We start from the raw sequence: 72,089 nt of genomic DNA on the forward strand, positions 1-72,089 counted from the left end.
TGATGTTGTCATTGATGGAAACCAACTGGTAACAGGTTTCTACATATTCACCGACAACATAGACATCATTCACCGGAAGGCACCGATATCGGCAAGCACATTCACCGACATCCAGATTACAACGACAATGAAGTATACTGGCACTCAGGCTGACTTCAAACAAATTTTTATTTACATGAATTGTATTGTAATTTAATTAATTATTGTAAGCCGACATGATGTATTGTAAAAGACTCATATATGTATGAGATCTTATGGACCATTTAGAAAGAAAGATATTTAGAATATGTAAGAAGGTGATTTAGTGAATGTGTGAAGTGGTTATGTAAAATATAGTGAAAGGTTTTTGGTTAAGTTATCTGACAGAGGTTAAACTGGTACTGAACCAAGCATTGGAGATGCTATTTTGAGCAGTACATTATCTTGGATTTAATTATCCATATTGTATTCAGTGAGACTCTTTCATTGAGCAGTGGGCTCTAGGATATTGGCCTTCCTCCATGTGCAAGCCCCTATTGTAAGTAATGTTTATTCATATTAGCCAGTGAGTAAATATTGTGGGTCACAAATCATACCAAGGTTTTTCCCTTACTGGGTTTCCTCACCAAAACATCTTGTGTTATGGTGTGCATTCATGCTGTCTCTTCTATTTCTCTTTACTACACTTTTACTTGTTTACTGGTACATTAATTTGGATTGAAAAGTTATAAATAAGTTTAAATATTCCATTAATTGGTTAGATACTAATTCACCCCCCCTCTCAATGTCTTTGGACTATCATTGCATCTAACAGTGTGAGCTTCTTCTTCTTGATAGGTCATTGGATTGACTTCTTGGGATGCTTATACAACTTGGGTTTATGAAACATGAGATAGACATAGTTTTGATGCAATTGGGACTTTGTGTGGAAGAATACTAGGATGTGACCTAGGTATGACTTATGACTGGAATTGTGACTAGGACTTTGACTTGGATGATTGTTTGTTTTTAGACAAGTGTTTTGCAACGTTTTTGAGGATAATGATGTGTATAGTCTACTCTTGGAAAGCAAGTGTCAAGTAAAGAAAACACAATAATCAAATGAATTTAAACTCAAAAACACTCATGCTCATATACAACATTCCTATGGCTAGCAAGGACAATAGTCATTGGATCCCAATTGGTTTCCTAGCTATGCTTACCCAGAGTGGATAGTTAGATGCTTGACCCCACTGGCTCCCTTCCATGACACTCACTTCTTCGGGGCAGCCAAGCATAAATTCCCATGAAAACTCCTCATAGTGAACTTTGTGTCTCCACTAAGTGCCGTAAAAATATGGGCTGCTTTGGAGGTTTGACCTCCTGCACCAATGACTAGAAGGTTTTTGGCCACTATGCACAAGGTATTTAGTATGGCTTCCGGTTAGGAGCTACCCTTCACAGTTGCACAAGAGTAATTGAGGCCTATAGCCTAACGAAGCACCAAGAACTTAGTAGTAACGCAAGCATGATTGAGATCTCTAGGATCCTACTAAGCACCGAATGTGAGAGTGAACTCTCATATAGCCCCAACCATTGAGTCTTTCGATCTCAATGGACTATTTATTATAGTGAGTTGGGAACTCCAAGTCCAGGTGTACTCACTTGGGTCATTCTCCTCTCATTGGCTCTAAGAGAAACTCGGGAGGGCGGCCTTGCTAAGGGTAAACATGCAATAAACATAAAAAGCTTGGAGGGTCTGAAATTTTGATCGTCTAGATAGATGAGAGAATACTCTCCTACCTTTATGCTTTTCACAAAGATGAAAAAACAATGGTTTATTTACCCTCTAATTAAGTCTAAGTGCCTAAAAAATGAAAACAAAATGTTTAGTTGAATCTCCAAGGCAACTTGCAAAAAATCAGATCAGTAGCTTTTTTTGTTGTCTTGGACAATCTAATAAAGATGCAAAACTCACAAAAATGTGATTAGTAGACACAGGTCTATAGAAATAGTGCACACACTAATCTACAGACAACCATGCTGAAGCGCTTGTGCAAGTGCTGAAACACCCGCGTATGCACTGTTCTGAAGACAACTATGCTGAAGTGACTGCACAAGTGCTAAAATGCATGCGTACGTGCTAAAATGGGCTAAAATATGAAAAGGGAAATACAAATAAAAAATAAAAAAAATAAAAAAATACAGAAACCAAAAAAAATGTCGATTTATACCCGAGGGGTCGTGCTATTCTAATTCGGTCACACTGAAGTGCTTGTGCTTGCTCTAAAACCTGAAGAACTCCAAAATAGGTTAGCGGTTATAAATTTCAAATTTTCAAATTAAAAAATGAGCGGGATTTTTTTAGAAATGGTCATGCTAATATAATGATGGTTGCACTAAAGTAGGTTAGCACACACAACAAAGATTTAAAATTTAAAATTTGAAATTAAGTAGGAAACTCGGTAGAGCACCCGTGCTATTCGCAGGGTGCTCACATTGAAATGAGACTATCGAAAAATAAAGACTAGCTATAGCAAAATTAACTAAAATGTTTTGTTTTTTCTAGATTTTTTGACTTTTTAGTATTTTTTATGTTTTAATGGTAAAATAGAAAGAAGAATAAGAAAGAGGGAATTTTGTTAAACTAAATGAAAAAATCCTAAGAGCAAACACATTGTTCCCGAGCGCTCGCGCTGATGTGCAGACCTGTAGAGAAGCAGTAAAAGAAATTCGAATTTCGAGTGCTTGCATACACATTGTAAACCCTGTCAATCATGCTGAACCCAAATCGGTTGCGTTGATTTGTAGATGCTCACACTGTTCTAGTACCTACGATAAAAAACTCACAAAAAAATTGACAAACATTAAATTTGAAGAATGTGAGTCCCACTGGTCATTCCAAAACAAACCAAGGAAAATATCCTGATGCAAGGTGTGTAGGAGAAAAAGTTACACTAAGCAAACATGCCCTAATCTCACTTTCAACCACACACTTGTGGAATACGAAAGAGCCTAGAGGTATCACACAATTGGCTACTTCTTTTTGTGGAAGAGAGAGCCACGGGCTACCTATTAGGATTTCTATTCCTTTGTTGCAATTGAAAGATGAAATGATGCAAGTTCAATCCCTAACCCCAAAGTGCAAGTATGAACTAATAACAAGATTGTAGAATTGAACTTAAAAAATGGAAATCTGTAAACACAAGGACAAGACAAGAATGCAAATGCGTACCCGCAGTTAAAATATGACTGAAAATGTTCGGGACGGGGGCGCGGGCGCCACTGTCCTGATTCTGCCCCTGAAACTGCTCCGAAAACTGTTGTTTTTGCACTCTGGAAAAGCTGTCAGAAATGCTGAAAATGCTGTCTGTCAGGAGGACCAGGGCGCCCAGCGGCCCTGTCCCAGGGACTAGGGCGCCTAGCGCCCCTGTCCTGGTAGGACCAGGGCGCCCCATGCCCCTGTCCTGGTCTTTTGCTCTGAAATTTGGTGCGGAGTGCTATCTCGACCTGCTATTCCCAGATCTGCAACCTGCGGCGTCGTCCGAGTCCTGAAACCTGCACTTATATCTGAAAAGATGTTTGGGCGGCTATATAGGGTTTTGCCTTAGTCAAACCCCCGCTTTGGTGATTTCCACCTCCACGAATAGCCAAGTTGTATTGTAAAATGTATTGTGTGTGCAGACCTATTGTGTGTGCAAGGTCCTAAGATGCAAGTAAGCAAACTAGAGCAACCTAGAAAGTAAACCCTAATTGCTCATAAATGATAATGTAAATGCTCTAAATCAAGATGTAAAATGATCTAAAGCATGAATAAAGGATATGTTGAAGCTTATGCAAAGACATGAAAACAACATGAAATCATACCCAACCCTCAAGGGAGGAGTACAAGCCAATCTTCAGTCGGTAATCTCCTATTGTTCTTCAATGTCTTCCAAGCCCTAAATGGATGAATGAAATTGATAAATGCTTGATAGAAGGATGTTGAATGTTGTTGAAGTCTTCAAAGATCTGCTCTTTCGCTGCATATGAGGTTCCTGAAAACAAAAATCGGATCCCTTCAAATGAAGAAAGAGAGCTCTTACGTATGAAACCCTAGGTCGTAATTTCATCTTTTGGCCGACCTAGAGATTGAATTTCCTGCCAATTTCTTGGGGTTAAGCTTTATTTTATGATTGGATTGTGCTCCTAAAATTTTGGGAAAAATGTCCGGGACCATGTGCACTCCGGGCGCCACGGTCCTGACAACTTTTCACCAAATTTTCAGGGCCGTCGGATATGATGATTTTAGAGAGAATCCTGAAGTTACAGGTGATTTCGAGATGTTTTGACCCCCGAAACCAAGCCCCCAAGTTCAAAATAGGACCTAATTAGGGTTTTTGATTAAATGATGTATAAAATGAAAGGGGCACACTTTAATGAAAGGGCCCAACTTTATGATGTAGGAGATGATAAAATAGGACCTTAGACCTAATTAATTTAATTAATTAAGTGCTCAAGGGGAAATGCAATGCAAAATACAAAATGCGCCAAGGCGGGTGCTAAACTAGGTGTGAAATTGTACCACCCTAGCAAGTGCATACAATTTACGACGTTACATTTAGCCCCCACTTTAGCGGTCATATGAACACTACGTGCATATGCAAGCTAAAGTACAGAAAAGTAAACATTATTTGAAAAAGGATATATCCATAAGTCTGTCGAACAAAGCCCCCAGCGGTATCTGCAGTACACAGTTAGGAACCACAACCTACAAAACCACATGTTCGATCACAAAATCACCTAATGCTTACTAAGGAAGGTGATGAAAATTCGAGGGTAGCTATATGCCCCCCCCTGTTTCGGCTTGCTAATTTTAGTGAGTTGAAACAGGGTATCATGTTTACCACTTCGAATTGTTAAAGAAAATTGATGACAAATGCTCACAAGAAGATTTGATATGAGATCAAAAACTAATGGAGAATCATTTGGTAAGAAAGAGGACTAAATCTCAATTCCAACACAACAAAGAGTGTGAGGATTTGAGAGTTCTCTAACACAAGATGAAGGATGTAAATGGAAACAAAATGCAAAGAGAAGAAAAGAAAGGAAAAAAAAATGAATACACACATTGGTGATCCATGAGAAGAATAATGAGAGAGAAAACATGGACTTCTCGCCCCTAGATCTTGTCTAGGTGATCCATGGGAAAAAGGACATGGAAAACTAGCCCCTAGAGTCTGTCTAGGTGATCCATGTAAGGGAGGAGAGTGAGAAAGTCTATCCTTATGCCACTAGTTCCACTCAACCTCGTGCATGTGTGTGTAAGGGAGGTTAGAAGCACCTCATAGGAGTCGATGCCCGAGTATGCTACAACCCATATATGTATAGTACAAAAGCGTGACATCTCGCTCTAAGAGTCTATGCTCTGGTTCCGAGAATAATCACCTTGCATAAAAGAAAAATGGAGACATCTCACTCTAAGAGTCTGTGCTCTGGTTCCGAGAATGACCCATTGCTCAAAAAGTGTAATGTTTATGTCATAAGCAAAGTAGAACAAGGATACCTACCTTCATCACAAAAGAAGATACCCCAAAAATGCAACAATGTCATAGAAACAAGCAAGAGAGTTTTACACTCTTTAAGCAAGGATAAGATAGTTGAAAAGGGATATCTTGTAGTATGTGTAAAGGAGATCCTTAGAGGAGAAGAGATATTTGTACAAAAGACACCTATCCCCGAGAGGAATTGTCTTAGACAAATATAACATCTTCTAGAATAAGACAAAGAAGAGAATAAGAATGCAATACTTCCTTCTTTTCCGAGGTGAAAGTGATTCTTAATGAAGGATGACGCTCTTTTTAACCCAATCGGGAGAGTGAATTCATTATGGATGTATCTTACCAAGTGCAAAAGAGGTTGTAGTCAAGGACTTACACCTCTTGTAAGAGAGAATCCTTGAACAAACAACAACAAATGCATACAAGGAATAACATCAAGTAATAAAGTTCACACCATCCACGAAATAGGAAAAAGTGGATCCTTAGATAAAAATAAGGAAAGATAATTGCCTCCCAAGGATAAGATCAATGAGAAGGACTTACTCAATCTTCTAGGGAGAGATTTAGACATGAACAAAATGTACTACATACTCACATGAGTTCATGCAAGCAAGACATTAGTGTATGTAAAATGCTCCTCATAAGAAGTGGGTAGGATAAGAAAGAGAATACACATCTTCTCCCATATCTAGGAAAAGAGGATTCTAAAGAAAAGATGATCAATATTTCCACATTATTACCCCAAAGGCAAATTTTAACCATAAAAAGAAGAGATGTATGAAATCACTCTTGTCCCCCTAGGAACAAGAAAATTAGGCTATTATGTTGCTTCAAAAATATGATTGCACTTGAAATTGTACCATCATGAATGACAATGAGCCCCCAGTAAATGAGCTACCAATGTCACATAATGATGAGCAACATAACAGCCATTAATGTTATTTAAAGACATGATAGATTGAATGAGGTATTTGAATATGACATGCTAAATGCTCAACTATAAGTGAGATCAAAAACATGTATAAAGTGATAAAAATTGAAGAAGAAAAGTCACAAGAAATCTTAGAAGAGGGATGAGTGTAATTTATTAGAGCCTTATCCCTAGAGGAAAGGACTTTATGATGAATAGGGGATAAAGATTCATAAGTGGATTTAGAAATTTGAGGGGAGTCATAAAGAGATTTGTTCATCGCCAAGATTTCCTTATGAGGGGAATGAGAGTTGATAGAAGTAGAAGATGATTTAGTTGAAGTGAGATCATCATCACTACTAAATATAGCATTCACACTGAGAGATGGTCTTTTAGATGCTTTGGTGGGCTTGCAGGGATTATAGCCAAGTCCAAAGGCATAATTGTGAAGATTATTCTCTAGAGGAACCTTTATCCCTTGTTCATGAGCGCCACAACCATTTCCATGATACCCATGCTTAGCAAAAATGTGAAAACTGCGACCATAACGATCAGCCATTTCAGAAAGAGAAGGCGGTTTTTCATAAGACAAAGAATCAAACTCTTCAGAATTAGAAGTGTGAGGAGAAGAAGTTTGAGAAGCGGCCACAAAATTATTACTCATAGATTCAGGTAAGACTGATTGATCTCTAGTTTCTTCCTTCCTTTTAACTTTAAGCTCTCTAGGAGGAACCCTATACTCACCTACAAAGGTGGGATTAAAGTCAAGGGATCCCCAATCGTCTTCTGTGAGAACCTTCTCAGGATCAAAAGACTCTTCATGTGTAGATTCAAGTTGAGAAGAATCTTCATCCAAAGAATTTTGATTATCAGAGGATGATGATTTGTCCATAGGTAAAGAGTCATCACTAGAAGAGGAAGATTTAGAAGAACTCCCTTTGGAAGTAGATGTTTGCAAACAAGCTTGAAAATTAGTATCACCTATCAAGGTATACGTCTTATTGTTATAAATGAATTTAACTTGTCTATGCAATGTAGAGGGGACAGCTTGCATACCGTGAATCCAAGGTCTCCCTAATAACAAGTTGTATGTTAGATTTCCCGACATAACATGGATAGGAGTAGGCAAAGTAACAGGTCCCACTGTGATGGGTAAGGTGATAATACCTAATGAAGACTTAGCCACATTATCAAAGCCTCGAATGGGACGAGAGTCAGGCTCAATAAGGGATGTATCCACATTCATCTTATGCAATAGATTAATGCTACACACATTAAGGCCAGAGCCATTATCTACTAATGTTCATCTTATAGCAGTGTCATTTATGATAACCACAATCATCAAGGGATCATATTGATGTTGAATTTCACTAGTAGGCAACTCATCTTGAGTAAACACAATTTGAGCTTTAGGATTCATCATAGAGTTAACCAAAGACACTATATTACTAGATTTATTAGGTGGAGGAACATTCAAATCTTTCAAGGCATCTTGTAACATTCCATGATGAGCGGAAGAAGTTTGGATCAAATCCCAAAGGGATATCTTAGCAGGGGTAGCTTTAAGTTGTTCTATGAGATCATATTCCTTACCAAGAACTTGTGAAATACGTGGAGCTTGGGGAAGAATAGGTTGGGAAGGAGGAAGTGAAGTTGGGATAACTGGAGGAGGATTAGGTTGCCTATTGTTTCTAGTATTATAAGTATGGGCAACGACATGATAACTCTCTCTAGTCAATTGCTTAGCATACTCATAAGGGCTCTTAGAGGAATAACCTCCTTGCACAGTAATAACAAGTTTCTTAGGAGTGCAAAAAGAATCATTAGCATAACCACCTTGAACCACTAAGATAGGCTTATTTAAAGGTTGAGAATTTTGAGAAGGACAAGCACCTTGGACAGTGAAGAGAGGTTTGTTAGGTGTTTCATTCACATGTATCAAATTGATTGAGGATGGTTTAGAGGAATGAACAAAAGTGTTGGAAGAATTATTGATAGTCTTCTCTTGCACTAAAATCTTATCACAGATTAGATCAATTTTAGGAGAGAGACAAGGGATAGGCATTGATGTTCTAGTAGGAAGAGTAATACTAGGAAAGGTCATATCATCCTCTATCATCAAAGGATCTACATGGGGAATAAACTCTCTAGGAGAAGGATTAACATTACTCTCTAAAGTCTCACTTTTGAGAGGGAGATCTTTAAAAGAGATGTTAACCATCTTGCTTTGAACTAGGGTATCCTTATGAGTAGAACCAAATTGAGGAGAGGGAGATGCTTTATTTTTAGAGGGAGAATAATTGAGATTCAAGGAAGGTGAGAAACTATCAAGGAGTATTCAATCTTGATTTCATCCCCTTTGACTAGGGGTAAAGAATAATCTATACCTTCTTCTAATGGTTCATCCCAAATAGTGAGGTTGTTGAAAGGAATGTTTGAGGTATTATCAATTTCGGGAGAGGAGATAACATTGTTTATTAATTCCTCATCCTTAGGAGGGAGAGCATCAATAGATGTGTTAAACTCATCCTCTTTCCTCAAAATATGTTCAATATGATCTTTAGGGGAGAGAGAATTAAGGAAATTGCTTAGTATTTCATCTTCTTTCTCTAAGGGATGCTTATGGGTAAGACCAACTTTAGGAGAAGGGTAAGCATTTACCATTAATTCATCATCTCTAGTGGGAATTTTGTTGGAAAAGGAAAGGCCATCACTAGGAAATGTAGGGATAATGTCATCTTCTTGCACAAAAGGATCCTCATGAAGGGAGTGTTTTTTGGGAGACACAAAGGCATCAAGGGCATCATTCAACAAAGCATGATCATATCTATTAAAAGGTTTATCTTTTGATTCAAAAGGAGATATCTCTTCATAGAGGGGATCATTGAAAACAACCATGTTACTAGATTTAGTGGAAGAGCTGATAGGAATGTACCCTTGAGAGGAATCATTCGACTTATCTTTCTCATCACAACGAAATGGCATAGTAACAATGTTTATGAGTTTTTGGTAAAATGAAGGTTTGGTATATTTAGGTTTCAAAAATTCATCTAAAGCTTCATCTAACTCATAATCATCACAAATATGAACATCTTGCAAATAAAAATCTGACATTTTGAAATTGCATAAAAATTTAAACACACAATGCAAAGAAAAACACTTTTTTTTTTCTTTTTAATGAAAATGAAATGAAAACACACTAAATCTAGATCTAGATCTAACAAATGCAATGCAAGAGGAAACAATGATAGATTCATGTCGGGTTCACCAAAATGTGTAGCAGAAAAAGTGACACTAAGCAAACATGCCCTAATCTCACTTTCAACCACACATTTGTGGAATACGAAAGAGCCTAGAGGTATCACACAATTGGCTACTTATTTTTGTGGAAGAGAGAGCCACGGGCTACCTATTAGGATTTCTATTCCTTTGTTGCAATTGAAAGATGAACTGATGCAAGTTCAATCCCTAACCCCAAAGTGCAAGTATGAACTAATAACAAGATTGTAGAATTGAACTTAAACAATGGAAAGTTGTAAACACAAGGACAAGACAAGAATGCAAATGCATACCCAGAGTTAAAATCTGACTGAAAATGTTCGGGACGGGGGCGCGGGCGCCAATGTCCTGATTCTGCCCCTGAAACTGCTCCGAAAACTGCTGTTTTTGCACTCTGGAAAAGCTGTCAAAAATGCTGTCTGTCAGGAGGACCAGGGCACCCAGCGCCCCTATCCCAGGGACTAGGGTGCCCAGCACCCCTGTCCTGGTAGGACCAGGGCGCCCCACACCCCTGTCCTGGTCTTTTGCTCTAAAATTTGGTGCAGAGTGCTGTCTCGACCTGCTATTCCCGGATCTGCAACCTGCGGCGTCGTCCGAGTCCCGAAACCTGCACTTATATCTGAAAAGATGTTTGGGCGGCTATATAGGGTTTTGCCTTACTCAAACCCCCGCTTCGGTGATTTCCACCTCCACGAATAGCCAAGTTGTATTGTAAAATGTATTGTGTGTGCAGACCTAGTGTGTGTGCAAGGTCCTAAGATGCAAGTAAGCAAACTAGAGCAACCTAGAAAGTAAACCCTAATTGCTCATAAATGATAATGTAAATGCTCTAAATCAAGATGCAAAGTGATCTAAAGCATGAATAAAGGATATGTTGAAGCTTATGCAAAGACATGAAAACAACATGAAATCATACCCAACCCTCAAGGGAGGAGTACAAGCCAATCTTCAGTCGGTAATCTCCTATTGTTATTCAATATCTTCCAAGCCCTAAATGGATGAATGAAATTGATAAATGCTTGATAGAAGGATGTTGAATGTTGTTGAAGTCTTCAAAGATCTGCTCTTTCGCTGCATATGAGGTTCCTGAAAACAAAAATCGGATCCCTTCAAATGAAGAAAGAGAGCTCTTACGTATGAAACCCTAGGTCATAATTTCATCTTTTGGCCGACCTAGAGATTGAATTTCCTGCCAATTTCTTGGGGTTAAGCTTTATTTTATGATTGGATTGTGCTCCTAAAATTTCGGGAAAAATGTCCGGGACCATGTGCACTCCGGGTGCCACGGTCCCAACAACTTTTCACCAAATTTTCAGGGCCGTCGGATATGATGATTTTAGAGAGAATCCCAAAGTTACAGGTGATTTCGAGATGTTTTGACCCCCGAAACCAAGCCCCCAAGTTCAAAATAGGACCTAATTAGGGTTTTTGATTAAATGATGTATAAAATGAAAGGGGCACACTTTAATGAAAGGGCCCAACTTTATGATGTAGGAGATGATAAAATAGGACCTTAGACCTAATTAATTTCATTAATTAAGTGCTCAAGGGGAAATGCAATGCAAAATACAAAATGTGCCAAGGCGGGTGCTAAACTAGGTGTGAAATTGTACCACCCTAGCAAGTTCGTACAATTTACGACGTTACACAAGGTTAGATTGTGAATTCAAATCAAAGCACAAAACATAGAATTAAAAGACATAAACAACAATCTATTATACCTTGACAAGAGAGTTCTCTTGTTCCTCTGATTTGGACTCTTGATGAAGCCAAGAATAGGCCTCTCCTTAGCTTGATTAGATTGGTTCAATGTAGATATGTGGTTAGCTCTCCAAAGTGTGCACAAATGAGGATAGAGATGGATAGATGGATGGAAGAGTGAAGTTGTGGATGATGATCAAAATGGCTAAGTATGGAAGTGAGAATGATCAGGCTAGAGTTTGGGTATCTAGATGTATTTCACTAAGACAATTAGTAGCATGCACTTACAAGCTTTGGAGATGAGAAACAAGGGGATGGAGTCCTCAATTTATAGGATGAGAGAAGGAGAAATGGAGGGCTAGGATTGACCAAAGATGAAGGGTCAGAATTTATTGTGAGCCCACACATGGCCCAAGAGGAGGTGAATAGACAAGTGTGGAGACCAAGAGATATGCCTTAAAGGCATTTCTTGTCTCCACACTCCTCAAGGCTCATTTGGAAGACTTCCCAGTGTGCCTAGGTAAGAGAAATGAATAAAATATTCCTTGAGGGATGGGGATGAGGAATTAAAAATTCTTCAAAAAGGATGGTCATAGGGATTGGAGGAATAAGGAGGAATTAAAAATTCCTTAGAGGATGGGATGCCTAGAGGAATGTGAGATTTTAAAAATCTCACATTCATCTAGGAAAAGAGAATTTAACGAAGGTGGTTGGATGGAAGGGACAAGGGGTTGACTTTGTGGTTAATCATGATAATAGCCACTAGCAACTCATTAGGAGAGGGATTGGAAGAATGATTAGGTGGGATTATGGTAGATGAGATTTGTAGGAGGATTTGTCTAGGAGAGAGAATGAGTGGAGGGAATTAAAAATTATAAGAATAATGATAAGTGAGATTAGGGGGCTTCTAGAAGAATTCATTAGCCTAATGATGGATTAGGAAAAAGGTGATTTGTAGGAATCAACTAGATAAATTAATTAATTAAAAGGAGGAATTTGGAGAGAATTAAAATTAAGAATTTTAAGAAGAATAAAGGTAGATTGATTTATTAAATAAATCAATTGACAGACTATAGTGACAACATTAATTATATTTAATTAATATTGAGAAGGAATAGGAATTGGCACAATTAATAAACTAATTATGCGAGAAAATTAATTAAATTAAAATAATTAATTTAAGTGTCTACATATAGTATTAATTGTGAGACAGAAAGTGTGTGGCTTAATTTATGAGAGAGAAACCAAGACATGACGTGATCTAGATAAGTCAAAGTCATTAATACAAAAAATTATCTTAATTTTTAACATAAGATTTACAAATATTTTCACTAATAAAATTAAACTCATTGTAATTAATGATTTATATTTCCTTAAATAAGATAGATATTTCTCATAATCCTTTGATTCAATCTAATTATAATACATAACAATGTGGCGTTGTTGTGAAGTTATTGCCAAATGTTGACAAGACAATTTTGTTCTTTACAGTGAACAAAAATTGAGGTTAGAATGTTTTATAAATAAATAAATAGCAACTAAAACATTATTAATACATTTGAAGATTTATTTTTAATAATAATAATATAATATATAATAAAAAATGAAATTATAAAAAATGGTTAATAACACGATTTATATTTTAATATAAATAAACACATTTTTTTCATTATTGAGTTTGAATTAAGTTCACAAACATAAAATATAAAAATTTTACTTTTAAAAGTCTAAAATAATATATTCTACCAAAATTATTTCTAGAATTGAAATGAAATAACTCAAAGTATATAATATTTAAAGTAAAAAGTATATTTTAATTAGAGTTGGAGGTAAAATAGTTCAACCTTGTGAATCCACTTTTTTTAGTATTTTTATTTTTTTTAAACGAGGGTTTAGTAAAAGAGGAAAAATATAATTATGATTTTCTCATAATATCATCTTCGAATATTATAATTTTCATAAAAATTAACTAATAATTTGATATATTCAGTTCTCAAACAAACCACTATGTCGATGCTTACACAACCTACATTGGTCAGAAGATGGCGGCCTTTACAGGCTTCACTAGGCTCTAGCTTGAATGTGATTCTTTAAATATAGTTAATTGTCTAAGAGGGATCAAAACGCCTAGTTGGACCATCAAAAATTTGATTATTGATTGCAAGAGTATGCTTAACTCCTTTGATGAATTTAATGTCACTCATGTTTATCATGAAGGGAACTTGGTTGTGGATAAGTTGGCCAAACTTGGTGTGGCTCAACATAATTTGCTAAGGTGGGGATTTATGGACCACATCCCGAAGGATATTAAATGCTAATTTGAAATGATGAAAATGAATGCTAACTTGAAGACTTCATGAGAAATGATCAACTCTTTTTTCAAATTTGTTTGAAGTGGCATGTCCTTCATTGTCACACATCAAGCTATTTCTCTCTTTATAAGCCTACTTCTTATGAATTGGGTTTGAATTTGTGTGGCTTTGGTTTTCTTGGTTTTTCTCTACATCATGGGTGGGGTTCAGAATAGGTCTGAGCCCATTGTATATCATAAATGGTAGGAGAATCTATTGCAATGTTTTCACCCTTGGTCTCCTTGTGTTGTGTAGCAAAACACTCAACTTTTGGACATGTCTTAATCACCTCATATGAATTCTATAAGTCTAGTGGCTGTATCAGGCATTAATAGGCTGATCTTTTGGTGCAATGGCAACTACACTTGTAATAGTATCATAAGGTTTGGGGTGAGCTTTCAACTAGGGACATTATGCCCTATATCGATAAATTGCATGGCTTGGATCCATAGGTGACTATTGATTTTGTAGAGGGCTAGGATGAGGATACATCAAGGTGTGTGGTATGAAGCTAGTGGTTTTAGAGGAGGTTGTGGTGAAGGTGTCCAATACATTGGTAGAAGGAAGGAAATTATTTAGGGATATGAAATGTGTCACTAAAGCTCTTATGATTTTATTTTAGAAAGGGGAAAGGGATAAAGTGGAGGGTCAATTAATGGTGTGTATTACAGGATTTCCCTCAAACCCTTTTGGGTGGAAGTTGTTGAAGTTATTATGTGGTATGTTACTCTAGATGGCTAGTTTTGTAGTTTGTTTAGCTAGCATTTTGTCATCCGTAATCACTTTTGACATGATAAGTGCATTTTGTTACCAATTTATATTTTTGCTTCTCTTTGTCATAATTTAAAATTTTATAGAAAAAAACCCTCTATCTCGTTTATTCATGAGAGTTTGATTCTCCTCATCATAGAGTATGTCTATTTCCATTCAAAATAACCTTGCTCCTAATTTTGGGAAAGATGTTGAGCATAATGTGAGTCTTAAGGGTTTCTCAAGTGATTCAAAGGATACACCATTGGATGAGGATGTTGGTGTACATTTAGGGAAACATAAACAGCCCAAAACTAGTGCATCGACCCACCATAAAACTATAATTTTGGATGATGAGGACTCTAAGTATACCCCTTTGGATGAGTATGTGCCTAATTTTGTGGCCCTGAGCTTTGATGTTAAGGGTATAGGTAATTTCTGGGGTCTCTCTCTAAGGTCAATGAAAGGGAAGGAGAAGCTATGCCTCATTCAATACATGGTTCTTCCTACAAAAAGAAGATGAAATAGAAAAAGGATAGGAAGATTGAACTTGGTCTGCAATACCCTATTGCCCACCCATAGCTAGATATTGGTATCGATATGAGGTTGCATGTGGAAAATCTAATGGATATTGGTAAGTGTCACCCCTTTGGAGCAAGGTTCCTTCTCTATTGATTCTAGGCATATGATTAAGAATGTGATGAATGTTATGGATAGCAAAAGTGCCCTATTTTTGTGGATGGTGTTGAAGATTAATGCTTTGAAGGACAAGGTTTCTCAAAATTCAAATGTGCAAAACATGGGTAAATTTTTTTCCACTATTCAAGAGCTAGATAAAGAAATTAAGGATCAGAAGGAGGAACATGATCAATGCATTAAATCCCTAGAAGGAGTCCTTTGTTAAAATTCAGGATAAGCTGAGGGCAGTTGTGGCTATCAGTAGAACGACCATGGAGAATAGTTTTGAAGGAATTCAGTAGTTGAATGCCCAAGCCTAGGATATCTAGAATATTTCCAAAGGGGGCATAGATTCCCCTAATGCTAGTGTGAAATCTGCGAGGATGGATCTTGCTCATGATTTGGCTTTTGGTTCTTCCCCTTCTCCACATACTAGGCTTCGTAGTAGGGAGAAGGGCTAACTCCCCTTGATAGTATTATCCATAAGGTACACAACATTAATAAATATTTGATTCAAAAGAATGAAAGTTTAATGAAATCTCTATAAGGTCTTCAAGGTTTTGATCCCTTATTTTTGGTGTTCTTTTTTGCTTATGTCTAGTGGTCAGTTAGTATCCTTTTTTTGTGACTAGATGGTTTTGGTGTAAAGGGTTTTAACTCCCTTCAAAACATGTTTTCCTCTAATTAAAAACTAATAATTCTATATAAAATAAATAATTACTTTTACAATTAAACTCTTTAAAATAAAATAAAAATACGTGCAAATTGATTTTCCATAATAAGAGGCACATTATTAAAAAGAGATTTGATAAAACTACGCTGAAATTTTTAACATTGTCAATCTTCACTGTAGGATGGTTATGATAACTATTTATTAAAAGTGTTTTGGAAAATGTTTAAGAATTCAAAAAAGACAAAAAATAATAATTTTATGAAAATTTTAATAGTTTTCAATGAGGTATAAAAATTTAATAATTGAGTATTAAAAGTTAGGAAATATGTAATAATAATATCATAATATAAATTTTTATTTAATTTTTTCTAGTTATTTTATAATATATTATTTACTAATAATATAATATAATATTATTATCTAATAACTACAATGATTTTTCTAATAGAATATTACCTTTTTCCTCTTAATTATATTATGTTATTTTTGCTAAAAAATAAAATAAAATAAATATTATTTTTAATAAAAAATAGAAAAATAATATTCAATTTTTAAAAAATTTAATTTTAATACTTAAATAAATTTAAATTTAATAATGTATATATAGAAATTAAAATATATAATAAAACATTAATATATTTCCTGAAAACTAAAATATGGAATAATAAATTATTTTGAAACTAAAAATGAAATATTAATAAATAAAATACCTATATTTTAGTTTTACTAGATTGACCAATTGAGTTTAAGATTTTTTAAAATCTTTTACTTTGAATTTTTAAACTATGAAAGGCATAAGTCAAATAATTTAGTCTTATTAAATAAATTCTTGGCTCGTGACAAAATGTTTTGTGGAATCACAACAAAGATAAAATAGTTTCTATTGATTATTGTTAAAGACTTTATTCACTTGTTAGTTGTTTTTTGAAATAGCAACTCACCTATAATTCTAGACAAGAACTAATAATAAACAAGGACAGCGTCAAGTTCCTGCCATTAGAAGAATGAGAGTAATGGATTAAGAGAAAGAGGAAGAGATAGCTACATATAGATCGAGAAATAAAGCTATTCAAACAAAATTTTATTCATAAATCAAAAGTGAATAAACTTTCATGTATAAAATTTATTCAGTTATAAAATTTATTGACTTTTGAACTAAAATAAACTTCATAATAAGTATAATAATAAACTTTGTAAATAAGTATAGCATTATTATTATAATAAGGACAACATTATTATATTAAGCATTAAACAAATTCTCATTATAAGTATAAAATAAGTAGTAATAAAGTTATATTTTTAATTATATATATAATAAAATCAATTTATAATTATTACTATAAAATTATAAAGTTTATTGGATTAGAAATGGGGTTAGTTAGTTAGAGATAAAATTTCAGTTATAATTCAAAAATTCAAAAGTGAATAAACTTTCACTTATAAAGTTTATTCAATTATAAAATTTATTCACTTCTGAATAAATTTGATAAGTGAAACTTTATTCACTTTTAATTAAAATAATCTTTAATAAGTATAACATTTTATACTTATAATAAGTATAACATTATTTTGCAATTCTTTTGTATATTTTCAATTAAAAAAAATATAACATTATTATTATAAAATAAGTAATAATAATATTAGTTTTAAAATTAGGGTTAGGGTTAGGTATATAATTAAAGATAAGGTTGGGGTAATAATTATTGTGAGGGGAGGAGTTAGGGTTAGAATTTGAGTTAGGGATAGGGATAAAATTATTATTGATGTTAGAATTTTATATAAAATTATTAAAGATATATATTTACCTAATTCAAAATTAGGTTTAGTGTTAAATTTTCATAATGTATTAAAGTTATATATGCTAATGTTACAAATCTAATGTTATATTTTTATATAGATTGTTACGACTTCTTTTTGCTATGTTAGAAGGCTAATGATTACCTTAATGCTTACATTAGCATTTCCAATTAGATATTAAAAAAGTTTTAAAATTCTATAATTAATATATATTTAAAAAAAAAAAAAAATTTAAATAAAATATATTAAGAAATTAAAAATATAATAGAATTAAATATATTAAAAATTTACTAAAAATATAATTAAAATTTATTAAGTAAAATATAATAAAAATATATAAAATTTAAAATATATTAAAAAATAAAAAAATATTATATAAATAAAATGTATTAACAAATAAAATAAATATTAAATAAAATAGATTTTAAAAACATATTACAAAATAATATATATTAAAACTCTATTTAAAATATAATTAAAATTTATTATATAAAATATAAATAAATTATTTAAAATATTAAATAAATTCATCACAAAGTATAATATCAACATGCGAAGAAATTAAATTTGAAAATGAAGTAGAAAAAACACCACTATTTCTTTATCCACTTAATCGTCTTGCATTAGTATTGCCGCTGTATAAACCGTTGATGATGAAATGATCTTGCCTCACTTCATATAAGGTACCTAACTCCGACGTAAAAATGTTAAAAAAAAAATCCTGGTCATTGAAGGCACGGAGCAAGGCAATGTCACATCAGCACATGAATTGGTTATTAAATTTCTGATCATTTTTAATTATGGTAGTTATTAATTGTACATAAAAATTATGTATATTTTTGTTCATAAAAATTAAATTTTATGCCTACAGAAATTCATATAGACCAATCACAGCATAAAAAAATCATTTTTTAAATATTTTTTGTTAAAAAATAAAAGTTAACTTTTGAAAACAGAAAAGTTTATTTTAGTTTGAAAATTTTTCAACTCTGATTGGTTACCAAGGACAATAACTAATAACTATTTAATACCATTGTGGATGCATAAGTATAAGTATACTGCATGAGCAGGAACTAATAATACATTAAAAACTATATACATAAAATATAATTAACATATTTTCTTCAATCTATTTCTTTTAAGTAAATTGATAAACATGCTAATTATATAATATTAAATAGTCATGTGCTAAAAATTATATCTAAAATAAATTAAAACCTTAAATAATAAAAATGGTGCAGAGAAGAGATGTGCGCAAGGGTGCAAATAATGTAGGCCAGAAAAGGATTGAAAAATTAAATTAACACGGGACCATTGGTTATACAAATGATGATGTGTTTGGAAACTCTCCAATTAAAGAAAATCCACTGGAGATATATTCATCTACGGGTGTTGATAAGGTGGCAGAAGCATTAGAACAAATGGGCACACAACAAGCAGAGAAGAGATTAGAGATTGGGCTTTGAATAAAGTGATCAATGCTACAATTAACTTCCTCTGCGAAAAAATCTTCATATTAGATTTTGAAATAGAGGAGGAGCGAGACAATGTCTTGGAAAAGGCCCTGTTATAGTATGGTGAATCTTTGATTTATACTCAAAAAGAGGATAAAAACTGTAACCCTCCTAACTGTGTCCTCCATAAAAGAGAATAATGGATTAGACTCTACAACTTACCACTCGAATATTGGTCCAAAGAACTGCTCAAACTGATCGGCTCAAGACTTGGTTAGGTGCTTAGAATTGATATAGGAGACTAAACTTCAAGACTATATGTGCAGGTAAAACTAATTTCATTTTTTCTAATTCCTGAAATTATTAGATTGACCACCTTAGAAGGCTTATGGGTGTAGAAGTGTGATGTGGAAGAGAAGAAAATTTATTCTCTGAAATTTAGAAGTAGATACCACAGTGAAGAGAATTGCCCTAGACTGTCGTTAAAGACGTGGGGACGAAAGGACACTACAACCCCCTAGAACCATGGAAAAATGGAGCAGGCCCCTTCTTCCTCAGGTGCTAATAATTTGGCGATATTTGTAAAAAATTAAAGAAAAGTATTGCCTCAGACAAAAATAGCAAGAAAAGAAAGGATTGGGATGGTCTCTACCCCATAGACACGGAAAATTGAGAACCCGAAAATGGAGGCTTTAGATGGCAGAATGATAAAGGACGATGCTGATTTGGATGTTTGGAGATTATTGACTATAAGTCAGTTTTCCTCCAAAGTTCTTGATAAATCTAAACAGGAACTACATGTGGTAGGAAGTTTCCTCCAATGTTTTTGATAAATCTCAAAAAATTACTACATGTGGTAGGAAGAGAAGCAAGCAAGAAAGGGAAGAGGAGGCTGGTGAGAGAGGCTTCCCAAGCATAAAGGAATATATAACCAAATTCAAGGGAGGAAAAACGTTCCTTTGAGGCCAATGAAGATCGCGATTTGGAACATCAAGGGATTAAAATCCGATAACAAAAGGCATAATGGTAATGGATATCAATGGTAGAAGATGCAGTTAAGTTTAAAAATTGTTGCAAATCTTGGTCAAGCTTGTTCCATGGTGCAAGTGAGGTTGTGGGTGGCCTAAGAATATTACGGAAGGATGGTAATGTTATAGTGACACAAATAAAGCTTCAACAAAATTGGATGGCATACCAAGTAAGTTATTCAATTTTGAATTTTCTTCTATTTAATATTTATGGACCAATTAAAATTGAGGAAAAATATGTTATTTGGGACTCTATATTCTGAAAGATAAGAATAATGATTGTACAATATTTTATAATTGATGGGAATTTTAATGTGATTTTGGACATAAATGAAAAAAGAGGTGGCCTTGATAAGATTAATAGAACCATTTAAAACTTCAAAGAATTTATAGATGAAGCTAGGGTGGTGGACTATGCAACAAATAATGGGTTGTTTACTTGGACAAACATGACAATTGTATTCATGAATATTTTAGAGAGGCTAGATAGCTTTTCCCTTTCAAAAAGTTGTAGTGTGGATGGGTTTGACATCGAAGCCAAAATTCTCTCTATATCTGTCTTGGGCCATTTCCTATTCATTTGGAGATCAAAATTCAAGAGACACTCGCCAAAAGTTTATTTAAATTTGACAGAATGTGGTTGCATGATGATGGTTTTGTTGACCTTTTTAAAAAATGGTGGAAAGTATATAGAACAACAAGTATTCCTATTTTTATCTTTACCAAAAAGTTACAATACCTCAAATCCAAGCTTCATAACTAGAATCGTGAGAACTTTAGAAACATATTTGAAGAGAAAGAAAGAATTGAAATGGAGTTGGAAACTTTAATAAAAAACAATCATTCAAATAGGGATGTTAAAAGAATATTATGAAATGGAAAAACAACTCAAAGAAGAACACATGGAAGTATGGGCTAGAGACTAACGTTTTATGGAAAGATATGGCTAGAGAAAATTGGTGGAAATTGGGGGATCCCAAAACCAAATGTTACAGTTATCTGTACAAATAATAAAGAAACTAAAATAAAATTGATGATATATGTAAAGAGGATGAGTTTGTGGCAAAGGACAAATAAGAGATAGAATTTGAGGCAATTAGGAATTTTTAAAAATTTAGCAACAAGTAATAACACAATAGATTTCAATGAAGACGATATGTATTTTTCTTTCATTTCATAAATAGTATCATACATGGATAAGATTATGCTCACTAATCCTTTCATATTGGAAGAAATTAAAATTGCTACATTTCAGCTCCACCTAGAAAAATTACCTAGGCTAGACAACTTCCCTACCTCCTTTTAGAAATGTTGGAACTTCTTAGTCATTAATGTATGAAAGATGCTTGAGGATTTAAAAGTTAAGAATAATTTTTATAAGGACATGAACAATACTGTAATAGCCCTAATCCCATGAAATCCATTTGTGCCTCCTTTGATGACTGCAGGTTGATAGCACTATGCAACACTACAAACAAGATTTTGACAAAAGAAATGGCTAACCGACTCAAGAAGGTACTCGAGTCGATAATCTTTGTAGAATGGACTATGTTTACACTTGGTCATGATATTATAAACAGAATAACTTTAAATAATAAGTCCATTCATATAATGTTTACAAAAAGAATAAAAAAGGCATGCTTATATAAGTTGATGTTAAGGTGTTTGATTGAGTTGATCGGAGCTTCCTACGAACTACAATACATCATTTTGGTTTTAAAAATTATTTGCTAGACATGAGCTAGTTTAGCATTTCATCTCCAAGGTACTCATTAATGGTTAACGTCTCTCTATCAATTTTTTTAGTGCAAGAAATAAATTGAGATAATGGGCTCTTTTATTGATATTCCTCTATCTAATTATGGCTGAAGCAATGGGTCATTATTTGAAGTATGACAGGCAAGAAAATTTATGGACTACTATTAAAATTATTGATGAAATAGACCCAATTACACATGCACAATTTTAAAACAATAAAATTATGTTTGGGGAAGACACTATGAAGGATGCAAAGTGAATTAAAAGTGCTCTCAAAAAGTACTCCACACTGTCTAGTTAGAAGCAATTATTTTTTCCAATAGAAAGAATTTTCTCTAAAGAAGAACAACTAGATTTATTGGTTTTAGCATTACATCTCTCCCTTGAAAACGCTTAGGTGCTCCATTATTATCTAGTAACAACCACTCCGCCCAAAGGAAATAAATCCTAAATAATAGTCAAAACAAACTTTTCATGTGGAGGAGTGAAGTCTTCAAATTGGTAGGAAGATAGACAATGATGAGAGATGTACTTTTGGTCATTCCTATATATGTCATTTCATGCTTCCAAATAAAAAAACAAAATCAAATCTAAGTTAGAGAGTTTCCTAAAAATGTATCTCTAGGAAGGATGCAAATATGACAAAAATATTTTTCTTGTCCATTGGGAGAAAGCCTATCTACCAAATAAAGAAAAGGGAGCAAGAATTAGCAAACTGAGAGAATATATTCTAGTGCTTTATGAAAAACTTAGGTTGGAAATGTATAGAGCACCTAATTGCCTATGGGGTAGAATATTTTAAAATAAATATTTAGATATAACTATCCAAGAAGGAGGAGGTGGAGGTGTTAGAGTCATGTGATGAGGAGGATCTTGAGGGATCGAAGTCTTCCTATGATTCAGAATATGAACAGTCCCTAGAGGTTTTTAAGGAGGCTTGACATGGAAAGAGCCCTATTCCCCTTAACCTGGAGATTCCCGACCATGAAAATAGCCCTATAAATTTGGAGACCATTGTCTTAAAGCTAGAAGAGAATAGGGAATGACAAGAATTGACTATGAAATGGCTTCTTTCATAGTTTATTGTGGAAATCACTAAAATTAACAAACTCAAGGTTGTGGCAGAGGTAGGGACTAGAGAAGACAAATGGGTTATGGACCTACAACATGGATGTTTTTGGAACTTGCAGTAAGCAACATGGTCGAGAAACTAGAAAATTGGGAGAAGGTGGAAGAGAAGATAAAGGTGCTCTCAGAAAAGGTGTTGTAGAAGAATGAGGATAGAATGGTTTTGGATTTAAAGGAAAATTAGGATGTCTTGGAAGGAAAATTTGAGGAAATGTACAATTGAAGTTACGAGATAGTCCTAAAAAATTTATCCTCCTTGAAGGCCATATAGGAGAAGATTGATTGCAAGAAAGAAAAATAGAAAATACATTCTCTTTCCCCTTCTACTTCTATGGAGCCCCCTGTGTTTGTGGTTAAAGATAGTCTTGATTCAGGTACTCCAATCTTTGTTAATGATTCCAACAAAATAATTTATTTTTCTAATAAAGTGCTTAGTTTTTGTGAGGATTGGCAAGAATGTAATGCTATCGACTAGTAGGCAATCTCTTTGTGTCTATGGTGTTTGGATAGTTCTAGTGTAGTTCTGGGTAGTTTTTGTTGTTGGTTCTATCTCTAGTCCTTTTTACGTTTAGTGGTCTTTAGTTGTTTTCTATTTTTTATCTCTTTTTGCTATGTGTGCACTTCTCATGCATCCTAGGTGGTTGCTTTTAGTAGTTATGTAAAGGTACAAGCCTATCTTTCTTTTTATTAATCAAAACTATTTAAGGAATATTCTCGCCATTGAAAATTCTAATGGAGGTTCTATCACATGTCAATTTCTAGAAGAAATCACAAGTCTTATCATTGATCATTTTACATGGAAGATTGATAATGATAAAGAGGTTGGCTTGTGGGGCAATTCATGGAATACCTACGAATCATCAATATGAATTATTTCCATCACTCTTTACATAGATATCAATGGGAATCTTAGGTTTGTAAGGTAGCCAATTATTTTTCTAAATTGGAGGATAACATTAGATAATTTTGTAACTTGGTAAATTTATCCTTACTATCAATTCTTTTCGAGGCAATCCAATATATGAAATACAAAGTAGCGTAGAAGAAGATTTATCTTATTCAAGAAGAGGATTAAATTATATAGTGTGAACCAAATGTTGTGGAATACTCTGTTAAAACTAGCCAAGCAGTCCAACATGCTGAGTCACTTGATCCTACTTGGTCATTAGAACTATGTTGACGTTATATCTATGTTTTATACTTGAAACTAGATATTTTGTTTATATAATTCTCCATAAGAGGATATTAACGATATAAAAATTAATGAAGATTAGGATCGATAGTCCCAATTGACATTATTTACACTAGAGAGAAAGTGAAACCTCTAATCACATACTTCTCAAAAGTATATTCTTGTATAACTATTCAGATTGGTTGCAACTCAAATTAGGATGGTTTGGGCTACAACAAAATGACCAATGAGAATCCCTTATTATCTATTTTATAGGCATAAAATCTCTTTGCAGGTTGACATTTGGCACATTGCTCCATCATTACTATTGTGGAAAAATTGGAAAGAAAGGAAAATAAGGGTTTTCACTAACCCTCAAAAGAACTTCGATGAGGTAGAAGAATCAAAGATGGTATTTGCAAATAAATCATTTAAAAATCTATGATTAAATCCTATGCACAATTTACTTCGTGGGATGAAAAAATACAAAAAAACATGGAAGAAATTCAAAACGCTAAAGGGTGAACTCAAAATATAGATGGTCTATATTTTACCTTGGAAGACTCAAATTAAAATTTGATGTCTAGGAAAAGATAATCTAGGCCCAAATGGCACGTGTTGCATCATAATATACAAAATTGGACAATGTTTATGGGATCTATCTCAAAAACTTGGCATTACAAGAATCAATGAAGAAAAGATGGAGGCACTTGCAATAGGATAATGTTGATGTAAAAAGAAAAATTTGACCAACTTAGACATATAAGATGACTCATAGTTATGCATACAAATAGTATTAAGGAAAAAAAATAAAATTGGAAGCTCAAAAAATAGATACCAAAGATATGGGAATGCCTAGAATGTTTGGGTATCTACACAATTGAACATTTATATAGAGAAGCTAATGGATCAATATATTTGTTATCTAACCTTACAATCTAACTGAGGGATATGTTTGCGAATCAGTCTATACTTTGGTTCAACTTGGGTAGATTGACATAAAATCAAGAACCTATTTCTTGTGGAGGACATTAACATAATACTTATGGTCTTACAACTATTTATATTATGATGAATAGAAATAAGATAGAATGAGTCCTTGCTTATCCATTTTTCTTGATTTTGAAAGTTGCATAGAGATTCACATGCTTAACTTCATCACTTTGGCCAAAGCTAAAGATATCAATCAATGGTATGTATATTTTCATTGGGATTGAGTTAAATACTTTTGAGGGAATACTAAATCACTCAAATTGCAAGTAGTGTGTATTCACAACCTATGGTTTATCTTTTTTACTTTAAACTATTGATTGTTGATTAAAATAATGGTTGTAATGAAAGGAATTTTAGTTGAAAGATTTTACACTTCAATTTTATGAGAGATTTGGGATTGAATAGATTGAAATAAATGATAACGTGATCCAAGTTGTGTATTAGCGCTTTAATCAACTAATAGATGGATGAGATGTATTGATGATATTTTTTACCTAACTTGAAGTACTATGGTAGAATTCTCATTTATAAATAATGATGGATATGTTAGGACTCAGAAGGACAACTGAGAGAGGGGGGGTGAATAAGTTGTTAACCAGTTTTATATAAATTATATCTCAAATGAAAATTAATCCAACTTAAAATTAGTGCCAATAAACCAAACTCAAATGTCAGTAAGATAGATTAACAGTTATAGCAATACCGGTATAAGTTAATGCATGAAACAGAAAGAGAAACAACATCCACAACACATGAAATAGAGATTTTGATGTGGAAACCCAATAAGGGTAAAAACTACAGTGGGCAACCTAACCAACAATAAGATGATACTACTATAGATAATAAGTGTATACAAATGGGCTCTGCACATGCAAAAAGGCCAACCACCTAAAGCTCACTGCTCAATTAGAAAATAGGAGTCACATTGACTACAGTTGGATGGTTAAATCCAATACAATGTACTTCTCAAAATAGCATCTGCAATGTTGGATTCAGTATTGGTTTAAGCTCTGAACATGAGTGCTAAACACCTTCATAACCTTCCTTCAACCTTAAGATAATGTCTACGTGATTCGTATAAGAATCTGCTTATTTTTTCTCTTCAATATTTGCACACACTCATACCATTTTTATACCATATCTCACAAATGAGATTTACATTTATTTATACAAAACCTAATACCAAATAATAAGGTCAACTCACTAAAGATAGTGCAATTAAATCAATTACAAATAAGTCTTGATGTGATACAATATGTCTGCTCAATACAATATCCAATCAAACCATCATATAACATGTCGTGCTGATCTGGAATAGATATCATGTAACGATCCATAACCTAGTTCTACCTGTCGGTAATGGAAAACATGTCAAATTGATTAGACCAATAAGCAAAACACCAAATCCAAACATCCAATCCATGTCTTCGACATAACCAAATGATCTCTAGATGATAACAAGTTATCATCACTATCGGTGAACCATATAACCTGTCGGTGAAACAGTGAACCAATATAACCACACTGCCAAACCAACAATGTAGATCTCCATGAAGATAAGTGTTGACATCAATGACAAAACTAGTGCAACACATGACAAATTCATCCATAATACCAACAATCTCCCCCTTTAGCATTGATGGCAACACTAGATAGAAAAACATCTAAGTGCCAAAAACAGAATGCCAAAAACCAATAAACCAACAATCTCCCAAAGATAGACCAATACAGAGTTTTTCCATAGGTATCTCTCCCCCCTTGACATCAAATGCCAAAGCAATTAAGAATCAAAACATATCATGCAACTAACTACCCACCCTGAGCAGTAGCTCTCCTCTGTCAAAGCCAGAAAAAAGATATATTTGTCAGTTCTTATCGGTTTGATGCCAATCTTCAACATATAAGTCTCTGCCGATGGGGAAATTACCCCAAGCTACTCTCTGAGATATTCAAATGTTTCCTTAGGCAAAGGCTTTGTAAAGATATTTGCAATTTTCTCTTTAGTATTCACATAACCCAATCTCACTTCATTTGCTTCAACATTTTTCTTTCTGAAAATTATACTTAATAGAAACATGCTTTGTCTTAGAGTGAAATACCAGATTCTTTGATATATCAATTACTGCTGAATTATCACAATAAATAATTACCGGTTCTTTGCATTTTACCTTTATATCCTTCAACATTTTATTAATCCATAATACTCAAGTACAATTAGTTGCTACTGCAACATATTCTACTTCTGCTGTAGATAATGATGTACAAGTCTTCTCTTACTGATCCATGAAATCAATATTCTGCCAAGAAAGAATGCACTGCCAGTGGTACTCTTTCTGTCATCTACATCTCCTGCCCAATTAGAATCTGTGTATGCACATAACTCAAAATTTTCATTCTTAGGATAGCATAAACCAGGATTTGTTGTGCCTTGTAGGTACTGGAAAATCATTTTAACTGTTGATTCATGATTTTCTTTAGGATTGCTTTAAAATGTAGATACAATACATATTGTATTCATTATATTAGTTCTTGTTTGTGTTAAATAGAGTAAACCTCCAATCATGTATTTGTACCTTGTTGGAATAATAGGAGCTGAATCATCCTTCAATGTTAATTTATCAGTTGTAGTCATAGGAGTACTTACCGATTTAGAGTTTTCCATACCAAATTTCTTCAAAAGTTCCTTCGAGTATTTTGTTTGACATATGAATATACCTTTGTCTGTTTGTGAAATTTGCAAACCTAGAAATTTTTTTACCTCTCCAATCATAGACATTTCCAATTCTTCCTACATCTTGTTAGCAAAGTCCTTACATAATCCATCTTCACCTCCAAAAATGATATCATCAACAAAGACTTCAATAACCAAAATCTCATCATTGGTAAATTTGTAATACAAATTACTGTCAGCATTACCTTTTGTGTAACCAAGCTTCAAAAGATATTTATCCAATCTAGCATACCAAGCTCTGGGAGCTTTCTTCAATCCATATAAAGCTTTCCTTAACCTGCAAATCATATCCTTATCATTTGTCAATGAAAATCCATCAAGATGTTCAATGTAAACTTCCTCCTCAAGATCTCCATTCAAAAATGCACATTTTACATCCATCTGATAAACTTTATAGTTCTTATGAGCTGCAAATGCAAGAAATAATCTAACTGCCTCAATTTTGGCTACCGGTGCAAAGGTTTCATTATAATCAATTCCTTCTTTATGTGAATAACCTTTACAAACTAATCTTGCTTTGTTTCTGATTACTTCACCATCCTCATTAAGTTTATTCCTAAATACTCATTTAGTTCCAATTACATTTTTGTCTTTAGGCCGGGGAACCAATGTCCAAGTATTATTCTTTTCAATCTGCTCTAATTCATCTTCCATTGCTTTTATCCAGTGTTTATCTTCACATGCTTCAATAACAGATGCTAGTTCAACTTGAGAATTTAAACATACCTCTTCATTTACCAATCTTCCTCTAGTCATAACACCTTGATTCTTATTTCCAATTCTTTGATTCTCTGAATGATTCAATCTTACATACCTAGTTTTATTCTAATTAACATTCACATGCTACTATTGTTTAGTCCTTTTTAAGTTTTTCGATGATGTCGGTGTGACTGGGTCTACATTTTGTACTGGTGCAATCTGTGCCTGTTCATTTATAATTATTTCAACTGCTCGTTATATAGATCTTGAATTTCCTTCACAATGTTCATCTATCCTCACATTAGTACTTTCAATGATTTTTTGTAACCTTGTATTATAACATCTATATCCCTTTCTTCTAGATGAATAACCATGAAATATTCCTTCATCACTTCTAGGATCAAACTTGCCAATATACTCATCTCTTCTAATATAACATTTGCTTCCAAATATTTTGATGTATTTAAGAGTAGGAGTATGACCAAACCATACTTCATAAGGGGTCTTATCAGTTTCACTTTTGATGTGAACTCTATTGAAAGTATAAACCATTGTATTCACTACTTCTCTCCAGTACACATGAGGTCCATTTTTTTCCATCAACATGCTTCTTGCTACATCCGAGATAGTTATGTTCGTCCTTTCCACAACTCCATTCTACTGGGGTATCTGGGGTGTTGATAGTTGTCTTTTGATCCCATTCACTTCACGGGTGTATTAAATTCCCTAGATGTAAATTCTCCACCTTGATCTGATCTCAAACATTTGATTTTCTTGTTGGTTTGATTATCTACCATTGCCTTGTATAACTTGAATTTCCCAAAAGCTTCAGATTCCTCCCTAAGAAAAGTAACCCAACATATTCTAGAATAATCATCAATTATTAGCATAAAGTATCTATCACCTTGTAGACTTCTTGTTCTTGATGGACCACATAAATCAGTATGAATTAAATCAAGAGTGTTATTGGATTTCTCAATAATGTTGTTAAAAATTGTTCTAACATACTTTCCCATTTGACATTCCTTACATACCAGATTATGAGGTTTCATAATCTTAGGTAAATCCCTTACTGCCTTAGTTGAACTGATCTTTACAATGCAATCAAAATTCACATGACAGAGTATTTTATGCCATAACCAACTTTCATCAATATGTGCAACCAAACATGTCTTATCACTAGTATTCAAGTGAAAGATATTACCTTTAGTCTGATTACCGGTTGCAGTCTCCAATCCAATTCTATTTATGCTTTTGCATTTTCCATTCTTGAATTCTAATTGAAATCCCTTTTCCACTAACTGACCAACACTCAAAATATTATGCTTCAAACCTTCAACATAATAAACATTGTCGGTATTATGCCTACCATCCAAAGATATAGTGCCTCTTCCTTTGATTGAACAAGATTTATCATCTCCAAACCTTACTAGACCTCCACTACATTCCCGAAATGACAAGAATTTGCTTTTATCACCAATCATATGATGCGTGTATCCAGAATCAATGATCCATTCATCATTTTCTTCAATGTTAGCTTCCAGTGCCCACTCTACCGGTTTGACAATAGGTGTTGGTTGATCTTCTTTTATTGCAACAAATGCCCTTCCACTATCTATTGGATCTTCATCTGAATCATCTATAACACCTTCATCTACATAGTAGCATGACTTATCTTTGTTTTTCTTAAATTTGTATCTCTGATATTCAGGGTTAGGCTTATATGTTCTTTTTTCTTCCTCCCTTAGTCTTGCATGTCTATCAAGACATCTAGATGCTATATGACCAACTTTATTGCAATTAAAACATTTGAAAGGTTATTTACCTTCATACTTACTTCCTACTGGAACTTTAGGTGTCTTCCTTGCAAATAATGCTTCAAGTTCTTCAAGTTATTCATTTTCTCTCCTCATATCCTCAAGTTTTTTTGCATAAAGTGCTTTCCAATCAATTTTGTCAGATGATGATGATGATGATGTTGATGCTGATGATGATGCTTTGAAAACTAAATCAGTCTTGACTATAGCAATAGGACCAAACTCTTCAAGCTCAAATGCAAAAAGTTTTCCAACCAAAGTATCTCTAGAAATTGATTTATTAGGCATTGTTCTCAACTCATTAATAGTAGTCACTTTCATTTTGTAAGCTGGTGGCAATGCTCTTATTGGTAAATAGACTTGTCTCTCATAATTTATTTAACTTTTATACTCTTTAGCCCAAGAAATGAAAGACAAATTTCACCATATAGTTGGAAAATCATCATATTGATTAACCTCTGAATTAAGGTACAACTCCCTTTAATAGATATTCAATCAGCTCCAAATTACACACAACAACTATTATACTTTTCACTAGAAAGTATAAAAAGGTAATTGTATTCACCAGTCAATACCAAATGAACACAAGCATTGATTCATACACAATTCTTTGTGTAAAGCCAACAAACTTCACATGTACGCTAAAACAAAATGAAAACCTTAAAAGATGAATCTCACTGATATTTTTTGCACATATAGACAGCTATGACAGATTCTTTCTTGAAATAGATTCACACAGAAATCAAATTTCAAACACCAAACACACAAATTTGAAGCCAAAGATAAACTATCATTTGATTTTCATTCATAAATGACCATCAACTTCCAACACATACATAAAGTATTCAACCAAAATTAAAGAGGTAGTTTTTCAAAAACTTAGCGGACAAGCGTAAAGTCATTACAAAGCTTATAAATAGGCCCCTAGACCAATAGTTCAACCAATGGTAAAATTAACTTGAAATGAGTTATGAGAAACTGTCCTAATTGCATAACTAAAAATAAAAAGAAGGCTAGACACACTGGCATACAACTGCCAGCAGTGCTAGTCATGCTGTTGATTCTATTTCAATTGGATTACCCAGATTACTATTCTGGGTAGACACCATAGCCGCTTTGGCCGCACTCCACTCCCGATGAACCCTTGAGAATTCTTGGATTACCGCTACATGTGGCAGGCTGATATGAATTACCCTTTGCTTCCAAAGTTCCTTCTTTCTTTTCACCAACAGCACTTTATCTCTGTGAGAGTCCAAGTGATCTAGACATACTGTAAGCATCAACTCCACTTTAGAAAACTTCATAAAATCTTCCACGGCTAAGGAATTTTCCACCTTAATCTATTTAATGTGACTACTGAATTGATTGACCATTTCTGCTGTATCATCCAAAGTCTGGCCATCCTCTTTAAGTAACTAAACATTTACACAGCACCGATCCTTTTGTATGGTTGTTCTCAAGGTTGTTTATTCACTTCACAGACTGGCAGACTCACTATGACCTTGCTTCAGAGTTAACTTGGACCAATTTCTTTTTCTTACTTCAAATTCATTTGAGCAGTCTTCCTAGTAATCTTCCAATTGTGACACATGTTGATCAAGCATTATCGTTTTCACATAATGAGCAATAAAACCTTTGCTGTCAAAATTATTTCTCTTCACAAAAGTTTTCAAATGAAACCTTTGAAATTCCAATTCAAGATTCATTGCATCAGAAATAGACTTGCAACTGTAATGGCCTAAATCAATAGGAAAAATTCCACATGTGCCAGAATCTTCACCAAAATCCCTTACAACATTGGCTAATTGCCTCGAAACTTCAATCAAAACAGAGTAGTCTAAAACATATCTAGGTAACCTAAAGGATTCACCTTTAAAGCCTCCAACCCTTATATAAGTGAAGTGATTAAATTGAATAAAGAAGCTACCATAGTTGCTGATTAGTTCAATAGCTTCAACCAACATTCTCCTATGCAAATTACTTTGTAACTCAAAAGTTAACCTCCCAACAAATATATCATTCCAACGAAGATAATTGTCAACATTTCCTTTTTGGGTCAAATGGGGGTGGTATTCATAGATTTTTGTACCCTGAACCCATTTTATATGGAACAGTCCAGGCCACTCCCTCACACAGGCTAACATGTAGAATAGATATGAAGACATATAAAAATTTGAAATCCCGGTGTAATTGCTCAAACCCTCATGCAACCTTTCTACAATTACTGTACCCTAGTCAATGAACTGGTTTTTGTCGAGAGCGACTTGGATGAAGAAATACATCTAGTCCTCCCAATAAAAAGAGTGTGAATTTCCCCTAATTCTGCTCAACATTATTACCATATCCCTGATTTCAGGAATCAAATGCTCTCGGGTTAATAGTAGCCTTGATCCGCCCTTTTGATACTTCAGAAGCCAATTTCGTGCAATAATGGTTCTGTAATACTGCTTCTTCTGAGAATAAATCCCATAAGACTTTCCAATAATCCAATCCTCATAGGGTTCCCGATGTGGGATACCCATGGCCGCCATTACTGTCTCTCTATCAATAAACAACAGAACCTCACCATTATTTCTCCTAATGCACTTGTTAACCTTGTCATAGTGATTCTTGCACTCTAAAACCAACTCAGGACAAGGGGCAACTATGGGAAATGCCACCGCTTCCAATAAAGCACTTTGTACAATATCTTTCAGCATAGAATCAGCAGCTGGGTTCATCGCTCTTTCTAAGAAAACATCTAAATCTAATTGAAGTAGAGTTGTATCAGCTAGCTCTTGTAAGGAACTCACAAGGGAAGAAGATCTTGCTAAGTTAGGAAAAGTCAGCCTCATGCTTAAACCATAATCTTTTCCCAATCAACTCAGATAAAGCATAAAAGAGGTAAAACAGAAACATGCAGCTAAACAATATACCCAGATCTTTTAAAAACTGTATCAATTAGGAAAGCCATTGAACATATCTTCCTCTATCATCTGCAAAACCCCTATCGTAGTCTATTTTTCTTTCCCTCCAAAAACTCTCCTTAAAACTTATGTTTCACAAATGACAATCTCGACAAGACAACTGCTCAATTTAAAATAGCCGAGAAAATCTTACTCATGATTTCCATAAGTTATCATCATTACTCTTTAGTCATGCGACATTAATCTGAAATGATTGCAAATGAGCATGCATTTAATAACAAGTCACTTCATATCTGAAAACACGGATTCCCATGCCATAGTTTCTATAAATGACAACTTTTAAATCATTAAGAAATAATATTACCTTTTTCTACCACCATTAGCCGTTCCTTAAAATTTGTGCTACCACCTTATGAAAAGTCATATGAGTTCCAAGAAATCAAACATTGAACTTTAAACCTTGAAGAACAATAGGAACGCAAAAACATATACATGACAAATATTGAACTTTGAACCTTGAACCTGAAAGGTTCAAGTTCAAGGTTCAACCAATGCTAAACACCGACAAACACTGAAATAGACTTATAAAGCTATGCAGGGAAATAAAATTTAACATGACACCCATTGATCTTTGAACCTTGAACCTCAAAGGTTCAAATTCAAGGTTCAAGTTCAGCACAGTGAAACTTAAATAAAGAAGACTGCAAAGACTGAATTGCAAAAAAAATTCAAGAAACGCAACCCGACCAAAGGACCAGTTAGGGACATGAATCAATAAGGCGATATTAAAATGGAAATTTATATGAACCCCCAACAGTGGCTCTGCATGGGGATTGGAACTGTAAAAACCCAAGCAATGAATCCCAAAATCCCTGGTTTCGCAAATGACTTAAAAGTAAGGCCCGACTTACACCAAAACTCACACACCTAAACTAAACACAACAAAAACTATATGCACAAACTGGCAGGGGACTCCTGCTTACAATTGATACAATTTTAAGTCCTGCCCATTATAGGATAGGGGTAGTTCAAAGTCATCCTAATAAGCAAGTTTAAAAGAATTAAGACCTTTTACCGCATAAATTACATAAGGTCCTTTCCACAGTGACTTGAATTTTCCATGGGCGCATTTCTACTCCCTCCTTTTATCCCATAATAACACCAGATCACCTTTAATGAACAACCTGGGTCTTGCCTTTTGATCAAAAATCTTTTTCAACCTCCTCTGATGTTATGTAATCCTATCGACCAGCTATTCCCTTTCTTCCCCCATCTTAATTAAGTGCATAATTCTCTTCTCAAAAGAGCTTTGAAAGAATGCATCTTCTACTACAGTCTACAATCTAGAAGCTGCTAATTCTAGAGGAAGAGAGATTTGGGCACCAATACCATATACCAACTCAAAAGGAGACATCCCTATAGCTTGCTTAGGTGAGGTTCGATCTACCCATAGTGCTTCATGGAACTTCTTATGCCAGTCTCTGAAATTTTCGCTAACCAACTTCCTCATGATATTAATCAAGTTTTTGTTACTTGATTCTGCTTGGCCGTTACCCTATGGATAATAATCAGAAGCGTGCGCCAAAGAAATTCCATGATCATAACAAAATAAAACTAATTCAGATGAAGAGAAATTTGATGCATTATCTATGACTATTTTCTGAGGAACCCCGAACCTAACAAGAATATTGTCCTTAAGGAACGCACACACAACCTCTGAAGTGGTCTTTTTCACAGGGATAGCTTCCACCCACTTAGTGAAATAATTCGTTATTGTCAATATGTGAGTGTGTCCTGTGCTAGAGGTTGGGTTCAAAGGACCAATTAAATCTAATCCCCGTTATTTAAAGGGTTCCTCAATCAGTACAGGTCTTAAAGGCAAGCCAGCCAACTGGGGTTTACCTGTAAACAATTTGCACTTTTCACACTTTGCCACCCAAGCATATGCATCTCTAAACATTCCTAGCCAATAGTAACAGTTCCTCAAGATTTTATATGTAGTCACCATAGAAGAGAAATGACCACTGCATGCCTCATCATGAAAAGTTTTCAGTAAAGCTTCTTGATGTGGCTTATCTACACACCTGAGAAAGGTGCCATCCAAACCCTTCTTGTATAGAATATCATCAAAGATAACGTACTTTGCAGCTTCTAGCTTCAAATTTCATTTCTCCCTAGGAGAAAGATGATCTATACAGTCTCCATAAGTGAGATAATAGGCCACATTGGTGAGCCAGGAATCCTGATGACTAACAAATAAAGTTAAGGGCAGATTCTTCTCCTCTTCAAACTTTCTCTCTACCATTAGTTTACAAAGGCCTTGTCCTCTAACTAGCTTAGTGGGTTTAATATCTAAATTGAACTCTTGAATTTTAGAGACCCAAGATGCTTTATTATTGATACCAACATCATGCTGGATTAAAATACTTTTCACTGTAGAGTTTGAAACAAAGACAGTTGCATGTGAATGAAGTATATAGTACCTGAATTGTTTTACGGCTTTCACTACTACATAACCTTATTTTCTATTTGCAAGTATTTTAACTTGTGCTTCTTCAAAGGTACACTCATGAAGGAGATTGGGACTTCCTCATTATCTTCACCTTTCTGCACTAAAATTCTAGACATACTATGCTCTGATGCATAACAATAAATAATAAAATCTTTACTAAAATCTGGATTAACCAGAGTAGGTGCATGTGCAATTGCTCATTTTATTTCTTCAAAACCCTTTTACCTTCCTCATTCCACTTAAAAACTACTTTCTCACTCATCATATTTACAATATATTTAGTAGTCTCAGCAAAATCGGGAATAAAATGTCTTAGAAAGTTCACCTATCCAAAGAAGGACCTCACTCCATTTCTATTGGATTTAATGACACTCCATGCTCTCTGCATCTCATCATAACTTTTCTCAAATCTCGCAGATGATGTTTTCTCTTCCTAGAGAAAATAGTCAAATCGTCTAAATATATTACAATGATCTTATTCCTCAAATGCCCAAAGGAAATATCCATCGCCCTCTGAAATGTTGCCCCTGTATTAATCAATCCGAAAGGCATCCTATTATATGCAAAGGTGCCCCAGGGAGTTATAAAGGTTGTCTTGTGTTGATCTTGCTTCGAGACACTGATTTGGTTATATCTAGAGAAACCATGCAACATGGAGATCATCTTTGATCCCGAAACAATTTGTAAAATATTATCCATTGTTGGCAGAGGATAATTATCCTTCAGGCTTGCTTGGTTCAAGTTTCTAAAATCAACATAGATTCGTATTTCACCTTTTTTCTTCTGAACACAAACAATATTAGCAATCCAGGTAGAATGATGTATAGGATAAATAATTCGGGCCTTCAACATCTTGTCTACCTCGTGAAAGATCACTTCTGCTACCTTTGGATTAAAGTTCCTTAACTTTTGCCGGAGAGGATTGACACCAGGTTTCAAAGGAATGTGATGTTGGAACTTACCATCTCTGAAATTGTTTAAATCATCGTAGCACCATGCAAAAACATCTTTGAATTCAACCAATAGGCTGATGAACCTCCTCCTCTCCTCTTCAGAATATCATTTTCCCAAATTAACAAATTAGGATCCTCCTCAGTACCAATGTTGATTCTCTCATACTCACTAGAGTTTTGAATTATAGGAGTCTCTTTCTCCCCTTTCTTAACATACCCATCCTTTCTATCAAAAAGACGTTCAAGAGAAACCAATACTTTTGGGATTTTATTTCCTTTCAACTGTAAGACCCCATCATGCAGGTCCTCTAGTGAATCAGGAGAAAACTCTTTACAACTTGCTTTTAATCCTTCATAAAACAAGGATGTGAAAATCTTAGCACACCGTAAAAAATTCTGAGTCTACTTATCATTTTAAAACACCTGCCAGGATTCAGAATTGTCAAGCATGCTTGGTCTATAAACCAATTCTACCCTGTAGGTATCAGTTGTGAAATTAGGATTAGGCACTAAAAAACCTACAAATACCACCAAAGAATCATCCTTCAAGTTGAACTCCCTTGGTACTTCTTTGATTGAGAAAGCATCGAATGCTTCAATCTCATCCCAAACACGATTTCTATAATGTCTCAGTCTCTCATTTTTAATAGTGAATAAACCTCTCACTTGCTTCACAATAAGTTCAGCATCACCTTTAACTTTCAACATTTTGATATGCAATTTCTTTGCTTCAGCAAGACCTAATAATAGAGCTTCATATTCAGCCATATTATTAGTGTTTTGAAACTCCAATTTGAAAGAATAAGGAATAACTTTACCTTCAGGAGGTATTAATACTAGCCCAACCCCTGAACCAGAAGATGAACAACTCCCATCAAATTCCATAGACCAGAGTTCATTAGACATACCTGAATCTACAGTCTTATCCACACCTTCAAAATTGGTTGATATCATATAATTTCCAAAGCCACAATTTTGATACAAAATTTGAGCTTTTGGATCATCTGAAGGAAAGACTGTGTATTTGTTTTTTGTTTTAGGATGCAGGACAACTCTCTATTTTCCAACTATGATCATTGCCTCAGACCAATCCATTCTAATTTCCCCACCCATGTCTTTACAAAAGGTACAACTCAATAACATGCCATAACTAGCAGGGATGTCAGCCACCAGAATTGTGAACTTGATTCTCGTGTCAGGATGTGCTACTAGAGCCACTTGTGCATCCTTAATTTTCCCTAACAAAGGAACCTGCTTGGAATCCATGGAATAACATTTTCCAAAGGTTTTTGTTAAGGTTAAACCTAAAGCTTTTGCTACTGCTGAGGGCATGACATTGTCTAATGCTCTAGAATCTATTATATAATTACTTAATTTATGCCCATTGATAAACAAGGACACATAGAAAGGTTCAAGCTTATCTTCAAGACTAGGTTCAACCAATTCATCTTGTTGAGGAATAGTATTTGATGAAACTTCAGGGATTACTAAAGCAAGGCTGACATTTTCCTATGCTGAAGAATTACAAGTCATGTGCATTTGGGTTTCACTTGCTAAAGCCTGAGTATCATTTCCCTTGACAAATTCAACTAGTCTATCTAACTCCTTAGGGTTCAACTTTAGATACTCAACTAGAGTAATCTAAATATGGGATGATTTGCAAAATTCAATGATATCAAAGGAACTATTAGATGAATCGGAACTTGAAGAAGCAACTTCTTGAAAAACTTTTGAAACACTTCCAAGATGAGTCAAAATTTCCTTACCCATTGTAGAGCTATGGATAGGTGTTACAACATCTTGAGGCTTTGAATTTTGTTGAGTTCTAGTAAGAACTGCATATGAGGAATCCTCCAAAGTCACCAACATGTTTCCTCCCCTTTCTGAGTCAGAGACATATTCCAAATAATGAATTTTAGAGTCACTAAGCATACTTTGGGAACCTCCTTCATCAGCTTCTAAGATTGTTTCTCCTTTACTAATCATTTGAGAAAAATGAACCATCTTTGGACATGAAGAACCATCATGTTCATCAATTAAATGAAACACACATGTGTTTGTCTTAGGAGGTGGCACTTCAATAGCAAGTCTTTGTTGTAGGAGGTAATTGTAATTGTCTTCCTCCATTTCCTCCTTGTTGATTGGGATATTTTCTAGGAATGTTCTGGTACGGTTGAGAATATGAAGTACTTGCTTTAGGAGCCTATCTTTTTATGGAAATCACATCATTCATTAATCGTTGAATCATAGGGTCAGATGAAGTAGAGGCACTTGTAACTTGAGAAGCAGAATTTTGCACTTCTCTTTTCCACTTGTTTGCTGTAATTAAATCATCTTCTAGACTCACAGCTGAAACTTTCATAGCATCAAGGGTTTGTAATTGCTCGTGCCTCATCAAGAAACTTATTTCTGTAGGCATGGAGTTCATGAAGAAACATTTCATGTTTTCATTAGAGGGTTTTTGTGTTGTTGAAATCTTATGACAAAGTTTATGAAAACGAACAACAAAGTCCCTCACATGCTCTGTTATTTCCTTCTTTAATTGAGCCAACTGAGTAATGAGTGAATGCTCATCCTCAGCCAATTTGAATCTTGCCACAAAACTATCTGTTAAAACCTGCCAGTTTGTAATAGCTCCATTAGGAAGATGGTAGAACTAATCGGCGGCAATGTCAGTAAAAGTTTGAATAAATAAACTCACAGCCACATCTTCATGTTGTACTACCAACTCTCCACATGCAAATTTGAAAGCATTTAAGTGTTCAGTGGTGGTTACTTTGTCATCACCACTGAACTTAGGCAGATGATCTTTTTCTCCCTTAGGAAGGTTATGAATTGCCCCCAAAGCTAAAGGTCTGATAGCAGCACCCCAAGGATTGTTTGACATTGCTCCAATAGTATTCAAAGGGGTAAGGTTTATAACAATTGGAGGTACAACACCGTGTAAATTTAAGGCTTGACAGATAGGTGAAGTAGTTGCTCTTGGTGGAGATACAAGTCTACTTCTAGCCTTTGTAGATGTAGCCTAAGAAATAAAACCAAGGTCTAAGAGTTCCTGGAAGGTGTGATCAACAATTCCCTCCCTCTGTTGTGACCAGGTATAGACTCTAGTGTGAAAAGCAATCAAGGTAACAAGCATTTGGGATTCTGTGGTTGATTATCAGGGATTCTAATAAAGAAGACCCTAGGAACAATCACCCTCTCAAAACCTAACATAGGATGATCTGCTTGCCTTTCTACTTCATCGAGAAATGCACTTATTCTATCGTATTCAGCTCGACTTCTTCTATGTCTCCAAGCTAGAGTATCCAACTCAGAGATAATGTTACTTTGCTCTTCTTAAACCCAATTTAGATTTGGTTGTAAAATAGGTAAGAACCCTTCGTGATGAAGGACCATTTATAAAGAACAAAGAATCACCATAAAGATGATTGTTTTTAAAACCAATTATCTCATTCGATCCCCAGTAGAGTCACCAAAAAAAATCTGTTGGTAAACAGATTTGTCTCTCACAATTTATTTAACTTTTATACTCTTTAGCCCAAGAAATCAAAGACAAATTTCACCATATAGTTAAAAAATCATTGTATTGATTAACCTCTGAATTAAGGTACAACTCCCTTTAATAGATATTCAATCAGCTCCAAATTACATACAACCAATATTATACTTTTCACCAAAAAGTATAAAAATGTAAGTGTAATCATGAGTCAATACCAAATGAACACAAGCATTGATTCATATATAATTCTTTGTGTAAAGCCAATAGACTTCACATGTATGCTAAAACAAAATGAAAACCTTAAAAGATGAATCTCACTGATATTTTCTGCACATATAGAAAGCCATGACAGATTCTCACAGAAATCAAATTTCAAACACCAAACACACAGATTTAAAGCCAAAGATAAACTATCATTTGATTTTCTTTCATAAATGATCATCAACTTCCAACACATACATAAAGTATTCAGCCAAAATTAAAGAGATAGTTTTTCAAAAACTTAGCTGACTAGCATAAAGTCATTACAAAGCTTATAAATAGGTCCCCAGACCAATAGTTCAACCAAAGGTAAAATTAACTTGAAATGACTTAATGAGAAATTGTCCTAACTACATAACTAAGAATTAAAAGAAAGGTAGACACACTAGCATACAACTGCTAGTAGTGCTAGTCATGTTGTCAATTTTGTCTCAGTCGGATCACTCGGACTGCTATTCTAGGTGCACACCATAACCGCTTTTGCCACACTCCACTCCCGATTAGCCCTTGAGAATTCGTGGATTACCGCTACATATGGCAAGCTGATATGAATTACCCTTTGTTTCCAAACTTCCTTGTTTCTTTTCACTAGCGGTACTTTATCTCTCTGAGAGTCCAAGTGATCTAGACATACTGTAAGCATCGACCCCACTTTAGAAATCTTGGTAAAATATTCCATGGCTAAGGAATTTTCCACCTTAATCTGTTTAATACAAATGCTGAATCGATTGACCATTTCTGTTGTATCTTCCAAAGTCTTGCCATCCTCTTTAAGCAACTGAACATTTACACAATGTGGATCCTTTTGCATGGTTGTTCTCAGGGTTGTTTATTCACTTTGCAGACTGGTGGACTCACTATGACCTTGCTCAATGGTTTGGTTACACCACTCTATACTTTCTTTGCATATGAACATTATATCTTCATCTAATCCTTGCACTTGTCTTTCGGCAAGAAAATTTATCAAGGCATAGTGATGAATATCGTGCATTTGCCTTGAAATCACCGCCCATTTAGTATTTTCATTCTGCCATGCAATTAAGTTAGCATCCAATTCCTTGGTAACATAATTGGCATCTTATGGAGCCTAACAAGGAGGAGAACTATGGTGAAGGGGAGGAAAGGGGAAATTCTGAGAATCTTCACTCCAACCCTAAGGGCTTGGAAAGTGAGAATGAGGCTCTGAATCCTAAGGAGGGTGACAACCCTAATGCTGAGGAGACTGAATAGAGAAAGGACTCTACGGATACCATCCTAGATTCCGCCCATAACTGTACCCTTGAATTCTTCAATTTTCAAAAGTGGGTTGTTGAGAACATCACTAGCATGCAGGGTAAGTAAAGGGAGCTAGAAGATAAGATCAATAAGCTGATTAAGATGTCTAACTCTGGGAAACAGAATGAGGAGATAGAAAATAGTGAAGCGGAGGAGGAAATGGAAATGGAGGACTGGATGGAGAAAGATCTGATAAAAGGCGACCTGAAACATTTGGAGGACGTTATTAAAACCATGAAAGAATAGGTGGAGGAGGACAAAGACAACGTCAACACCCGTATGGCCCATAATGAGAAAGATTTGAAAAGCCTAATGAACCACAACCTCCAGGTCCTTAAAGTTTCTTCCCAGAATATGAATGTGCTGGTGGATCATCTGGAAAAGAAAAACTAGGAGAAGAACTTGGTAATAATAGAAGATGCTCCAACTTCCAGCTTAACCCACCTAACCCCTAGGCGCAAAACTAGGCAGACTATTGCTAAGAAGGACACAAAAATGAAAGAGAGTCAGATTGTTTAGGAAAACACCAACTTGAGGGAAGTGGGCAAGGCAATGATGCTCTTGGTGCAGAATGCAGAGGAAACCATGAAGAGTTTTTAATTTTCTTGTAATGCTGGGCTTGGGGCCAATTTCTTGCTAGCCTCTTGCTATCCTTTTCTTTGCTGCTTGTTCTTCTACTGGTCTTTTGTAGCTGTTTTGTTTTGTTTCCTTCTTGAATATCTTTCGAATGTAATTGGGTTTCGGGTCCCTTAAAACCTGTTTTTACTTAATCAAAAACATCATTGGCATCTTTGAAAATTTCAACTAAATCCAATATATAATTAGTTCCTTGATGCACAATTGATGTAAGCCACTCAGAGAAAATCTCTACGATCATCTTGTTCCTTTGAACTTCATCCAAGAACTTCTTATTACTAGGGGATTTTAAATTAAAGGGAACAAAGCTTTCAGACAATGGCAGTGGACTATTCTACAGAGCATGGATGTATTGAGCCATTTGCATTAAACTATGTTTCAACTCTGGTTTATCTTTTTCATCCTTCCAGCTCTGGGAGATAATCCTTTTTTTTGAAGTTTCTAAATGTTTCACACCAACTGCTCTAGTTCCTATCCCTAGATCAACTCGCTCAATAGTATAATTAGCCTCTGAAGCAGTGGTACCATCCTTATCGGATGTAGGCTTAGCAATATCTGTAGTCCAATGTTTTGTGCCCTCATCAAAACTGATCATGGTTTCCACTTTTAGCCGCTTAGGCTTCGTGGATCTTCCTAGACATTTACTCACGACATCTTCCATTGACACAAAAATAGGCACAACATTCCTTTTCTTAGTAATTGAATCACTCAACCATTTAGGAGCCATAGTTAGATCTTTGGATTTCATGGGCGAAGGCCCTCCTGAAGTCAGTAGCATAGCATTATTTATATTAGACAAAACATCAAGCACCTATGAATCCTAGACATTAGCATTAGCATCGGTTAAAACCTTGTTAGCATCAGAAATAGGTGTTGCCATATTTCCTTGTACTTCCTCAACGTCCAAATCAAGAATGAGATGAGATTCTTCTTGTGTCTTGATCTAGTAACTCGGCTACCAATGGAATGTGCAGCTTCAAAGTCAAGTTTTTCCTCTTTAATCTTAGCTTGCTTCTTACCTACAATAGAAATAGGAATATTAGTTAAAACAGTGGTTTTGCTTACAATCTCATTTTTTCCACCCTTTTTTCTTGAATTGGTTGACTTTCCCAGATGAAATCTGCAGTTCCTTACCCAATTCTCCGTTCTGCAAATTATACTGAAGGTGCGTGCCTATACATTATCTTTCATCCTTCTACTCCAATCAACCTCTGCAAGAGGTTCATTGTGTACCCATTTCATGAATTCTGAATCCAGTACATCTTTGTTATCAATAGTCACACCAGAGGAATCCATTTGCAACTTCATACTGAGAATTTGCTTCAAAGTTAACATGGACCAATTTTTTTTTCTTACTTCAAATTCATCTGAGCAGTCTTCCCAGTAATCTTCCAACTGTGGCACATGTTGATCAGGCATTGTCGTTTTCACATATTGAGCAATAAAACCTTTGTTGTCAAAATAATCTCTCTTTAGGAAAGTGAAACCTTTGAAATTTCAATTCAAGATTCAGTGCATCAGAAACAAACTTGCAACTGTAATGGCCTAAATCAATAGGAAAAATTCCACTTGTGCTAGAATCTTCACCAAAATCCTTTACAACATAGGCTAATTGCCTGGAAACTTCAATCAAAACACAATAGTCTGGTTCATATCTAGGTAACCTAAAGGGTTCACCTTTAAAGCCTCTAACCCTTATATAAGTGAAGTGATTACATTGAATAAAGAAGCTACCATAGTTGTTGATTAGTTCAACAACTTCAATAGACATTCTCCTGTGCAAATTACTTTGTAACTCAAAAGTTAACCTCCCAGCAAATATATCATTCCAACGAAGGTAATTGTCAACATGTCCTTTTTGGGTCAATTGGGGTTGGTATTCATATATTTTTGTACCCTAAACCCATTTTGTATGCAACAGCCCAAGCCACTCCCTCACATTGGCTAAAATGTAGAACAAATATGAAGACATAAAAATTTCAAATCCCAGCGTAATTGCTCAAACCCTCATGCAACCTTTCTACAATTGTTGTGCTCCAGTCAATGAACCGGTTTTTGTCGAGAGCGACTTGGATGAAGAAATGCATCTAGTCCTCCGGATAAAAGGAGTGTGAATTTCCCCTAATTTTGCTCAACATTATTACCAAATCCCTGATTTTAGGAATCAAATGCTCTCGGGTTAATGGCCATGGTAGCCTTGAGCTGCCCTTTTGATACTTCAAAAACCAATTTCGTGCAATAATGGTTATGTAATACTTCTTCTTCTTGGAATAAATCCTATTAGACTTTCCAATAGTCCAATCCTCATAGGGTTCCTGATGTAGGATACCCATGGCCACCATTATTGTCTCTCTATCAATAGATAATAGAACCTTAGCATTATTTCTCCTATTGCACTTGTTAACCTTGTCATAGTGATTCATGCACTCTAAAACAAACTTAGGACAAGGGGAAGCTATAAGAAATGCCGCCACTTCCAATAAACCACTTTGTGCAATATCTTTCAGCATAGAATCAGCAGCTGGGTTCCTCACTCTTTCTAAGAAAACATCTAAATCTAATTAAAGTAGAGTCAGATCAGTTAGCTCTAGTAAGGAACTCACAAGGGAAGAAGAGCTTGCTAATTTAGGCAAAGTCGGCCTCATGCTTAACCCATAAGCTTTTCCCAATCAACTCAGATAAAGCAAAAAATAGGTAAAACATAAACAAGCAGCTAAACAATATACCCAGATCTCTTAAAAACTATAGCAATGAGGAAAGCCATTGAACATACCTTCCTCTATCATTTGCAAAACCCCTTTCGCAGTCTATTTTTCTTTTGCTCCAAAAACTCTCCTTAAAACTTATGTTTCACAAATGATAATCTCGACAAGACAACTGCTTAATTTAAAATAGTCAAGAAAATATTACTCATGTTTTCCATAATTTATCATCATTACTCTTCACTCATGCGATATTACTCTGAAATGATAGCAAACGAGCATGCATTTAATAACAAGTCACTTCATATCTAAAAACAAAGATTCCCATGCCATACTTGCTATAAATGACAACTTTTAAATCATTAAGAAAGAATATTCCCTTTTTTTCCCACCGTTAGCCATTCCTTAAAATCCGTGCCACCACCTTATGAAAAGATATTTTGAAGAAATCAAATATTAAAATTTGAACCTTGAACCCAAAAGGTTCAAGTTCAAGGTTCAACCAATGCTAAACACCAACAAACACTGAAACAAACTTATAAAGCCGCACGGGGAAATAAACTTTAACATGATGCCTATTTAACTTTGAACCTTAAACCCCAAAGGTTCAAATTCAAGGTTCAAGTTCAACACAGTGAAACTTAAATAAAGAAGACTGTGAAGACTGAATTGCACAGAAAATTCAAGAAACACAACTCGACCAAAGGACTAGCTAGGGACATGACTCAATAAGGTGATATTAAAATGGAAATTTATATGAACCGCCAACATCTCTTCAAATTTTAGAAACAATTTCATCTTTAGTTAAGGATCCTCCACAACATTGTATTCCTAAAACAATTTCATTAACTATTTTCATAAATGCATAAGTTCTTTCATCTTCTTCCATTTTTTAATTTTCGTACCTAACTCAGTAACATTCCAATTTTGCAATTTTGATAGTGGTATCTCCTTCATTCAATGTTTCCATTTTATCCCAAATAGCTTTAGCAGTAGATCGGTCTGATAGTCCCATGATTTGGTGATTTGATAGTATGCTCAAAAGTGCTTCTCTTGCTTTGCAATCATTCTCCAAGTCCTTAGCCAATATCGGTGGATTTGGTTGATTCGGTGTAGGACCAACATACCCATTCTTAGTAACATCCCATATATCTCTTCCAATGCAGTTCATATGTGTTTCCATTTTGATCTTCCATATACCATAGTTAGTTCCATCAAGTTTCAGACTATCCATCTTGAAAATATTTGCTGCCATAGGATCTCCTCAAGCTATTAGGCTTTTGCAAAAAGAGGACTTGGCTCTGATACCAATTGTTAGGAACCGGAAGGATAACTGAGAGGGGGGGGGGGAGTCAGTTGCTAACTAGTTTTATATAAATTATATCTCAAATGAAAATTATTCCAACTTAAACTTAGTGTCGGTAAACCAAACTAAAATTCTAGTAAGATAGATTAATAGTTATAGAAGTACCAATATAAGTTAATGCATGAAACAGAAAGAGAAACAACATCCACAACACATGACACAAATATTTTGATGTGGAAACGCGGTAAGGGGAAAAACCATGGTGGGAAACCTTACCCACAATCTGATGATACTATTGCAGATAGTAAGTGTATACAAATGGGGTCTACACATGCAAAAATTCCATCTGCCTAGAGCTCACTACTCAATCACAAAATAGGAGTCACACTGACTATAGTTGGATGGTTAAATCCAATATAATGTACTGCTCAAAATAACATCTGCAATGTTGGATTCAGTACTAGTTTAAGCTCTGAACATGAGTGCTAAACACCTTCATAAACTTCCTTCAACCTTCAGATAATGTTCGCGTGATTCGCACAAGGATCTACTTATTTTCACTCTTCAATTTTTGCATGCACTCATACCATTTCCATACCATATCTCACAAATGAGATTTACATTTATTTATACAAAACCTAAGACCAAATGATAAGGTCATCTCACAAAAGATATTACAATTAAATCAATTACAAATAAGTCTTGATGCGATAAAATATGTCGGCTCAATACAATATCCAATCAATAAACAATCACATAACGTGTCATGCTAATCTGGAATAGATATCATGTACCGGTCCATAACCTAGTCCTATCTGTCAGTAAAGGCAAACATGTCAACCCGATTAGACCAATAAGGAAAACACCAAATCCAAACATCCAATCCATGTCTTCGACATAACCAAATGATCTCCAGATGATAACAAGTTATCATCATTGCCAGTGAAATAGTAAACCAATATAACTAGATTGCCAAACCAACAATGTAGATCTCCATGAAGATAAGTTTTGACATCAATGACAAAACCATGCAACACATGAGAAAGTCATCCATAATACCAACAGGATAGACATAGAAAAGAATGTTGAACACACTTTAGGAATAAGAGGGGGTCAAATCAGTCCACAACTTAAAACACTATAATTTTAATGCTTTAAAATACAAAACATGATCAATGAAAATGAAATATGGAACCACAAAACACAATGCAATAGAGAACACTAAAGTTACATGGAAAAACCTAAGCAATGAAAAAATACGATGAGAGTCACCCCAAAATATATATGAAATTATTACAATCTATTTTAGGCTAACACTACCAATGAAGCACACTTAAACCTAGAAGACTTGTTGGGTGAGATGCACTATCTCAAAGACAGACAAAAAGGACTTGTTTGCTGAAAATCATTACACTAGGGAAAGATCCACAAACATCCACATATTCTAAATTAAAAAACCAAATTCATTGTCCAATTGTGAAGTTATCCTTGAATCTCTATTACAAGCTGTGTATTGTGAAAAGTGGATAATGAAAACAATAATATTGAAAGACTAAATGAAAAAATAATAGGTAGAAAGGGCTAATGAATTAATTAAATAAATAAAGATTTATCTAATTAATAGAGGAAGTAGGATCAATAAAATAAAATAAAATATTTATTTAATTTAGCAAAAAGATAATTTAAATAAATAAAAGTATTTATTTAAATGAGGAAAGGCTTGGAAGAGGATAAATGAATTAATTAAATAACTAAAGATTTATTTAATTTATAGAAGACTTACAATAAAATAATTAAATAAATAAAAATATTTATTTAATTAGATAGGACAATTTTAGGTGTCTACATTTTGCCCCTCTTTGAGATAATACAACGTGTCGTGTTGTTTCAAAGATGATAAGATGAACTGATACAAAGTTGCCTCAAGACAGGAATGATATGCCCCCTCAAGAGATTGGATTAAAATGTCTGAAAAGATCGCAGCCAATCTCTCGATAAGAAAGAAAGGCTAGAAATGACTGACAAGATTGGATAGAGTGACAAAGTCACATGATAAAAAAGACTGACACGGGAGACTAGGGCTAGGTTAGTCTATAAGATAGACTATGAGGGAAAACATCCTCATTGTCATCCACACACCTAAGAGATTAGAGTATAGAGAGGAAAAGTATAGTCAGCAACGATGGCATTGGTGCATATATTCGATTGTGTTCGCAGATATCAGAGGCCACGAGATGCAGGAGAGCTCGTGAGTACCAAAAAACCTCCTTGTACCTTGTTGCATTAATTGTTGTCATAAATGCATGTTAGGTAGGTCAATAAATGCATATTGGGTAGCTCGTAGAAACTTGTCAAGCATGGTAAAAGATGTTAAGGAACGTCTACATTGGTGCCAAGTGTGTTTGGGTACGTTAGGCGCATCTATGTCTATTGTAAATGCATCTATGATTGGAAACACATCTATGACAAATGCGAGCATGTTTGTGAAATGCATAATTTTCTGTGCAGGACAGGCACATATATGCATGATAGAGACATGTTTGTGAAATGTAGGAACGTTTGTGTAGTATTGAAGCGTGTTTGTGTCATGAATGCACGTTTATGTCTTCAAGGTCAAATCGACAGTTCTGTGATAAACCAATGTTATCGATTGGATAAACTGCTAAGAGGATACACTCAAACATGTCCTCTAGGGAAGATTAGGATAACAGAGAGGGCTAGGATTGACAATTATGTGATAGAACATATGTTTCCAATTAGGAAAGTTCTCAAAAGGATACACTCAAGAAGAGGCCCTAGGATAGGATAGAGCAAGGCACTATGTGATTAACAGGGAGTACCATAGAAATTGACAATTCTGTGATAGAACATACATTGCCAATTGGATTAGGGTGAAATTGACACTTCTATGATAGAACATACATTGTCAATTGGATAAGCTACTCAAGAGGATACACTCAAGTAGGTGCCCTAAAAGATAAGATAAAAGCAACACTTTATGATGAACAAGGAGTACTACTAGGTTAGCGTGCCATATGATAGATAGGAGCACTAGGATAAAAAAGAAGCACTCTATGATGAACATGGAGTACTACTAGGATTGATAGAGTTGATTTGTTTGACTATAGGAGGACCTACCTATGCTAGAGTCATGGGAGAGATACCCTTCCACTCAAGGATTACAACCAGAGCTGAGATTGGAGGATAGAGAAGTAGTGGAGGCCATGGGATTATGATACATTATGTATATGCCTGAGTTTTGGATGAACATGGGATTGCTGACTACATTAGCTGAGAGATGGCACTCAGAGACATGCACGTTTCATTTGTCGATTTGTGAGATGACAGTGACCTTAGAGGATGTGTACAGGATACTAGAGATACCAATCAATTAGGAGTTGGTTATCTATTATTGAGAGGGAGATAGGGAGGCATTGAGATGAGTGTTCCAGGATCCAGGACTGGAGATGACAGTAGGACATGTCGCATGGGACACCATGACAACTACTAGATTATCTCTACTGGTGGTGCTGGTAGGACTAATCAGTGAGTTCCTCTATCCAGACAGGGCGACACAAGGGCTGGCTATGGGATGGGGGAAGAGAGGAGGAGGATGAGCTACTATCCTTGAGAGAGATCAGTCAGGGACAAGAAAATGAGATTTAGGATCTAGAGAGGGATGGGGCTAGGATTAGGAGATAGCTACGGGACACAGAGCAAGAGAGGGATCAGGCTATTCAGTGCTACATGGATGCTAAGGAGGCATAGAGGGTCGGGAGACAAGAAACAAAGGAAACTGGGGTCGGATACGCCTATGTTCTACGAGCAAGGGAGGAGATAGACTACTAGAGATACCTATATTATGGAGTTGTGCCACCTGATCATCAGGCTAGGAGCCTCCAGAGACCATCACGGATTATGACGACCACTGGAGTGAGAGACAAGAGACAAGCGTCTAGTGGTGGGGTCATGGGCCCTCCACCACCACCAAATAGGAGGGGCAAGAGAGATGATCCTGGTGCGGGGACTTCTTGGGCTCAGACCCTGTCAAGGTCAGCTAGCTCTGAGGGAGGGAATTCATCACAGCCATAGAGGGCTCCCTATGTATTAGTTTTTGGTATCATTTTTGTATGATGATGTAGACACTTTCGAGTGATTGTAGCCATATGATTTTGACATCATTGTATCATGTATCATTTTTGTATGATGATGTAGACACTTTCGAGTGATTGTAGCCATATGATTTTGACATCATTGTATCATGACACGTAATTTTTTGAGATATATATATGAGATGATTCATCCTTGCGGAAGCTATATGCATGTGTACCTATAGATGTTGTTTCTATGTGATGCTTGTTTCTATATGATGCTTATGATATGCATGCAGATATGTACATGATGAAATGCATTTTTTTTTTGTTCTTTTATGTTTTTATATGTCATGCATGATGCAAATGTGAATGTATGAAATGAAGCTGAATATGATAATGCAAATAACTATTTACATGATGAGAATGTAAAATCTGCTAACATGTCTTGTGTGCAGGATATGGTGCAATTTTGATATCTATATTTATGTATGCAATGCTAATATGTGGTAATGCAAGTGCAAACTACATGAAATGCAAATATTTTTGGCGTTTCATTATACTCAGTCATGTGATAGTAGGCTACACGAACTCAAGAAGGATGATGGAGGTCAATCAAGAAAGGGGTATGGAAGAGAGAAGATATGGAAGTGAAAGAGCTTCTTGTTCTTTATCATCATTAAGCTTTATTATGGAAAATAGTTTATGACAATCCAGATATAGGTTTGACCCAGAAAGTTATTGTACCCATTTCCATGGAGATGAGACAGTCACAAACAAGGAATGCCCCAGTTCACACTAGACTCACAGTGTCCTCATATCCTTGGACAAATCATAGCACTACTAAGAGGCAATCCACAGATAACAAAACAATAGGTGAACATATCCCATCCTCGCCTTTCTAGTCAAAGACATCTTGGAGATATAATCTCTAGTTAGAGACATCCCAAAATAGCTAAAAGACATTTCACCAAAAGATAAAATCAAAAGAAAACCAAGACTCGATACCAACATCCACTATAGTCCTCAAGTTTAGTGTCTCTTGTCACTTGTATAAGTCTATTTGATTGTGGTCACAATGCTTTTGTTCACAAAAGGATAGATAGCACCGAACAATAATGTTGTTTGAGTCTATTGAAAGATTTGATTTATGGAAGCCCATTGCTGTTGTTTACATCTCATTTGGAACTGACCGAATCCAGGAAACTAATACTTTATTGTGGATCTATGATGCAAGTGTTTATTTATTGTGGATTATGCACAGATAGAGTGAAGAAAACTGGAAGATACTGTACTCCTCGAAATGTGTGATGATTTTAGTTCCACACCCATCACTAGACTTAGGATTTGCTTTAGCCACATATAGGAGGTGATTTATTAAGGATGGAAAGGGGTGAAAAGGAAGGATTATTATGAATGGCTAACCAATCTTGGGTACATCAATAACAAGCCATGATTGGAATGGGTAAGTTTATTATGGATGGATAGGTTGTGAGTGTGTGCAAAGTGAAAGAATAAAATTGAATTCTGAAGGAGGGAGGAGCAATGTCTCTACACATGACGTCGGTAACCCGGTTTTCACCAGGGTACTTGCCCAGGGTGCCACCAAAGTGGTTTGCACCATTGGACGAATTTATTTCTCTTTAATTTTTTTGATTTTTTTGATTTTTTTTGTGTCACAAGGTGCCTATTTGCCAGGTTTTCACCAAGTAATGATTTTTATTTTTTATGATTTTTTTGTATTTTTTCATTTTTTGTATTTTTTCATTTTTTTGTATTTTTGAATTAAGATATGTTGAAGAGCTATGTGTAAAACCTGTGAAGGTGCTTGTTGTTGATAGGATCTTCCAAAAGTTCTCCATCTGGTGTCGAAAGTTGATATGCACCTGACGCATAGAATATTGTGATGATGTAAGGACCAAGCCAATTTGGTTCAAACTTGTCCTTCTTCTATCTGTCTTGTTGATTCTTAGGATTTTCTCTGAGAACTAGGTCACCCACCTCAAATGTGCAAGGGTTCACTTTGTGGTTATAGCGCAAATGTTCCTTGACATAATGATATGTAGCTCGAGTAACTGTCTTCCTTGATAAAGGAACTAAGATAGAATTACTAGTGTGTGAACTACGTAGGCCCATATGTGAGTCACCTAAATAAGTTTGGGCATCCTTGATAACAATGTCCTTTGAGGAAGCTCCATTAAAGGTCCATGATGTATAGCCAAAAGGGAAAGGATGTCCAGAACAAGTGGATGAATGATGAAGGCTTATGATTACGCGAAGAGCTAAAAGTATCATGACATGATGGAGACTTAGGATCAATAAGTATTATTTTTGACTTAAAATTGTAGAACGTTTGCCCCCAGTTATTTTGATAGCAGGGGAGATCAATTCCTGCTCTTTTTTTTTCATAGGAATTTTATCGTTGACCTTGATTTTTTTAGAGTCCAATAGCTTTCGATTTTGGTTTGGACTAAAGGCCTTTTCTTTTTTTCTGAATTTTAGATTTTTCTTTTCAAAGCTTGATTTTTGATCTCCAATGAGTAAGGGCTTTTCTGATTCTTGTTGATCCAAGTCTGGGAGAGGAGTAGAAATGGAATGAGCAGATGAAATGGTAAGGATATATGAGTTCTCAAGAGGTCTAATGATACATTCAATAGATTATTCATTGGAACCACTCTTAGGACTATTGATATCAAGAGCTCCTTGCACCACTAGAGGAGATTTGCATTCAGACTTAGTAGCCACAACACTAGGTGGTTCACACCCAATTTCTTGGCATTGCAATTTGTTTGTAGGTTGTTCATGTCCACTGAATACCTTAGGAGATAGTGGGAGTTGATCAACATGAAATATATACTCACCACATTCCCTGTCTTTAACCTTGAACTTTTCTTTGAGCTCTACTTGTTTTGATGTAGAAGCTTTCAAGGATTCTAGATCCACATATGTTGATGATGGAATTGCTTCTCTGTTGACTAGGACTATTGTTTCTGATTTTGACTGTAGATTGTTGCAATATATGAACGGTTTCAAATCACCTTTGATGGTCACTTTAACTCCATTATGTGGAAACTTGATATATTGATGATATGTTGAAGGGACAACTCTCATTTCATGAACCCATGGACGTCCTAAAAGTATGTTGTATGTGAGATCTAGATCAAGGACTTGACAAACTACATCCTTTGTGACTATCCTAACTCTGATAGGTAAGGTTATTTTGCCCTTAGATGTGCCCTCTTTGTCATCATATGCCTTGATGGCGATAGCATATGTAGAATTCATAGCCTTTTTTAGAATATCCCAATTGTTTAATAGTGCTCAATGTACAAATGTTCAAACCTACTCCTCCATTTATCAAGACTCATTTGGTGTGGTTTTTATAGATAAAGGCTTCAATATGTAGAGGTGCATTATGAGGCTAGCTGACAAATGCGTCATTAGCTTCTATAAATGTAAGAGTATGCGGAATGGAAAGGTATCCCACCATCGCATGAAACTAGTCCACGTTTAGATCAGTGGATACAAAGGTCTCTCTCAAAGTCTTGTCAAGAATGTTGGCATTGTGTTGTCATTGATGTCAACTAGGATAGGATGTTACCAGTATCACTGACATTGATGTCAACTAGTGAACAGGAGGTTGCTGGCATTAGAGTTTGATGTCAATCAAAATAGAAGATGGACCGGTATGGGAGAAGTGTTGTTGTGTTGTCATTAGTCACAACTAGGTGACCATCTTCATGCAAAAGGTAGAACCAGTGTGTACCAGTATGTTAGAGGTGTAGTAAAGTGACCACTCTATAAAAGGTTGTTGATGTGGTGTTTCATATAGCCAAAATGAAGAGATTATATGATGGGCATTGATTGTGATGAAGTGGCAAAATGTTATTTGGTTCACATCAATACTGGAGGAGAAGTATGAGCAGGCCACCAGATTGCTAGTGTAAGTATAACTAGCAGGACTCCCACTGAATGAAGAAGCTATCATAGGCTAGGTGATAGGCTAACAAAGTATGTTGCCTCTATGTGGAGGATGACATATGAAAAGCCACTAGGAAAAATGTCATATTGAAGATGTATCCTCCCCTCAGTAAAGTCACACTTGTACCGATAGAATGATTCCCTGAGATAGACAGGTGATTGAATGCAGAGACCAGATGTACAAGTGGAATATGAGGAAGCCTCCAAAGCACGAGATCAGAAATGAACACCGGATAAGAAACTAAAAACAAGGTGTGCTACTGGAACATTGAAGGAAGAATGAGATGTTGAGATGGTGTGTTTGTCATCCTAACAAACCAGTTGAGAGGAGAACCGGTTTGATGAAGAAGGATGCTAGTAAGTTTGCAGGAATATATATGGTGATACTAGGATGCTGAAGGAAGGTTGATGCAGAATAGTTGGATTGTGATGAAGGTGTCATCAATGTGTCTCACCAGCTGACACATCTACTAAAATCTGCATTGGTGAGTTGACATATTATGTCAACCGGTGAAACATCAGAGAAGAGATAAGGATGATAAGGCTCTCACCTGATAAAGACAAGTGCAACAAACTGAAAGACAAGGAGAGTTGTTGGAGTAGCTATGGTGTCAGGAAGTGAATATATTTATAGAGGTGTTTCACCAGTAGAGAAATGAAGTGCAGACATAAGGGTTACACCGACAAGTTAGAAACAGTGATGGCAGGAAGGATAATAGGCAAGGTGGTTAGTGAACTGGTATGGGCATACCGTTTATGTGTGTGGTCAGTGACCACCATGAACCAACAGAGTAGTATGATGAGGTGGATATCAACTTTGATGCCACACAAGTCTTATGTGGTGAATATCCAAAGGTCGATGATGTCTGGTGTCAAAGAGGTAGTTGTGATTGGTTGATATTAAATGTTGATTGCGACAATCATGGAGGAGTTGCAGAGTGTGCGAGTCGATGAAAGATGAACAACAGAGGAAGATCAAGGATCTACTGGTGCCATGAATGATGTCTAATATCTGACTGTAGATTGACCTCAAGAAGGAAACAACTGGATCATAAATGTGTCGACTGATTTCGAGGCTAAAGAACAAGATTAGATTTGCTATTTTTAGTAAATATGCATTGGATGATGAAAAACGTGTACCGATGCATTCCTCCAATGCAAGTGATCGATCAAAGGTAGATTGGAGTGGATCTGATGAATATTTGATCAATGGAAGAAACCCTAACTGCCCAATGTTTGAATTGGTTTTTGGCGGGAAAACCAGTTTATAAATATGCAAGCCAAAATCAGAGGTTGTTGCTACTAGATGAGAGAGTAGTGCTGCCAAAGATAGGAAGATAGTGCTACAAAGTGAACAAAGTGTTATTTTTGCATGTGAGAGCAGATCATTGTGAGGGAGAACTAGGTTGAAGTGTTCAACTAGTAGTAGTGCAGAACCTATAGTGTTCATACCGGTAGAGCAGAAGTAAAGGAAGCTACAGAAAAGGTAGACATAGAACTGACAGAGCATAGTACTAGTAAAGTGTAGAGTAGAGAGGAGGAGATCCAGTAGTGAAGAATAGAGGAGAGGTGAACCAGTAGTGTTTATAGGAAAGGAAGCGATAGATGAGAGAAACAAAAGAATGGGCCAGTTTAGCTGAGAAGGTGGCTGACCAACAAAGAGAGGTATATGAGATGGTTACAAGATGCAATTGTAACAATAGTATTAATTTTTTATTTGAAGTTATCTTTATGAAAACTGAGTTGTAGCTTGATGCAGGGGTTGTAGCCCATAAATAAGTCAGGGGTTGGTGCTCCTTGGGTTGGTGCCCTAAATCAAGGGTTGTAGTGCTAAACATTGTAGCAGAGTTTGATTGTGAGGCTGAATTGGAGCAGTAGACTCCAACAATATTGCTCACTGAGGTTTTTCCTATATTGGGTTTTCCTCATACATGATAGTATTATGTGATGTCCCTTTGTGTGTGAATGCATTTGTGTTTAGTCTCGTTACTAACCGATAATTCTACATTGAGTTAGAATTTGTTAACCGGTATGCTCACCTAGAACAGTTAAAGGGAAAAGATTGAGAACCACTGATTCACCCCCCTCTCAGTGGTGCATTGTGTCTAACAATTCGTATTAGAGCCTAGGTACCCTGTTTATCAGGATTTCTCTCCCTTGGGTAGATTATGGCTTAAGGCCACAATGGTTTGTTTAGTGTCAATCCCTGCTCCATTGTTTAATAGATCAAAATATGTCATTTGGAGATGTAGAATGGAAGTCTACCTGTCCTCCCTAGGTTATGATGTTTGGATGGTAGTTGTTGATGGTCTTCCTAGGAATGTGTGTCCTCCCACCTGCACTAAAGAAGAAAGAAGATGCATGTGCAATGAAGAAGCCTTGAAGTCTATATTGAGTGGGCTCACCAGTGATGTCTCCTCATAGGTGGATAAATGCAGATCTGAAAAAGGTCTATGGGATAGACTGAAGAAGCTCTATGGAGATGAACCCTACACTACTAGATCAACTTGTGAGTGTGAGAAGAACACTACAACAAATAAATGTGCAAATGACAAAGGCAGATCAGAGTGTTGTAGTAGAAATGGTTATGAGGAGACTCATCTCTTCATGGCCCATGACATGGAAATTAAGAATCACACATAAAAAGGGGATAATGCAGATAGATCCCACCAGTATGATGTGTTTGGTAGTGACCTTGAAGAAGATAAAGAGGAAGGAGACAAGGTAGATAGATCTAGTTGGCAAGATCTATTTTGGAAATGATTATGAAGAAGAAGAAGATGAAGAAGTAGATATTTAGTGTGAACTGGTAAGTGCTCTAGAAGAGATGCAAAATGTTAGAAATCAATTTGAAAACTACAAAAGATCAATTCGTGAGGATTATAGCCAGTTGAGAACCTACCTTGAAGATGTTGGCATATGTGCAGAATATGTTGACATGATGATATTGTGTTGTCATTGATATCAATATGCTGAAGAGAGAATTAGTAATATGTTGAAGAGTGAACCGACAATATGTTGAAGAGTGAACCGGTTTATTGAAGTTAAGCAACTAGCAAAGTGAACCGGTATAATGTTTTGAACCAGTATATGTGCAAAAGGTGAAGTGGTATGCTTGTTCAGGTGAACTGGTATGATGAAATGTGAACCGACATATGGAATGTTTTCTATCAAGGCTTTATATGGTATGACTACTAGTCGGTAGTCTCAGCTTTAGGGTTTCTAGTTGAAGTGTTTCGAACCTGTGTGATTCAATCGGTGGCATTGTGTGATGAGTTAGCATTGTAATGGAGATTAGATCATGTTTCCACATCAGCCTCATGTGTGTGAAGGATCTTACATGAAGGGGATTGTTCCTATCTACCTCGAGAATGTGTGAAGTCTCTACAAATGGTGGAGAACGCTTGATGGGTTATCACCTCTATGAAGAACGAACGATGGAGAATGTCTTGAGATCTGTTCAAGACCATTGTATTCAAATGCAAAGTGTTCAATGGTCAGGATTGAACTGACTGAATTGCTCAACCTAAATGTTTAGGGTTTAGGGTTTATGCTACTGACCTATCTATTTCCTATAAGGTCGATGTTGTTTTTCATGTTGAACTTAATGGCAAATGTTGCGTGTGTATCTAAGTGTAGAGATACGTGATTCTTGCCAGACCAAATAAGAAAATTGATACCTACAGAGTGTGTGTGCAGAAGGAAGGAACTAAAGCAGATCTGCATTGACATTGAGTGCTATTACCAAATCATTGTAATACCTATTGATCTCTAACCACTTCAACGGTTGGAAAATCCCTTAACCGGGTAGCTTTAACTAGCTTGCTGTAAATCCTTTAACAGGGTGACTCAAAGCCATTGAGTTCAGAAAATCCTCTAATAAGGTAACCTCTAAGAAGGTTTAACCCTTAACTGGGTATTCTAGCCATCCCTTAACTGACTGATCCCTAATAGGATTGGTTCCTAACAGAACCTATTGTAACAGTCTTTAACCGGACTAGGCTCCTAATAGAGCAGACTTCTAAAGAGTTCAAAAACAACTTGTGGGTATTCATCCCCACTGTGGTTTTTCCCAGTTGGGTTTCCACGTGAAAAATATGTGTTGCATATGTTATGTCCTTTTCATGTGATGTTTTGTTGTTTTCTGTCAAGTAGTGAATCATGTTGATCTAGCAAGTTATTAATTTTTTTTTGACAGACTATGTGTTTATGCACAAAGATAATGTGGAAATGAGGGTGTAGGTTGTGTGGAAAGATAAGTGTTTCCAGTTTATATCTTTCATAGTCTCATTGTGCTGAATCGGTAGTAATCTAGTTTTCACTAGTGTTAGTGATTGCCAGTCAAGTTCACTGTTTGCAGTCAAACCAGTTCAGGAAAAGTTTTTGTGCCTGTATTGATTCACCCCCGCCTCTCAGTACTGGTTTGGTACTCACTATTCATCATTGAGTTATTAATTAGTATCAGAGCATCCTCTAGGTCCTCTGTGTTGTAAGCTTAACCGCTTGAGGGAAATATCCTATTGTAATGATGAAGAGGGAAGGTCCAAAGTTCAACAAAGACAATTTCAAAATATGGAAGGACGGAATGAATATATACATTAGAAGCATGGGTGCTCAAAATTGGAGCTATATTAAGAATGCTTATGTTATTCCTACCGGTACTCTCACCGATGATCAAAAGAGAGAGATCCAAGAGAATGGGCAAGTCATGGAAGCCCTAATCAGCAGCTTATCTGACATTGAGTTTATTGATGTCCAGGATAAAGATAATCCCAAAGAAGTATGGGATACTCTTGAGAATTTCAATGGTGGTGATGAGCATGTAAAACAAGCTAAGGAAGAAAGCCTTAGGGGAAAGTTTGAAGACATGCGGATGGTTGAAGGAGAGACCATTCAACAATATGGAATAAGAATCAAAACTATTGTTGGAGATATCAAGAGTGTAGGTGGTAAAATGGAAGATTCTATTGTTATTAGTAAAGTCTTGAGGTCCTTGTTACAAGTCTATGCAATAAGGGTTGCTGCTATTTAGGAGTTCAGGTCAATAGATAAGACTAAGGTATCCCTAGACTCTATCATTGCAAAATTGATAGCCTATGAGATACATAGTTTTGATGGTAGTGTTCAGAAGACTAAATCAACTTTTAGAGCATCTGCTGCACCATCTAGAAAAGGAAAAGAAGCAAGCACTAGCGGTGAACCAAGACAGAGCAGAGAAATGGATGATGAGGAGATTCTAATGGAATTTGAAGCTCGTCTTGCCAAGAGACTTCTTAAGGGAACCAACAAATATAGAGGTAGGCTCCCTTTGAAATTATTTTCTTATAACCAGATAGGACATATTGTTGTAAACTATCCTAATGGTGACAACAAGGACAAACCGGAAAGGTTCAATAAATTCAAAGGAGGAAACTGGAGAAACTATTTTGTAGCAGTTGATGAAGGTGTCATAGATGAGGAATCAGAAGATGAAGAAAATGAAGATATTGTGTTTGTTGCAGTCAAAGAAGATGTGTCAGACAAGAAGGCTCTTGTCTCCCACTTTGATAATTCCAATGAGTGCATTATTGATAGTGGTTGTTCTCACCATATGACTGGTGACTGGAGCAAGTTTTTATCTTTGGAAGAATATGATGGTGTTGTGGTTCATTTTGGTAATGATGCACCATGTATGGTCAAAGGAAGAGGGTCCATCTCTCTGAATGGAAAGAGCAGTGCTGACAATGTGTATTGGGTGGAAGGTCTCAGACACAACCTATTGAGTGTTGCCTAGCTGAATGATAGTGGACTCACTCTGGAATTAAAAAATGGAGTCTACAAAATCAAAGGAAAGAATGGTGAACTGATGGCCATCGGTATGTAGACCAAAGTTAACCTATTTCAGCTAAATGCAAATGTCAATACATGTCTTATGGCTAAGTTTGATGATAGCTCGATATGGCATAGGAGACTCTGCCATGTTAACTTTGATAACATTGTGAAGGCCATTAGGATCAAGGAAGTTAGAGGATTGCTCATGCTGAGAAAACTAGAAAATCCTTTGTGCAGAGAGTGTCAACTGGGGAAAATGTCTTCCTCAACTTTAAAAGGTAAATCTTTCACTGCGGACAATTTACTTGATCTTGTGCATATTGATTTGTGTGGTCCTATGAAAAATAGGAGTGTGCAGGGAGATAGGTATTTTATGATTCTTACAAATGATTTCTCAAGAATGATGTGGGTCACATTCTTGAAGGACAAGTCTGAAGCCTTTGGAAAGTTCAAAGCTTTTAGAGCACTGGTAGAAAAAGAAAGCGGCAGAAGAATCAAATGCCTTAGAACTTATCAAGGTGGGGAATTCACTTCCAATGAATTCAACAAATATTGTGAAGAGAATGGCATCAAGAGGCAACTATCTTCCCCCTAGACTCCACAACAGAATGGGTTAGTAGAGAGGAACAACCAGACTATGGTTGAAGCGGCTAGAACTATGTTTATCCAAGGAAAGGTTTCTCACACCTTTTGGAGAGAAGCAGTGAGCACTACAGTCTACACAATGAACAAGGTACTCATCAAGAAAGGAAAGGATAAGACTCCTTATGAGTACGGGACTGGTAAGACACCAGTGGTAAGCTACTTTAGAGTATTTGGTAGCAAATGTTATATCAAGAGGAGTGAACATTAGAGCAAGTTCAATGCAAAATGTGATGAGGGAATATTCCTAGGATATTCCACCAAGAGAAAAGATCTCAAATGCTTCAACAATAGGACTCAGAGAATTGTTGAAAGCATCAATATTAGAGTTGATGAAACATCTAAGAAATCTGAGGAAACCGACAGTGAGCAAGTAAGAGATGAACCGGTAGTAACCTTCTGGGAACCGGTTGCAAAACAGCCAAGCACTAGTAATAGTTCTCCTACACCGGTGGATGCTGATGCTAATGAAGATGAGGATGAAGAAGAAAAGCAAGAGGAATTTATTAAGAATATACCTAGGTATGTAAAACTCAATCATGATCCAAAGCAGATCATAGGAGACCAAGATGTAGGAATTCTTACAAGAAGAAAGGCCAGAGAAAACTCATGTATGATCTCTGAATTTGAGCCTAAATCATTCAAAGAGGCACATAAAGATGAAGACTGGATCAAGGCAATGGAAGAGGAACTTGATCAGATAGAGAAGAATGGTACATGGTCTTTGGTACCCAGACCGGAGCATAAAAATGTCATTGGAACCAAATGGGTCTTCAGAAATAAACTGAATGAGGATGGCACAGTGGTAAGGAACAAAGCTAGAATAGTATGTAAAGGATATGCCCAAGAAGAAGGAGAAGGCTATGGAGAAACCTTTGCTCCAGTAGCAAGATTGGAAGGAGTTCGTATGCTTCTTGCATATGCAATTTTTAAAGGATTCAAGGTATACCAAATGGGTATAAAATCTACATTTCTAAATGGAATACTTGAAGAGGAGGTGTATATAGACCAACCAGATGGGTTTTCCCTATCAGAAGACAGTGACATGGTGTGTAGGCTACATAAAGCCTTGTATGGATTGAAGCAGACACCTAGAGCATGGCATGAATGCTTGCACTCCCATCTTGTGAAGATTGGATTTGAAAGAACAAGTGAAGATAGCAATATCTACTTGAAATCAGAAGGAGATTAGATTCTGATATATGAAGTATTTGTTGATGACATAATCTTTGGTGGAGATGAAAAGATGAGTCATGACTTTGTAGATGAAATGAAGAAGGAATTTGAGATGTCCCTCATAGGGGAGATTAAGTTCTTCATTGGACTGCAGATTCAGCCAATGAAAGATGGAATCTTTATTACTCAGTCCATGTATGTCAAAGAGGTGTTGAAGACCTTTGTCATGGAAGACAACAAACTAGTTGGTACACCAATGGTGATCAGTTGTAAACTATCAAAAGAGGATGACTCAGCATTGGTAAATGAGAAGGAATACCGATCAATGATTGGTAAGTTGCATTATGTAGTGCATAGCAGATCGGACATTGCACATGCAATAGGTATTACCGCTTGCTTTTAGAAAAGCCCAAGAGAATCCCACTTGGTAGCAGTCAAGTGGATTCTTAGATATCTGAAGGGAACTATTGACTATGGATTATGGTATCCATACAATGATGATTTCAACCTGAAAGTGTTCATAGATGTTGATTGGGCAAGTAATGTGGATGACTAGAAGAGCACAACCGGTGGTGCATTCTTTCTCAGTGGTAGACTAGTCTCATGGATGAGTAAAAAGCAAAGTTGTATCTCTCAGTCTACAGTAGAAGCGGAGTATGTTGTAGCTTTTATGAACTGCACCTAGACTATTTGGATGAAGCATGTATTGAATGGCTTCAAAGTTCCTGTATCTGAATCGGTAAGTATATTTTGTGACAATACAAGTGCAATTAATATTTCCAAGAATCCAGTTTTACATGCTAGAACTAAGCACTTTGAACTCAAGTATCATTTCTTGAGGGAAAAGGTTCAGAACAAAGAGGTGGTATTGGAACATGTTTCCACTATGGAGCAGTTAGCAAACATATTCACCAAGCCTCTACTGAAGGCTACATTTACCTATTTGAGAGGTGAATTAGGGGTGCTGCCCCTTCAAGAGGTAAACTAAAGGTTTGTGCTCCACATCAGTCAGATCTTACTTTTCTATATCTTTTCAGGATTGACGTATTGAAGGATGCTACTCCTTAGGGGGAGCAGCATAGTGGAATAGAGAAGCTCATGCCTCCACTTTGGCATTGTTGTCAAAGGGGGAGAAGATGTGAAGTGGAGAAGATACCTACAGTATTAAGGAGAAGATGTGATGCAGAAAGAGAGATATCTTTGTATATTGCCATCAATGCCAAAGGGGGAGATTGTTGGCATATGTGTAGAATATGTTGACATGATTATATTGTGTTGTCATTGATGTCAATATGCTGAAGAGAGAACTAGTAATATGCTGAAGAGTGAACTGACAGTATGTTGAAGAGTGAACTAGTTTATTGAAGTTAAGCAACTGGCAAAGTGAACCGGTATAATGTTTTGAACTGGTATATGTGCAAAAGGTGAAGTGGTATGCTTGTTTAGGTGAACCGGTATGATGAAATGTGAACCAGCATATGGAATGTTTTCTATCAAGGCTTTATATGGTATGACTACCGGTCCGTAGTCTCAGCTTCAGGGTTTCTGGTTGAAGTGTTTTGAGCCTGTGTGATTCAACCGATAGTATTGTGTGATGAGTTAGCATTGTAATGTAGATCAAATCGTGTTGCCATGTCAGCCTCATGCGCATGAAGGATCTTACATGAAGGGGATTGTTCCTATCTACCTTGAGAATGTGCAAAGTCTTTACAAATAGTGGAGAATGCGTGATGGGTTATCGCCTCCATGAAGTGGTGAAGAACGAATGATGGAGAATGTCTTGAGATCTGTTCAAGACCATTGTATTCAAATGCAAAGTGTTCAATGGTCAGGATTGAACTGATTAAATTGCTCAACCTAAATGTTTAGGGTTTAGGGTTTATGCTACTGACCTATATGTTTCCTATAAGGTCGATGTTGTTTTTCATGTTGAAGTTGTTGGCAAATGTTGGGTGTGTATCTAAGTGTAGAGATACGTGATTCTTGCTAGACCAAATAAGAAAATTGATACCTACAGAGTGTGTGTGCAGAAGGAAGGAACTAAAGCGGATTTGCATTGGCATTGAGTGCTATTACCAGATCATTGCAATACTTGTTGATCTCTAACCACTTCAATAGTTGGGAAATCCCTTAATTGGGTAGCTTTAACCAACTTGCTATAAATCCTTTAATAGGGTGACTCAAAGTCATTGAGTTCAGAAAATCCTCTAATAAGGTAACCTCTAACAGCGTTTAACCCTTAACTGGGTATTCTAGCCATCCCTTAACCAGGTGATCCCTAACAAGATCGGTTCCTAACAGAACCTGTTGTAATAGTCTTTAACCGGACTAGGCTCCTAACAGAGTGGACTTCTAAAGAGTTCAAAAATATCTTGTGGGTATTCATCCCCACCGTGGTTTTTCCTAGTTAGGTTTCCACGTGAAAAATATGTGTGTCATATGTGATGTCCTTTTCATGTGATGTTTTGTTGTTTTCTATCAAGTAGTGAATCATGTTGATCTAGCAAGTTATTAATTTTTTTTGATAGATTACCTGTTTATGCACAAGGATAATGTGGAAATGAGGGTGTAGGTTGTGGGGAAAGATAAGTGTTTCTAGTTTATATCTTTCATTGTCTCATTGTGCTTAACCAATAGTAATCTAGTTTTGACCGGTGTTAGTGATTGCTAGTCAAGTTCATTGTTTGCAGTCAAACTGGTTCAGGAAATTTTTTTGTGCCTGTACTAATTCACCCCCCCCCCTCTTAGTACCGGTTTGGTACTCACTGTTCATCATTGAGTTATCAAAAGAATCAAACCAAAAGGTTGGTTTATTGACCACTCAACTAGAAGAGGCAAAAATATTGACTGATGACTTGAAATCAGTCTTGGACTCCAAGGAAAGTGAAATGGAGATTCTAAGGAAATAATACAATATGTTCAAGAATACTACTATTATGGAACAAAACTGGTTGGTGAATAGTCTTCAAGAATCAGAGTTATCCCTTGCCAATCTAAAAGCACAAGTGGTTGATGCTAAGAATGTGAATGTGGAATCTAGATCGGATCTAGATACCAATAGGTGTAGGTGCAAAGTGTTAGAGAAAGAGGTGGAGACTAAAGGAAAGGAGTGTCATGCTATTAAAGATGAAGTTGAAAAGCTCACATTAGAGTTGTTTATGTGCCAAGATGAGCTTAAACTGAGAAAGAAATATGATGGTGGCACTGAAGTCTTGGATAGGATGTTAAGCCTGCAAAAACAATCCAAGGACAAGGGAGGACTAGGATGTGGTGTCGGTGAATGCTCCACTAGCAAGGAAAATTCTCAAGAAGATGTTCAGTTTGTCTCCTCAAATGGAAAAGGAAAAGGACAAACCTTCACAGTCTGATACACTGCAAGAAGGAATCATACAGATCCAAAAGGAAAAGGGAAGTTGAGAAGGCGACTTCACCAAAAGCAAGAAAATGAGAAGACAACATAGAAGATCTCCTCTCAATAGAAGACAAGGAAACATTGATGTCCACAAGACAAAGAATGTATGGGAAAAGGAGAAAATGGATGGAAGAGTTGCAAGATGTGGATAATCCAAGATTCATACCTGGAGAAGAAGAAATGGAAACACTAAACCTGTAAGGTCTTCTCAAGCTTGGCAAAAAAAAATTGTAAGTAATGTGCCTCCTCTTTTCAGTTACTGTTTTGCATGTAAGGAATATGGCCATAGGGTAGACGAATGCAAAATGATGTCTAGGAATAGATAGTATGTTCTTCCTAGAAACAATAATATCATCTGTTGGATGTGTAATGGCTCTGGTCATAAAAGTCATAACTGCAGAAGAATTAACTTGTAGTCACATGACTACCGATTTAGTAGCTATGCTCAACATAGAAATGGATATAGAGCATATGCGAGATAGATTATTGCATGGAATAAAAGTAGAAGAAATTTTGTTCTCATAAGATCAAGGGGTCCACTGGTTCTGGAAGCAGGATACAATGGGATGGCCAGAAGAAGATGGTCTAACTAGCATACTAAGAGATTCCCCAATCATGAAGTTGGGATGGATATTGTGTGTGACTATAGCACCATGTCCGACTGTGATGCAAAATCCGAAAGTGCAAGAATCAATCAGCACGAGAAGAAGAAACCTACTCCGCGAACTGAAAAGGGGAAGAAAAGTGAGACCAAGCAAACATGGAGGAAGAAGCAGGAAATTAGGACTATGGACTGACACTGTGCATTCAATGCATTGGTGATATCTCATATGGCTTAAAGGAGATACAGGTCTAAGGGGGAGCTAAATTTTGATCAAATCAATCATCGCCTTAGTGAAAGTGGACAAGAAGAAGAACAATTTGTTGCTGGTGAGATGAATGGGTAGCAGAGGTAATTGGAACTGGGAGATGAAGGTAAAGGGGAAAGTGTACCAGGGTGGGGATAAGACATCGGTATGTGCATCATGTTACCAACATGAGTGTTGATCAGTGTTTCAGGTTATGTAAGTCAATGATGTTGAGGTATCATTGCAGTAACTCTGGTAGCCTGGATGGATGAGGTTATGTATCAGGTGTTATTGGAAAGGACTTGAATGAAATGTATTGGTCTGGTAGCTAATCTTATGAGCATACATCTTTATGGGTCAACCGGTTCGATATGTGACCTGCAGTTGGCATTTTGGTCATGATGATGGATGTCACAGGTCTCGATGTGAGTTCTAGTTTAGGACTTGACTGAATAAGATGAAGATTTGAGGTCTGTGTTTCAGGGAGAGTTCAGGGCCATATCTTCTAATTGATATCAGATATAGCTTAACACAGATGTAGTCCAAGAAGATGCTTGATAAAATTGGAAAATATATTGCTCATATGACTATGGGTCATCAATTGAAAGTAAGAGAAATCTGGCAAACCGGTAGGACCACATGTATAAGAGAATAAATTTATTCCTCAATTGGTCCTAAGTGAAAGAAGGAGAGAGACACCAGTGTATGATGTTAAGGGTTGTTTGGTACCTAAGCTTTCCATCTCAAGTGTTGGTGATTGAGATGATGTTGTGCATAATCTTCAAAGGGGGAGATGTACCCGATAAAAAGGGGGAGAAAGATTTATGTTAGTGCTCGGTAGATACAAGGAGGAATCTTATCCTGATAGTGCCCTTTTACATTGTTGTCAAAGGGCGAGAAAGATATTGTAGTATACCGGATACTACATGTGTTGAGATCAATTCTAAAGGGAGAGATTGTTGCAATTGTGTTGTCATTGCTGTCAACTAGGATAGGATGTTACCGGTATCATTGACATTGATGTCAACTAGTGAACAAGAATTTGTTGGCATTAGGGTTTGATGTCAATCATAATAGAAGATGGATTGTCATTAGTGTCAACCAGGTGACCATCTTCATGTAGAAGGTAGAACCGGTGTGTATCGGTATGCTAGAGGTGCAGTAAAGTGACCACTCTGTAAAAGAGTTGTTGATATGGTGTTGCATACAACCGGAATGAAGAGATTACATGATGGCCATTGATTGTGCTGAAGTGGCAGAATGCTATTTGGTTCACATCAACACTGGAGGAAAATTATTAGCAGGCCACCAAATTGCTAGTGTAAGGATAACAATGCGACTCCCACCAAAACAAGAAGCTATTACAAGCTAGGTGATAGGTTGAAAGAGTATGTTGCTTTTGTGTGCATGATGACATATGGAAAACCACTGGGACATATTTCATGTTGAAGATGTATCCTCCCCTTGATAAAGTCACACTTGTACCGACAAAATGATTCCCTAAGATAGACAGGCGATTGAATGCAGAGACCAGATGTACAAGTGGAAGATGAGGAAGCCTCAAGAGCATGAGATTAGAAATGCACACCAGATAAGCAAGTGAAAACAAGGGGTGCTACTCGGACATTGAAGGAAGAATGAGATGTTGAGATGGTGTGTTTTTCTTCCTAACAAACCAGTTGAGAGGAGAAACAGTTTGATGAAGAAGGATGCTAGTAAGTCTTCAGGAATATATATGGTGATACCAGGATGCTGAATGAAGGTTGATGCAAAACAGTTGGAGTGTGATGACTTGGTGTCATCAATGTGTCTCACCAGTAGACACATCTACTAGAATTTGCATTGGTGATAGTTGATAGATTATGTCAACTAATGAAACATTAGAGAAGAGATAAGGAAGATAAGGCTCTCACTTGATAAAGACAAGTGCAAAAAATTGAAAGATATGGAGAGTTGTCGGAGTAGCTATGGTGTCGACATGTGAACATATTTACAAAGGTGTTTCATCAGCAGAGCAGTGAAGTGCAAACATAAGGGTTACACGAACATGTTAGAAAAGGTGATGGCAGGAAGGATAACCGACAAGGTGGTTAGTGTCGGTAGGGTTAGTGAGTCGATATGGGTGTACCGAATATGTGTGTGGCCGGTGACCAAGCTGAACCAATAGAGTAGTGTGATGAGGTGGATACTGACTATGATGCCATGTAGAACTGAGGTGGTTAATATGCAGAGGTCAATGATGTCTTGTGTCAAAGAGATATTTGTGACTGGTTGACATTAAATGTTGATTGCCACAATCATGGAGGAGTTGTAGAGTGTGTGGCTCGATGAAAGATGAATGATAGGGGAAGATCAGGGATCTACTAGCACCATGAAGGATGTGTGATATCCGACTATAGATTGACCTCAAGAAGGAAACAACTAGATCATAAATGTGTCGACTGATTTCGAGGCTAAAGAATAGGGTTAGATTTTCTATTTTTAGCAAATATGGAATGGATGATGCAAAACACGTACTGATGCATTCCTCCAATGTAGGTGATCAATCCAAGAAAGATCGGATCAGATTTGATGAAGATTTGATCGGTGGAAGAAAACCTAACCACCCAATGTTTGAATTGGTTTTTGGCGGGAAAACTAGTTTATAAATATGCAAGCCAAAATTAGAGGTTGTTGCTGCCAAAGAGAGTAGTGCTGCAAAGTGATCAAAGTGTTACTTCTGCATGTGAGAGCACAGTAGTTTGAGGGAGAACCAAGTTAAAGTCTTTAATTGGTTGCAGTGAAGAACCGATAGTGTTCATATCAGCAAAGCAGAAGTGAAGGAAGCTACATAAAATGCAGACATAGAACTGATAGAGAATAGTACCAGTAAAGTGTATAGTAGAGAGGAGGAGATCCAGTAGAGAAGAACAGAGGATAGGTGAACCAGTAGAGTTTACCAGCAAGGAAGCAGCAGATGAGAGCAGTAGAAGAATGAGCCAGTATAGTTGAGAAGGTGTCTCACCGACAAAGAGAGGTATATGAGATGGTTACAAGATGAACTTGTAACAATAGTATTAATTTTGTCTTGGAAGTTATCTTTGTGAACACTGAGTTGTACCTCGATGCAAGGGTTGTATCTCCTTTGGGTTGTAGACCATAAATAAGTCAAGGGTTGGTGCTCCTTGGGTTGGTGCCCTAAATCAGGTGTTGTAGCTCCTCGGGTTATAGCCCTAAACATTGTAACAGAGTTTGATTGTGAGGTTGGATTGGAGCAGTAGACTCTAGTAGCATTGCTCACTAAGGTTTTTCCCATCTTGGGTTTTCCTCATACATGATAGTGTTATGTGATTTTCCTTTGTGTGTGAATGCATTTGTGTTTAGTCTCCTCACTAATCGGTAAGTCTGCATTGAGTTAGAATCTATTAACCAGTATGCTCACCTAGAATAGTTAAAGGAAAATGATTGAGAACCACTGATTCACTCCCCCCTCTCAGTGGTGAATTGTGTCTAACAAAGAATAGCTTTTTGTGAAGGGGAGATATGCAATAGTTCTAGAATGGATATAAGAATGGGTGTCTTCCCTAATTGTTCCTAGGTCGTACTCAAGTTTGGCTAATGAGGAAATGGTGGCTTGAGCTGAAGCACCTTGCAAGGTGACCTTACCTCGATGAGTTGTGACATTACATTTGGAGGTAGATTCAGAAGAAGTTCCAATGCCTTTTAAGATAACTTTGGCTCTTTGAGTAAAACTTTCAGGTTTTTGTCCTTTATGATAATAGTAGAAACATATTTATCCATCGAAATGTGGTTAACGGTTGAATCATAATCATATGACACTTTGGTATAGTTATCTTGCTCATCTATGGCTTTGTCTTTTCCCTTGCCATGTTTAGGGAATGGTTCCTTGAACAACTCATGTTCTTGATTAGACATATGTCCCTCAATCTCAATGTCACCTCTATCAATAACATCCTGTATAATGTTCTTCAATCGATGGTAATTTCCTGTTTTATGTTCGTAATACTCATCGTCATTTGACCAATTTGGTTTGACTTTTGGCTCATATGGAGGATTACTTGGAATTGTTATTATCTTGTTTGCAACTAGCTTTGTAAAAGTTGACTCAAGTGGTTCTCCCAATGGGGTGTATTTCCTTCATGGTTTTGAAGTTGCTTGAGTATTTACTTGGTTGTTTGTAGAAGAACTTGATCCTAAAAGAATTTTTTTTGGTCTTACTATGTTAGCATCAACAATTCCATCATTTACTGTGTTCTTATTCCAAAACCATGGCTTGTCCTTTCCTTTAAGATCCTCTTTATTTTCTTTGAATATCTTGATGATTCCTTGCTCAATTAAGACCTTCTGTTTTGCTAAGCCTTTCTCAATGATGTCCTTGAAGGTGGACAAACAGCCTTTCCACAAGTCATAGCCAGTTTTTTTTTTGACATTATGTGTAAACATCTCTACCATTTGTTTTTGTGGAATTTTGTAAGAGCATCTATTGGCTAAATTCCTCCATCTTTGTAAGAATGATGAAAATGACTCCCCATCTTTCTATTTGGCATTGCACAAAGTGGCAACTGATATATTTATCTCTATGTTATATGATAAATGTTGTATGAAAACTTCTGCTAGATCACACCATGACTTAATTCTAGGTGGAAGTTGGGAGAACCATTCCGTTTTTGTTCACCTAAGCTTTGTGGAAACAATCTCATCAAGTATGTTTCTTCTGCTGCCACTTCAATGTAAGCTATGAAAAACTATCTTATATGTGCCTTAGGGTCCCCTTTGCCTCTGTATTTATCAAACTTTGGTGTTACAAAGTGTGTAGGAAATGGAGGCATTGGAATGCTTTTATGAAATGGATAGGGACATATATCTCTCATTTTGTAAGTTGGTTTTGGTGTATTGATATCCTCCATCTTCTTTTGTAAGTCCTTTATCTGCTGTTCCAAATTATTTTTGGGTGGAGACAGACTTCTTGGACAATATCCCATGCCTGAGCCACCAGGTGCAGGAGGAGGATACTGCATATATGGATGGTATTGATCGTAAACATGCTCATATGGAGGGGGTCTATAATGATAATGCATGTAGGGACCACTTGAAGTAGGTTCATAAGGCATATCATGAGTTTTCTATTATGTATTACCCCCAAATTTGACACGGGGTTTTCTTGTGTCCAAACTTTGAGCATGCCTCTGGATATCCAATTCCTTTTGAGTTTGGCCCTTAGCATTGGTATGCAATTGAGTGTATTTATCCGCATGAGATTTCCATAAAGGTCTATGTAGACGGAGTTGTTCATGAGATGTTCTTTCATGAGTATTGTAAGCTTGACCATGTGTATTTGGGATCTCAATTTTTTGAAACAAGGATGATGGTGACTTGGGCATGAAATGTGGTCCTCTATTACCTCAACTATTAGGTCTCCTTTGATCCATGTTGAGTTGACTTTCTTGAGTAGTTCGATGTTCTACTATTTGGGACATGTAAAAATCATGAGGCATCTTAGCTTTACTTTGTGCCATCACTTGTAGGAAATATTTTCTCTCTTCTCATGATCTCTTCAACCAATCTATTAAAATGGGGATCCATGATAGTTTCTTCCCCTTCTACTGAGTGTAATGAAATGTTGTCAACAATTTCATTTTGTGCAACATTGTTGTTTGTA

General features: G+C 36.0%; 1 protein-coding gene across 1 annotated transcript; it reads right to left on the reverse strand.

Moving 5' to 3' along the window:
* Positions 1–37,201: 37,201 nt before the first annotated feature.
* On the reverse strand, positions 37,202–37,741 carry LOC131858195 (uncharacterized). The gene has a single exon (XM_059211317.1). It carries the CDS (start codon positions 37,739–37,741, stop codon positions 37,202–37,204), a length of 540 nt encoding a protein of 179 aa, XP_059067300.1.
* Between the last annotated feature and the right edge of the window lie 34,348 nt (positions 37,742–72,089).

Source organism: Cryptomeria japonica, chromosome 1 (assembly GCF_030272615.1).
Source record: "Cryptomeria japonica chromosome 1, Sugi_1.0, whole genome shotgun sequence".
NCBI classification, from domain to species: Eukaryota; Viridiplantae; Streptophyta; class Pinopsida; order Cupressales; family Cupressaceae; genus Cryptomeria; species Cryptomeria japonica.

What these genes read in the sequence shown, in the direction of transcription:
- LOC131858195 (XM_059211317.1), bottom strand. Translation starts at nt 37,741, where the DNA reads ATGATATCAACCAATTTTGAAGGTGTGGATAAGACTGTAGATTCAGGT.